The 72,089-nt window shown below is 39.5% G+C and overlaps 1 protein-coding gene across 1 annotated transcript; it reads right to left on the bottom strand.

The window, feature by feature from the left end:
- Positions 1 to 35,930: 35,930 nt before the first annotated feature.
- LOC126425188 (ribulose-phosphate 3-epimerase) lies at positions 35,931 to 46,672 on the bottom strand. Its single transcript, XM_050088143.1, has 4 exons — positions 46,372 to 46,672; positions 46,175 to 46,282; positions 45,853 to 46,074; positions 35,931 to 36,386 (listed from the first exon to the last, which is right to left on the bottom strand). Exons 1-4 carry the CDS (start codon positions 46,606 to 46,608, stop codon positions 36,258 to 36,260), a joined length of 696 nt encoding a protein of 231 aa, XP_049944100.1. The 5' UTR covers positions 46,609 to 46,672; the 3' UTR covers positions 35,931 to 36,257.
- Positions 46,673 to 72,089: the final 25,417 nt, after the last annotated feature.

Here is a 72,089-nt window from a genome sequence, read left to right on the forward strand (position 1 = left end):
AAGATCTTTGCTAAGAATTTGAGGAAATTCTGGTCCTATGTAAAATTGCTAGTGGGTCAAAGGCTTCCATACAGTCACTTGTTAGCACTCTGGTGTGGCAACAAAAGACAGCAAAAGCAAAACTGAAGTTTTAAATTTTGTGTTTAAGAAATCATTTACGCAGGAGGATTGTACAAACATACCATCATCTGACTATTAAGCAGACTCCTGTATGAAGGACATAGTAACAGGTATCCCTGGTGAGAGAAGCAAGTGAAAGAGTTGAAAACAAGTAAAACAGCACGTCTGAAAGATATCCCAATCCAGTTTTAAAAAGAGTACTCTACGGCACTGGTTCCTTACTTAGCTTGCATTTATTGCAACTCTCTGACTTAGCACAAAGTCCCAAGTGACCAGAAAAAAGTGCAAGTGACTTCTGTATATAAGATAGGTAAAAGAATGGACCCAAAAATGACAGACCAATATCCTGTTTGCTGCAGAATTCTTGAACATATTCTCAGTTCAGATGTAACAAATTTCTTTGAGGTGGAAAAGCTTTTGTCCACAAATCAGTACAGATGTAGAAGGCATTGCTCATGGGAAACTCAGCTTCCTCTTTTCTCACAAGATATCTTGTGATCCATGGAGGAAGGGCAATAGGCAGATTCCATATTCCTAAATTTCTGAAAATCTTTTGACATGATGCTCCACTTCATATTGTTAATGAAGGTATGAGCCTATGGTGTAGATTGCCAGATATGTTACTGGCTGAAAGAATTCTTAAGTAATAGAACCCAGTATGTTGTTCTCAATGGTGAATGTTCACCAAAGACAAGGGTATCATCAAGAGTGCTCCAGGAAAAAGTAGAAGTGTGATAGAACTGCTCTTGTTTCCTATAAGCATAAATGATCTGATGAACAGTGTGAGCAGCAATATATGGCTGTTTGCTGAAGATGCTGTAGTGTCCGGGAAGGCATCACTGCTGAGTGACTGTAGGAGAATACGAGATGACTTAGACAAAATTTTTATTCAGTTTGATGAATGGCAGACAGTTCTAAATGTAGAAAAATGTAAGTTAATGAAGATGAGTAAGGAAAACAATCTCCTAATGTTTGAATGCAATATTAGTATTGTGCTGCTTGACAGTGTCACTTCAGTTAAATATCTAGGCATAACATTGCAGAGCAATATGAAATAAACTGAACATGTTAGGATCGTGGTACTGAAGGTGAACAGTTGACTTTGGTTTATTGGGAGAATTTTAGGAAAGTGTGGTTCATCTTTCAAGGAGACCACATACAGAACCCCAGTGTGACTCCTATCAGAGTACTGTTCATGTGTATGGGATTCCCACCAGGTCAGGTAAAAGGAAGACAATGACACAGTTCAGAGGGAAGTTTCTACATTTGTTACTGGTAGGTTTGATCAACACACAAGTATTACAGGGATGCTTTGGCAACTCAAATAGGAATCCCTGAAGGGAAGGCAATATTTTTTTCGAGGAACAATATTGAGAAAATTTAGAGAACCAGCATTTGAAGCCGACTGCTGAACATTTCTACTACCATTAAAGTACATTTCACTTAAGGATCACAAAAATGAGAAAAGAGAAATTAGGGCTTGGATGGAGGCATCTATATGGTTGCTTTTCCTATGATGATGAGTGGAACAGGAAATGAATTGACTGGTAGTGGTACTAGGTGCCCTCCGTCATGCACTGTATGGTGGTGTGTGGAGTATGTATATAAATGTAGATGTAGGTATACTCTGCGTATCTGTATTGCATCCTAGTGCAGGACAATGAAAGTCTGCTTTGTGTTACGTTTTTAATAATGTCATGGTTATGTGAATGTTACTCTCTGAGACTTTTTGAACAGGTCTTAAGGAGAGGAAGTGAACTGATGAATAAAAAATTTAGGGTTTTATTTAAAAAGAGATACTGCTGTTCATACCTTTGTAACAAAGTTACAAGAAAGGCAGTCATTCTGGTTAATGACTCCCTAGTAGCTAAACAATTAGTGCTGAAAATAGAGTGTACTATTCTAATTAAGTAACCTGTATGAAGAAATTGTTTCATTTCACATCATTTTCAGAAATTGTAATTTCCATGAGAGATATTTAATTTTAATTTGCATATAGTCAAAGGGAGTCCCATAATGAGGTGTTTTCATAGACCCAAACGAATTTCTGAGTGAAAACTTCCTTGGAAAGGATGGCAAGCGAACATTTAAACAGAGTAGCGCCTGTAATACTCAGCAGAATGTTCACAGGTGTCTGCAAAATAACGTTTACAAAATTTTTCAATTGGATTTTAAATATAATATTTTAGATGACTGCAGCAACTTTGGTAACAACAGTGGCAACATAAGCAATACATCATGTCCATTGGTGACATAAGTTCAGAACAAGGAGAAGTTATACAATAGGTTTGTTTATTAATAAATAAATCTTCTGCTACCAGTCATGATTTTTCTTTATTTTACTTTTCGCATGACGTGTTTCGAGAAATAATTCCCATTTTCAAGTGCGTTTTTTGTGTGTATTAAGCAGGACTGTTGGCCTTGGGGAACATGTAAATACTATAGTGTGCAAAACACAATCTCCAGCAGGTAGAAACTCAGCACAAGCAGATGACATTTGACAGCCTATTTCACTGTTAGAAGAAAACAATTGAAGACCTATCCTACAACAAGTCTTTATTAAGTAAATTAATGACAAAGTATTACAAAAATAAACCAAAGCTAAAATTAATCATAAACACGATGTTAACACTTTTACCTTATAATACAGATATTTTTCTTACTTTAGCATCAGCGATATCCTGTGTGACTTTGTTGAAATCCAAACATTCAGCTATCTTCTGTTCAGTTGACACCATTGCCAGGCCAAACAGTCGTGCCTACCCTGTGTTGACATCAGGTACATATTAATCAGTTTAAGCTTCAAAATACTTTTCTCTCCACTTGCCACTGTCACTAACTGTGTTAGCAGAATTCTTAAGGCTAGACGGGTGCAAAGGCATATTCTTGTATGGCTTTTGACGTAATGGATTCAACAATTTTGGCGTAGACCTGTAGCAACGAGTGACAGCTGAGTATTTCAGTATCAATGTTATTTGCGAATCTGCTGTTCAAAGTGGAAGGTAAAACAAGTAGAGCAGCAAATTAGTTACATATAAATGCTTGGAAAAATAAAAGTGTATAAAAATGCCAGTGAGTATTTAAAGTGTCCATAGCACATCATGGAAAAATGGCTATACTCAGATATCGTGAGGCATGTGACGACCACGATTTATGGCTCAAAACTAGCAGTTTTGTAAGCACTATAATTTATTGTAGCGAAAAGTGCCAATTAAATCCTTAATAAAACTGTTGGAATGCATACAATATGAAATATGACAAAATTGGATGAACAGTTTGTGCAGTACAGTTCAATTGCATCAGCTCTAAAATAAAGTTTGATAAGTTTCTTTCATATGATCTTAATATTTATTGATTATGGCTACAGTACCAAGAAAGTGTAGGGAATGAGGGGTAACTTAAAAGAAGTTACAGACAAAGTAGAAAAAATTAATGTAGAGGAGCATGGCGAGAAGAACTGCAATGTAATGGCAGATCCAATGGAGAGGGACTGGTGGGGAAGGGTGCCATGCGTGTTTCCATGTGTAAATGCACACTGCCTCAGTTCAAAAGGCTATGTCATTGAATGCGCAGTGCATGTTTTACTTGTACTTCATTTCTTTAGTAGTAGGGCAAGCATACATTCAGGGGAAAACTTGATTGATTTATGGCCTTAACCTGTTGTTCTGCAAAGTGATTTATGATCAACTGCGGATTGATTAATGACCTCATGAGGATAACCCATTCATCTGAGAAATGCCCCCCCCCCCCCCAATCCACTGTGCTTCAAACTCTTCCTCCCCTCCCTCTGGGAAATCCCATCACCAATACAAGCACACTTTTGATATCAAATTAATTGACTAATTAAGCAAATCAATAAATTAATTACCTCTCCCCTTCCAGGAAACCCCCGCAACCCTCCTTGCCCATATACCCCCTCCCCTCCCACACCCTGAAATTTGCTGGAAAATGACTCAGTCTGTGCTGGAGAGGAAGGATCTTATGACAGGAAATTCAAATCAATGTCAATTCCATAGTGAAGAATATACAGTTTATTTATAAAATTCAGTTTGAGATCTCTCCTTTACATGGTGGGAAAAGTTCATCATTATTTGCTGCTAGGGAAGATGCAGGTATTGTAAAATACATCGTAAAGAAATAATGTTTTTTTTCTGGTTGTGCAACAAATGCTGCAATGAAACTGATGTCAACATAGCTCACTGCACACGATTACACTGTTAAAAATCTTTTGATCCTGTCTTTGCACTGACTGCAAGGCAGGTGTGCTGGTTGCATCCTGTATTGATGCACGCACTGGTCAGAGAGAGACCACACTACACCCACCTGGACCCGTGACAACTGCTGGCCAGTGCACTGCCAGCCGCTTTGCGTATTACCATGCACACCAGGAGAGAGGTGCAGAGGTTCGAAGACACGCTAATCCTGCACAAACGAAGCATTAGGTTGTGGCATCCCTTTGAAATTTGATACCAGACTCACTTGTTGCCAATAACTGAATGCTGGTGGCAGCCCTGGATCTATAATATTTATCAATCAGTGCAAAAATTTTAAACTCCTCCTTGAGCGTGTGTGATACATATTTCAAAAAATTGATTTTTCAAAAATTTGTTCATTTTTACTGCACATCTCTCTGAAGAATTTAATAAATAAAACATTTACGTTCAGAAAATGTAAGACATGTTATTTGGTCTTAAGTGTGCCAAAGTGCAGTGCCACATCTCTTCAGACAGCATTCTCCTATTGTACATCACTATGGTTTGCTCTGTGGAATTCAAACATGTATATTTTGTAACAGAAGCCGTCAAAATTATATTGATGACAGTGGAAATTAAAATGTCCTGTGGTGCCTCACCTGCTCCCAGTCAGCCGGTTTGATATCTTACCCCTTAAAAAAAAAGACTCACAATTAATATTGAAAGGGATTGTTTGCGACCTAGAGAATAAGAATTCTTCAGAAAACTTGCACTCTTTATTGCCTGTTAGATATAACTTTTGCTTTCTTGTGACATAAAATTAAATATAGGAAACATAAAACCAGTAAAGATAAGACAGAGCAAAACAGTATACATTTCTTCAATCCTTAGATCCCAGTATTTTTTTTCTCTCTAATTTTCCTACAGTTTTACATGGCATACTTTCCTTTCTGTGAAAGAATATATTACATCATCAAAGTTTGCCAAACATTTTGCTACCTGAACAAGCTGTTAACACAAATAGTACCCAAGACTGATGTGGGTTATCAATCTGATTATGTCTATTTTGTCACTGTCTGCTAGATAAAATGAAATAGGCCTTTCTAACATCACAGCATTTGTAACACAGGCCAAATAAGTGAGACTGTTTTGGCACAAACAGACATTTTTATCTACTTCATTTACATAAATAACACAAAAGAATATAATTCGCAAAGTACCCATATCAGAGGCCTATTAGGTCTATTACAAACAAAAAGTATTATGTTAGGAAAGTTACACATTTCATTAATAGGTTCCAGTTTCTCAAGCATGAGATCGAAAAATACTAGTGTGAAATTTTAATATAAATTTAGAATCATCTTCAATATAATTTGTGTGATTTCCAGTTTATTCTCCTTCCTTATTTTAACAAACAATCTTGCCATCACTAAGTCTATAACTATTCCTGCCATTGTCAAAACTTATTCTCTGCTTAACTTCACTAACCCTGCCAGATTCAGCAGTTTATTTATCCATCCAGTGTTAACATTAAACTGCTATAGATAGGTAATAGGGTATCACAGCAGTGCATACATGTTTTGAAATTGCCATAACACTATTGGACGAATCAGAATCAGTTTTCCTCTTCTTTCTTGTCACATACTTATCCATAATTAGAAACTATCACAACAGCACGGAAACAGTAAATGGTAGCACTTACATTAACTTCAGCTGCAAGTAAGAATTGAACTGATTAACAAAAAACAACAACTGTGCTCAAGTAAGGAATATGATGTACAGTAGTTGGTTTTGGCTAAAAAAAAAAAAAAAAAAAAAAAAAATGGAATGAGTGATAGCCATTAGTGTTATGGATGTACCCTTTTTCGTTGTATGATTGAAAATCAAGATTTCCTTGTTTCACTTCATGGCAACTAGGTCAAGTGTAATTTCATTTGTCTGAGGCTGAACTACTATTAAAATATAATATTGATTCTGCAGATAGTAATGAAGCAGATCATTCTTTTAGGGCTAGCACTTCAAAAAAGCCAGATTTCAGAACTGAGAAGCCTTAGGACTAGGTACCTGGAGCAATGAATTAAAAAAAAAAAAAAAAAAAAAAAAAAAAAAAAAAAAAAAAAAAAAAAAAAAAAATCCTTCATCACGTAATGTAAAAGTGCTAGTGCAACAGTTTTTACATTCAAAGTGTATATTGGAAAATGACAGCTTCTGTATCAAATGAAGAATAAAACAAAAGCCATGAGTCTGTGCAGAAAACTTTTTGTTACGTCAGTGGGGAAGTGACATTTGTTTTGTAAAACATAAAACATTACATCATTATTTAAAGAAGACTGAAACAGATATTTGAGCTTTACAGTCAGAGTCCGGATGAAACCTTGACACCACACATAGCTTGCAACACATGTGCCTTCAGTGCTGTTTACTGTTTCTGTGGTATGGATGGAGCCTGCAGATCACATAACAAATTTTAATTTCTGCAGGCCTCCACCTCTTAAGCAAGAAATTTGAAAGAAAGAGATACTGTTTGTAACTTACCCTAATATTCTGTCTGGCATGTATCCAATTCCAATATGAGAATGGCTATCTGTAGCGAACAACTGACAGAATACAGCACTGATTCAAAAGACAGTAATAATAAAGCTTATTCCTTTGAGTTTCTAGCACTTCAGAAGAGCGAGATTTCAAAACTGATGGGCCTTAAGACAAAGAATCCAGGGCATACCAAGTTTTTAAGATTTGTTTTTAATCAGAGGTGAATGTGAAATGTGCTTGTGTGTCAGTTTTTGAATTAACGGTATATATCACAGTTTGTGTATCAAACAAATAAAAAAACTGCCATGAAACAATGTAAGCAGCACTAACAATTTTTGCTATATATTTCGGGAAGTGACAGTGGCATTTCAAAAACAAAAAATTACACCATTAAGTAAAAAAGCCATAAATGGATATTTTAGCTTTTAATAGGAGATCAGGATAAAATCTGAGCAGTACATGTAATTTGCAACACTTGTGCCAGAAATGCTCTTTGCAGTTTCTATGGTATGGAAGGAGCCCACAGATCACATGACATTTATTTAAGAATGGTTCCCCCCAATTAGATATGGAATTTCAAAGCAAAAGAAACTGTTAATGACTTACTCTAATATTCCAAGTGTCACGCACCCAGTTCCACATGAAGAAGGGCTAGGTGTAGCTTAATCACCAATATGATACAATACAATATTGCAGTGCCTGTCTTATTTTGAATTATGATGCAGAGTTGGACATGCATGCATGTCACCTTACCGTTTGGCTGTATGTGCACAACTCATGGCTAGGCACGGCAATATCATATTTATCCTCTGATACTGGGAAAGCAACTTTCAAGTAAGAATGTCTCACCTGTATGGAAATATACATAATGGATGTACAAGTACAGGTTGCCAACACATGGTTGACTGCAGATAGAAGTTTGGGTCTGGCTGTGAGTTATGCACGGATAGCTAAATGGTAAAGTGACCACTCACAATATGTGGGAAATCTGGGTTTAAATCTCCATACAGCACAAATTTTTGTTGTTGTCATTCCATTCTACAGCTGATGATTGTCCATATTCACAATTGTGAATACATTTAATGTAAAATATAATAAAACCTTGATTCTGAAGATAGTAATGAAAAAGCTCATTCTGTTGAGCATAACACTTGAAAAGAGCCAGAGTTCAAAAGACAAGCCATGCAGTGCAACTTAAAATCACTTGACTCACCTCATAAGAGATAAGTGTTTGTTTTAACAAGTGCTTGCATTGCACCAACAAGGATGAGACGGCTTATCAGTTAATGTAAATGTTTCAGTTTCTCTGAATAGTGACAAAATTTACATCTTGTTTATAATGCAAGCCAATCTTTTTGCATGCATTAATGGTGTACTGGAATTACTTATAATCGGAAAGAGTGGAAACTGTTCACTTTTGTTTGAAAGTTGTACTTGTCCCTACTGGTAACATACTTCCTTCACTTCCAGTTGGGTCGGTTGTCCACTTGGAAGAGTTTTACATACTCTGCCAATACCTAATGTTAACATTAGGGAAAGGATAGACTGATACTCACCATATATTGGAGATGTTGAGTCACAGGCAGGCACAACAAAAAGACTGCTAAACAACTAGGCTTTCTGGCCTCAGCAGGCACAGACAGTGGTCGTGTGTGTGTGTGTGTGTGTGTGTGTGTGTGTGTGTGTGTGTGTGTGTGTGTGTGTGAGCATCTCCACTCCATGGTGAGTAGCAATCTGTCCTTTTCATAATATTATCATTATTCCAGCTTGGATTTTCTATTGTTTCATATAACTCATGTTATCTTCTTTATTAATTATAAATTAATAGATTATTATTTTATGTTTGATAACTATGGCTATATAAGGAACTGTAAAAAATATGAAAAATATTAGTTTTCTTTTGACTTAATTTAGTAATTTTGTGAATATACTCTGATGAGACAAAACATTATGGCCACCTGCTTAATAACTTGTTTGTCTGTCTTTGGAATGAAATATGAGGGTAAGTGAATTATTATCCACAAAGTAGTTATAAAATTTTATTTTAATCAAATAGGAAACTTATAAGAACATTATTTTTGACATAGTCTCCTTGCATTTCAACACACTTGGTCCATCATTGTACAAGCTTCCTGATGCTCTCATAAAAGAAGGTTCTTGGTTGAGCCGCAAGCCAGGAATGTACTGCTTCTTTCACTGCTTTGTCTGAGGTAAATCGACGGCCCCTTAATGCCTGTTTGAGTGGACCAAACAAGTGATAGAAGGGGCAAGATTGGGACTATATGGAGGGTGATCCAGTACTTCAAAATTGAGTTTCTGTAGCATTTCAGTAGTGTAGGCAGCAATATGTGGACGGGCATTGTTGTGCAACAGCACAACACCTTTTAACAGCAATCCATAGCATTTGCTTCAAATTGCAGGATTTAGCCTGGCAGTAAGCATCTCACTGTAACGTACACTGTTTATTGTTGTGCCCCTTTCCCCATAATGTTCCAGTACTGGACCTTTTGCATCCCAAAAACTGTAAGTATGTTTTCCTGCAGACAGTTGGGTCTTGAACTTTTTCTTGCATGGTGAATTTGGATATTTCCATTCCATACTCTGCCGTTTACTCTCCAGTTCATAATGATGGATCCATGTTTTGTCACCAGTAATGATCCTGTCTAAGAAGTCATCCCCTTCGTTACCATAGTGATCCAAACATTTTTTGCAGATGTCCAAGAACATTTGTTTATTCAACAGTGAGAGTTGTTTTGGGATCCATCTTGCACAAACTTTATGAAACCCAAGTCTGTTGTGGATGATTTCATAGGCAGAAACATGACTAATTTGCAGACAATGTTCCACTCCATCAATAGTTAATTGCCTGTCTAAGAGAGTCACTTCACATGAACCCTCAATGCTTTCTTCATTTGTGGCAGTAAACAGTCATCCGGCTCCTTCATCGTATGTAACACTTGTGCGGCCATTATGGAATGTTTCAATCCATTCATAGACACTCCATCATGGCTAAAACACTGTTCCAGTACTGCAGCAAATGTCTTCGATGAAGTTCGGCCCCTGATACGCCTTCCGATCACAAAAAATGGATCACTGAATGTTGCTCTTCTTTGGAGCAAATAGACAGCAGAGCAGCCATGATTAACAGCATGGCAGTAATAATGAAACTAACCTAGCAACCTGAATATTGCACAGATATAACAACAAATAAACAAAGCATGTGTCATCAATGTAAAATGACAGTACTACCAAAATAAACAAAAATATAACAAAATTGTGGATAATAATTGATGTACCCTTGTACATTACTGATTCTTCATATCAGGGAGCCAACAGTTTGTTGGTAGATTTGTGGAGCTATGTTGCATTAGATGTCTATACACAGGTCATGTAATTCACATAAATAATGGGCCACTGGTTAGCGTACGTGGTGATGACACCCAATAGCAAGCCTGATGGTATCCGTAAGATTTACATCAGGTGGATTTGGTCTCTGAGACATCAATGTGAGTTTATTACAATGCTCCTCAAACCACTGTAGCACAGTTCTGTTTCAGAGACATAGACAATTATACTTGCGAAATGTGACATCGCTGTTGGGGAAGACATCAAGTGTGGCGGGATACAGGTGGTACACAGCTGTCAGTGCGTCTTTGATTACTATCACGTGTCCCATGCCAGCACAGGAAATGTCTCCCATAGCATAATACTGCTCTTACCAACCTGCATCTGTGGTGGACAGCACATTTCAAACCACCTTTCACTTTCATAATGTCATTTGTTGATATGACCATCGAGCTAGTGCAGCAAAAATGTGATTCACCCAAAGAGCAGACACATTTGCATTGATCAATGGTCAAATCTTGATGGCCCTCTGCCCACTGCAATCATAATTGACAATTTTGTTGGGTCAGCATGTGAATATGAAGGGGTGATCTGCTCAACAATGTATGATGAACAGTGTGCTCTGAAACACTTGTTGCATGCAACAGCGCTGTGATCTTTTGGCAGAGATGATACAGATGACCATCTATCCACTTTACAGAGCAGACAAGCCTCCAAACCTCATGAAACACTTGCTGCATGCAACAGCACTGTGATCTTTTGGCAGAGATGACACAAATGACCATCTATCCACTTTACAGAGCAGACAAGCCTCCAAACCTCATGTTCTGTGAAGAGTTTTGGACGTCCAATCATTTAGCGCCAGTGGTAGTTTCACTGTCCTCCTACCTCTTTCCACAGATGCTCACGACGGTAGCTCATGAACATTCAACCATCTTCACTATTCTGGAGATACCTATTTACAGGCTCTGTGTAATAATAAGCTGCACTTCATTAGATTAACTTATTTCAGTGGATTTTCCCATTTGCAGCCCTCCGTCACACACCATCAGGTGGCTTGCAGAGTATGGATGTGGATGTATATATATTTGCTAGGATGATCCACCACGCATGTCTGCTCTGCTTACATACTTTTGTTACTGCATCACATTCCCGCAACACCAGCAGGTGTCATCCAACATTGTGACGGGAATGTTTTGGCTTATCACTGTATGTTTATTGAATTTGATCTGTGCAAGTGATTACTTATTATTTGAAGGATCTTTCACCTCAGGGATTGGTAATTATTAACAAATTTCTTATACTAAATGTGTCTAGGGTACATTGTTATTGAAATAAATACGTAGATTGTTGCTTAAAACAGGACACACATATCTGAAGCTGGAGGTAAGTATTTCTTTTAAGGCTAATTTTCATTGTATTATGTCTAACAAGCAAATGTAGAAATCTTAAATTATGCAACACACATATTTTCAATCAATTGAAAATTTGTTGCACATTTTTATCAGTGTATCACTGTAAGTGGGGCAATATTTGTTTTGATCATTTTCACTTACATTTATGAATGGTTTATCTTTCTGTCACTTATTTCTTTTAGTGGAAGAGTCTTTTGCTCATGTCTTGTCCCATACAACTTCTTTGGATTCACTAATATGCTAGATATGTAGTTGGCAGCAGATACATTCAACCTGTGCATGAGTGCCTTAAGCTAACTGGTCAGACCACATGGGCTACCACTCAGGAAAGCGATTGTAAATTTTTCTGTGTTAAAGAATGCTGTAATTCTCTGCAATTTCTTGCCATTATTGAGACCTTCAGTTTGTATGCTACACTACTCTTCACCCAGAAGCAAAATTAAAAATGTATCAAGCAAATGTTGTTTAGCTACCAGGGAGACATTAAACAACATGATTGCCTTTTTTGCAGCATTGTTCATTACAAAGATATGAACAACAGTACATATTTTATAAATAGCACACTATAATTTTTATTCGTAAGTCTCTTCCATTTCTCAAGATCTGTTAAAAACATATCACAATGTATCATTCATGTAAACATGATATCATCAAAACCATAGCACAATAATGATGTTGCCTCTGCTGTAACAGCACACAGCACAAGTACCTAGTGTAACATAAATTGTCAGCTTGCTGTAGTTGACAGTAAATAAATAGAAACACAAGGAAAATACTACACATCACTGTACACATCGTATTGATCAGAAGTCCTACATGTACATGTATTGTAAATAAGAAAACATCATTGCAATTACTGTGGTACTAGCCGACATTCTCCATCAAAGAGTAGCTTTTCTGTCTTCTCTTGATGTGTTGCATTATACTCACACAAGTATTCAACTAAAGAAGTAGAATGAAAGAGTGGTTTACCTTTTCCTTGTGTTTCCATTTGTTTGTCAACTCCAGCAAGTGGACAATTACATTACAGCCTGGCTTCAGCTTTCACCTGTCACGCATGAATAGACAAGCAGCAAGTCTTTGTTTTCTTTATAGATTAATTCTTATATTCCAAGCACATTTGCCTACTTAAGAAGTGTAATCCCACATTTTTGTAAATGTAAAGAGTAGATTCATGCAGTCTGTTGTACAGTTGTCATTTCTTTTGATTGGCCAGCTACACAGCTCCATAGGAGTCAGCCTCCTTTGTTGACACAACTCTATTGGTAGCCCCATGTTGTGCTGCAACTATTGAAATCTCCAGTTATGAACTTGATTGATTGGTTTTGAAAGTTAGTTGGTTCCCTGAGCCTGAAATCTGCCCCAGGTGGGTTGTATATGGTGGTCACTGTGCGTGTCTTCAATTTCATTATTATCTATATGCGTTATCACTGCTGACTGAACCATAATGCCTGATTTTCTGAATACTGGACTACTGATTTGTTCATGGGGTCATTCTGAAGCTAATATCATGACTTTGGTTTTTGGTCTGTGGCTAGTGGGTCCTCTATGGGTTTCCTGCATGATTAAAATATTGCATTTGCTGAACTGCTCTTCAGTTTCTGGCACAGATTGAAGATGATGGAATGTGACCAGGCAATATCCTGTGGAGGCATATTTTACATCACAGAGTGCAGTGAATACACAGAGCTGCCAGATTTCAGGTTCCGTTAAGCACATGTTGTGCACAAAGAGCTATTGCACTCACTATATGTGACTGGTGTGGTTTCACAAGCACCTTTATTCTTGGTCCATTATTCTTTGAACAGAATACATCCAGTGGGCCTGTCAGGTGTAGTTTGATGTCTGGACATTATCAAGACTTCCTTGTACATCATGTGATCCCCACTTTCGAAGAGCATAACTGTGTGGAAACCACTGTTTTCATGCAAGTTGGGACAACACCTCATGGCGCTAGCCCAGTAGAGATCTGCTTAATGCAATGTTCCATGAATGTATTATCTTCAGGTGTTTTCCAGATATATGACCTGCGAGTTCACCTGACCTGAATCCATGTGACTTTTAGCTCTGGGGATATTTAAAAGAATGTGTTTACCAGGGATGCGTTCGGTCTCTACCTGACCTGGAGGTCAGTATACAGGAACAAATTGCTCAGATCCACAAGAACTACTGCAAGCAACTGTTGATCATGTCATTTTATGGATGCAGTATCCCATCAGTGTCATACTGAACAAATTTCGTAAGCAGTATTTAATAATAAAATCAGCATTTTGCCTTTCTCACTTGTTTGATTTTTTCTGTCAGTGTCCATTACATATGGAAACATCTCTGTACACCTTTCTTGCATTAACAGCACCAGATTTGCACCTACTGGGCACAATTCGAACTAATTTTTTTCCAGTGTAAATCTACCAAGTTTCAGTGACATACAATAATTACAGCCCACATTGGACCTCTGTGAATAGCTGCCCTTTACTTACAACCACATGGTAATTGCAGTGAAAATTTCTCCTACACTAGGATTTGAACTGACTTCTTCTGAGTTAAGCACAACCAGATAAGTGTGAGTTAGTGACCCCAGTTGCAGAGATGGGTCATAAGCATGCACTATCTGATCAAAACTATACAGATCATTGGAAAAACCAGGGTGGAATGTAACAATATTGTGAAAAGGTAAGTTACTACTCACCATATAGTGGAGATGCTGAGACTGTCACAAATATAGCTTTCGGCCAGTAAGGCCTTTGTCAGAATTAGATGACAAACACACACATACATACTCATGCGAACACAACTCACACACACACACACACATGTGACTGCAGTCTCAGGCAACTGTGGCCTCAGTTGCCTGAGACTGCAGTCACGAGTGTGTGAGTTGCATTTGTGTGAGTGTGTATGTGTGTGTTTGTTGTCTAATTTTGACGAAGACCTTACTGGTCAAAGGCTATACTTGTGATAGTCTTTTTGTTGTGCCTGTCTATGACTCAGCATCTCTACTATATGGTGAGTAGCAACATTCCTTGTCACAATATAATATTGTTACAAAACTGTACAGTATCAGTATCAGTGAGCATTTATATGGGGAGTATCCACCCTTCACCTTTATGACAGACTGAACTTTGCTGAGGACAATTTCAATCATGTGTCTGAATCTTTGAGGGGGAATGGCAGTACAGTCTTCCTCAAGAATCAAAACCAGAGAAAGTAGTGATGATGGACACTGTGGTCTCGAGCCAAGCTGACAATCTAACTCATCCGAAAGGTCAGGACTCCGGGCAGGTCAGTCCACTTTGGACTTATTATTATCTATAATCCATTGCCTCACAGATGCTGCTTTATGACTGGGTGCATTGTCTTGCTGATACAAACTATTATCATCTCAGAACTGTTCCTCTATTCTACACAGCACAGTGCTGTAAAATGTGTTCATATCCTTCCCCGTTTAGCATTTTCTTAAATGCAGTGAGGTAACCATGCCCACCCGGTTGGCCATGCGATCTAACGTATGGCTTTCCAGGTGGGAAGGAGTGCCTGTTCCCCAGCATGAATTCGCCCGGCGGATTTGTGTCGAGGTCCGGTGAACCGGCCAGTCTGTGGATGGTTTTTAGGCGGTTTTCCATCTGCCTCGGCGAATACAGGCTGGTTCCCCTTATTCCGCCTCAGTTACACTATGTTGGTGATTGCTGCACAAACAAGTTCTCCACGTGCGCGTACACCACCATTACTCTACCATGCGAACAAAGGGTTACACTCATCTGGTGTGAGACAGTCCCTGGGGGGGGGGGTCTACCGGTGGCCGAACCGGACAATAACCCTGAGTTCCATGTGGAGTGGTGGAGGGGTGAAGTGGACTGTGGTAGTTGTCATGGGGTTGTAGACCACTGCGGCTGCGGTGGGGACAGAGCCTCTCTGTCGTTTCTAGGTCCTCGGTTAACATACAATACGATACAATACAAGGTAACCACAAAAAACACCACCACATTGTAGAACCACTGCCTCTGTAGTTTACTGTTGACACTACACCTGAAGGCTGGTAATGTTCTCAAAGCATTATCCAAACCTAAGCCCTTCTATCAGACAGGGTACAGAGTGTTTCATCACTCAAAATTACTTGTTTGCAGCCATTTCCTCTGTACTTCGTGTCAAGCGTGGCTCACCACTGACTACAGAAATGTGTGGCTCATGAGAAGCTGTTGACCATTGTACCGCATTTTTTTAAAACTCTCTACACACAATCATTGTTCTAGTTGGGCTGCTGCTACCATGCTGGAACTCATGAGGGATTCCTTCTGCTGATTTTCAATGCAGTGCTGAATGGTCCCTGTCCATTAGTATGCCTCATGTGGTGTGCCTAGTCTTGGTTTAGCTGTGGTTGTTCCTTCACATATGCACTTCACAGTCACCTCACCAACAGGTCACTTGGGTGGATGTAGATGATTCAAATGTTCCTGGTGTAATTGTTACTCAGATGACATTTATGACCAGTCCAGGTTCATTGTCACTGAGCTCTTCTGACTGACCAATTCTGCTGTTACTCTTCATCTACTGACAACGTCCGCCCCGATAGCTGAGTGGTCAGCTGTCTGTAATTGCCGTACTACGTGCCAAGGTTCGATTCCCAGCTGGGTTGGGCATTTTCTCCTCTCAGGGACTGGGTGTTGTGCTGTCTTCATCATCATTTCATCCCCATGTGGCGTGCAGGTCGTCCAATGTGGCATGGAATGTAATAAGACCTGCAATGAGGTGGCTGGACCTGCCCCACAAGGGACCTCCCGGCCAGTGGCGCCAAACGCTCATTTCCATTTCCATCTACTGACAACACAATACTCCCTGCCTCTTTCTGTAGTGATATGTCCTCCTTTTGTGATATCTAGTGGTCAATTCCACTTTTGTCTCAAGTCGTGGGATAGCCCCTAATTTCATGTCAGACCTCCTTTCGCCCAGCGTAGTGCAGCAACTCGGCACGGTATGGACTCAGCATTTCATTGGAAGGCCCCTCCAGAAATACTAAGCCATGCTACCTGTGGAGCTGTCTGTAATTGCGAATGTGTTGCTGGTGCAAGATTTTGTGCACAAAATGACCTGACAATTATACTGCATAAATGTTAAATAGGATTCATGTTGAGTAATCTGGGTGGCCAAATTTTGCTTGAATTGTCTAGAATGTTCTTCAAACTAATCACGAACAACTGTGGTCTGGTGACATGGTGCATTGTCATCCGTAAAAATTGTTTGGGAACATGAAGTCCATGAATGGCTGCAGGTGGTCTCCAAGTAGCTGAACAGAACTAATTCCTGTCAGAGGACCCAGCTCATTCCATGTAAAGACAGCCCACACCATTATGGGTGTAGCACAAGCTTGCACAATGACTTATTTCCAACTTGGGTCCATGGCTTTGCGGGGTCTGTGCCACACTCGAACCCTACCATCAGGTCTCTCCAACGGAAATTGGGACTCATCTGACCATAGCTTCCAGCTGCTATGGTCACGAGCCCAGGAGATGCGCTTCACGCAATGTTGTGCTGTTAGCAAAGGCACTCGCGTCGGTTGTCTGCTGCCATAGCACCTTAACACCAAATTTCGCTGCACTATCCTAGTGAATACATTTGTCCTACATCTTACACCTATTTCTGCAGCTATTGCATACAGTGTTGCTTGTCTGTTAGCACTGACAACTCTGCTAAAACATCGCTGCTCTCAGTTATTAAGTGAAGGCTGTTGGCCACTGCGCTGTTAGTAGTGAGAGATAATACCTGAAATTTGGTATTCTTGGTACACTCTTGACACTGTGAATCTCAAAATATTCAATTCCCTAATGATTTCTGAAATGGAATGTCCCATGCATCTATCACCAACTACCATTTTGCTTTCAAAGTATGTTATTCCCAATGTGTGGCCATAACCACATCGGAAACCTGTTCACATGAATCACCTGAGTATACAAGAACTGGACTTGCATTCGGGAGGAATGAGGTCCAAATTTCTGTACAGCCATCCAGCTGCACTAATAGGTGTGCTTTGGCTCCCTTTCCTCTGGAAAGGACATAATCTATTTCCGTTTCCTTTCCAAGCTTGTGCTCTGTTTGTAGTGACACTGATGGGAGGCAGGCTTACAAAAGTGTGTTACTATAATGTAAATGGATAGATGAGAAATCTTCTAGCCAAGCAGCAGCAGGGGAACACACACACAAAAGGATTTAACTTTTACAAGCTTTTGGGGCGAGTGGTTCCTTCATCTGGCAGAAGAGTTGAAGGGGAAGGAAAAGGGACACAGGAAAAGGACTGGAGAGGGTTAGCGAAAGGGATACAGTTCAGAAAAGTCACCCAGAAGCCTGGGGCAGGGGAGACTTACTGGATGGAATGAGAAGGAAAGACTGATTTTTCGGGACTGCACTGGATGAGATTTGAAAACCTAAAGGCTTAGAGGTGAAAGACAGGATAATATGGAAGACAGAGATTACTAATAAAACGTCATGCACAACTTAATAAAAGTGAAAAGCTAAGTGCATTGTATGTAACAGAGGTTGGGGGGACAGTGGAAAATGGGCAAGTTAGAAAATTAAAGATGTAGAAAACTGAAAATGGAGTGAAGAAAGGAGTAGTTATTGTGTATAAATGCTGAGATGTGAGAAATTAACATAAATTAAGGCCAAGTGGGTGATGAGAACCAATGACATGTTGTAGTGCTAGTTCCCACCTGCAGAGTTCTGAGAAACTGGTGCCTGGGGGAAGAATGCAGATATTGCATGGTGAAACAGGCTCTGAGGTCATGACTGTAATGTTGTAAAGCATGCTCTGCATCAGGATATTGTGTGTTGCCTATATACACCCTCTGTCTATGCCCATTCATCCTGACTGATAACTGTGTGGGGCTGACCTGGTAAAATTCCTGGAATCTCTAAATAAATTCTCTCAATTAAATTTCACATGGTCCTATTCTGAATCTCATACCACTTTCCTTGATGTTGATCTCATCCTCACCGAAGGCCTGCTATACACTTCTGTCCACATCAAACCTACTAACAAACAACAGTATTTACATTATGACAGTTGCCATTCTTTCCATGTCAAATATCCCCTCCCATACAGCTTTGGCATTTGAGGCAAATGTATTTGTTCAGATACAGACTCTTTACAGCAATACACCACCACTCTCACTTCAGCCTTCACTGATTGCAATTACCCCAACAGCCTATTTCAAAAGCAGATTTCCTGGGCCATCACATCCAATCCTGGTGCTGCTGATCCCTCCAAAAAACAACTTTGGAGGACACCACTTGTCACCCAATATTATCCTGGTGTTGAATGTATCAATCAGCTACTTCGACAAGACCATGACTTCCTAAAATCATGCCCTGAAATGAGATCCATTCTGTCTGAGATTTTGTCCATCGCACCTGGAATAGCTTTTCATCACCCTCCCAGTCTCAGCAACATCCTTGTCAGACCCTATTCTCCTTCTGCACTCATCTCACTACCCTATGGATCCTACCCCTGTGACCATCCCTAGTATAAGACATGCCCTATGCACTCTCCTACCACTGTCTATCCCAACCCTGTAACTGGCATAACATGTACTATCAAAGGGAGACCCACCTGTGAAACGACGTATGCCATATACCAGCTGTTACGTGAACACTGTTCAGCGTTTTACATCAGCATGATTACCACCCAGTTATCAGTCCGGATGAATGGGCATAGGCAGAGAGTGTATACAGGCAACACACAATATCCTGTTGCACAGCATGTTGTACAACACGACAGTCATGTAAATGCCAGTTTCACCACACGCTCCATCTGGATTCTTCTCCCAGACACCAGTTTCTCAGAGCTCCACTGGTGGGAACTAGCACTACAATATGCCATTGGTTCTGCCACCCACCTGGCCTTAATTTATAATACTTCCTTCCGTCTCAGCATTTATTCACAGTAACTACTCCATTTTAGTTTTCTACATCTTTCATTTTCTAACTTGTCTTTTTTTCTCCATACCCCCTCCCACCTCTGTTACATACAATGCACTTAGCTTTTTACTCTTATTAGCTCATTCATGATGATTTAGTAATAATTTCTGTCTTGCATATTATTCTGTCTTTCATCTTTAAGCTCTCAGGTTTTCAAATCTTGTCTGGTGCAGTCCCCAAGAATCAGTCTTTTCGTCTCATCTCATCTGGTAAGTCTCCCCTGTCCAGGGTTCTGCTGGGATTGTTATTTTTTTTGTGAGAAACTAAGATTTTTAGTTACATCATGACCAGGCAGTTTGGTGATAGAGGACCAATTTCAAGAGATGCCAAGAAGGTACCATATACTTAAGCCCCCATTATCCTGCAAAACAGGATACAGCATTACATCAAACTTATTTCAGTGCTGCCAAATATGTCAGCTGTCACATTCTTAAGGAATGTGGCCCTCGTAAGTTGTTACTAGTGTAATGACTTGGTTTGTACTGATTCAAACTGGACTCATGTGGTGTGTTTTGTTTCTTAAGACTATGATAGCTTATGTATTTCACAAAACTTAAAAACAGCCTGTAACACAAAATATGCCAAGTTACAATGAATCAATGAATTTTGATTTTGAAACAAGAAGATTGTAGCCCCAGTGTAACCATGCCTTTTACTTACAACAAAAAATAATGTGAAAATTTAGTTGCAAGTTTTCTGACACAAAAAAGTAAGATCTTCCACTATTGCATACTTAAAGGCAGTTGTACTACTGAATGTGCATTTGAGTTCTTTTTCCAAGTAATGGAGAATTTCCCACAGACTAATGAATGTTGAAACATAATTAGGTGTTGACTTTCTCTCTCTCTCTTCAATGTAAGTAAAATCAAATAGGGGTAATGCAGGAGTAGGTTTAATAATGAATTAAAAAATAGGAGTGCGGGTAAGCTACTACAAACAGCATAGTGAATGCTTTATTGTGGCTAAGATAGACACGAAGCCCACACCTACTACAGTAGTACAGGTTTATATGCCAAGTATCTCCACAGATGATGAAGAAATTGAAGAAATGTATGATGAGATGAAAGAAATTATTCAGTTAGTGAAGGAAGACGAAAATTTAATAGTCTTGGGTGACTGGAATTCGATAGTAGGAAAAGGGAGAGAAGGAAACGTAGTAGGTGAATATGGATTGGGAGTAAGAAATGAAAGAGCAGGCTGCCTGGTAGAAGTTTGCACAGAGCATAACTTGATCATGGCTAACACTTGGTTCAAGAACCATAAAAGAAGGTTGTATACAAGGAAGAAGCCTGGAGATACTGACAGGTTTCAGGTAGATTATATAATGGTAAGAAAGAGATTTAGGAACCAGGTCTTAAATTGCAAGACATTTCCAGGGGCAGATGTGGACTCTGGCCACAATCTGTTGGTTATGAACTGTAGATTAAAACTGAAGAAACTGCAAAAAGGTGGCAATTTATGGAGATGGGGCCTGGATAAACTGACTAAACCAGAGGTTGTACAGAGTTTCAGGGAGAGCATAAGGTAACAATTGGCAAGAAAGGGGCAATACATACAGTAGAAGAAGAATGGGTAGCTTTGAGGGATGAAGTAGTGAAGGCAGCAGAGAAGCAAGTAGGTAAAAAGACAAGGGCTAGTAGAAATCCTTGGGTAATGGAAGAAAGATTGAATTTAATTGATGAAAGGAGAAAATATAAAAATTCAGTAAATGAAGCAGGCAAAAAGGAATACAAACGTCTCAAAAATGAGATTGACAGGAAGTGCAAAATGGCTAAGCAGGGATGGCTAGAGGACAAATTAAGGATGTAGAGGCTTATCTCACTAGGGGTAATATAGATACTGTCTACAGGAAAATTAAAGAGACCTTTGGAGAAAACAGAACCACTTCTATGAATATCAAGAGCTCAGATGGAAACCTGTTTCTAAGCAAAGAAGGGAAAGCAGAAAGGTGGAAGGAGTATATAGAGGGTCTATACAAGGGCGATGTACTTGAGAGCAATATTATGGAAATGAAAGAGGATGTAGATAAATATGGAATAGGAGATATGAAGAGTTTGACAGACACTGAAAGACCTAAGTTGAAACAAGGCTCCGGGAGTAGACAACATTCCATTAGAACTACTGACAGCCTTGGGAGAGCCAGTCCTGACAAAACTCTACCATCTGGTGAGCAAAATGTATGAAACATATGAAATACCCTCAGATTTCAAGAAGAATACAATAATTCCAATCCCAAAGAAAGCAGGTGTTGGCAGATATGAAAATTACTGAACTATCAGTTTAATCAGTCACAGCTGCAAAATACTAACACGAATTCTTTACAGATAAATGGAAAAACTGGTAGAAGCCGACCTCGGGGGAGATCAGTTTGGATTCCATAGAAATGTTGGAACACGTGAGGCAATACTAACCCTACGGCTTATCTTAGAAGAAAGATTAAGGAAAGGCAAACCTACATTTCTAGCATTTGTAGACTTAGAGAAAGCTTTTGACAATGTTGACTGGAATACTCTCTTTCAAATTCTGCAGGTGGCAGGGGTAAGATACAGGGAGCGAAAGGCTATTTACAATTTGTACAGAAAGCAGATGGCACTTATTAAGAGTCGAGGGGCATGAAACGGAAGCAATGGTTGGGAAGGGAGTGAGACAGGGTTGTAGTCTCTCCCCGATGTAATTCAATCTGTGTATTGTGCAAGCAGTAAAGGAAACAAAAGAAAAATTCGGAGTAGGTATTAAAATTCACGGAGAAGAATTAAAAACTTTAAGGTTGGCTGATGATATTGTAATTCTGTCAGAGACAGCAAAGGACTTGGAAGAGCAGTTGAACGGAATGGACAGTGTCTTGAAAGGAGGATATAAGATGATCATCAACAAAAGCAAAACGAGGATAATGGAATGTAGTTGAATTAAGTCAGGTGATGGTGAGTGAACTAGATTAGGAAATGAGACACTTAAAGTAGAAAAGGAGTTTTGCTATTTGGGGAGCAAAATAACTGATGATGGTTGAAGTGGAGAGGATATAAAATGGATACTGGCAATGGCAAGGAAAGCGTTTCTGAAGAAGAGAAATTTGTTAACATCGAGTATAGATAGATTTAAGTGTCTGGAAGTTATTTCTGAAAGTATTTGTATGGAGTGTAGCCATGTATGGAAGTGAAACATGGACGATAAATAGTTTGGACAAGAAGAGAATAGAAGCTTTCAAAATGTGGTGCTACAGAAGAATGCTGAAGATTAGATGGGTAGATCACACAACTAATGAGGAGGTATTGAACAGAATTGGGGAGAAGAGGAGTTTGTGGCACAATTTGACTAGAAGGAAGGATTGGTTGGTAGGATATGTTCTGAGGCATCAAGGGATCACCAATTTAGTATTGGAGGGCAGCATGGAGGGTAAAAATCGTAGGGGGAGACCAAGAGATGAATACAATAAGCAGATTCAGAAGGATGTAGGCTACAGTAGGTACTGGGAGATGAAGCAGCTAGCATAGGATAGAGCAGCATGGAGAGCTTCATCAAACCAGTCTCAGGACTGAAGACCACAACAACAACAACAACATGATGAAAAGGATATTTGCTACTCACCATATACCAGAGATGCTGAGTCGCTATTTTTGACAAAGGCCTTGTTAGATGAAAGCTAACTTTCTGACAGTCTTTTTGTAGTGTCTTTCGTGACTCAGAATCTTCACTATATGGTGAGTCCCAACTATCCTTTTCATAATTTTGTTACTCTCTATCCAGGATTTTCCATTGTTTGGTTATAGAAATGGCACAGTAGTGCTGACCTTAAGTGAATCTCTTTTGTGCCGAATAACTAAAACTAAATTCCATCTGAATAGTCCCCAGAAGGCACAATGATACCGATCAACTGCTGTGTCATCATCAGCTGATAGGCACAACTAGATGCAGAAACAGAGGGGTGTGGGGCCAGCACACTGCTCTCCCGGCTGTTGTCAGCGTTTGTGACTGGAGCTGCTACTTTTTGATGAAGTAGCTCCTCAGTTAGCTTCACAAGCCCTGAATGCACCCCTCTTGCCAAAAGTGCTCAACAGACTCAGAAGGTCCCCCAATTGCAAAACAGCTCTTAACTTTGACGATCTGATAGGTACCATTGTTACCACTGTGACAAGGCCATTGATGTGCTCAATAATTACCATCTCACATTATTGATGGTTGAAGGATTTTAAATTCATTGCTTGTGCATGCCGTGTATTTCTTAGGGCTCCTTTTGTAAGTTCCACAGATACGCTTAGCATTTTCATCTGTGAATGACCTGTGCTTTTCTGTTTGTGGATGCAACCATCATATATGAATTTTTGATGCCACTCATAAACATATTTACAATGAGCCATCTCTTTGTGGAATTGTCAGTGAACTGCATGTTGCATATTAACAATGGAGTCAAATTTTGCTACTGCAGCACACAATGTGACCTTTCCATATTTTACCACTTTCCACAAGAAGTCAGTCTGGAAATCTGTGACCATTTTAGCACTGAATGGCAATACACCAGCCTCTGTTACCAACATGATTTTTTATTCTTCATCTCGTGGCGTGGCGTGTTTCAGGAAACGCCATGATCAGACCTGTGGTATGCTTGACGAAACATGTAATCCATACTTTCCGTATTTACTTACTTGTATTATAAATGTGAAAGTAGCTCTGCTACTTTTCCATTACTAAACTGCTGAACCGATTTTGATGTAATTTGGAATGGAGACAGCTTGAACATTGAGAGTGACCATAGGGTACTTTAGAACGTAAGAAAAATCTATTACTAGGAGGGTGAAGTTGAGAATGGAACATTGTTTTCTTACACCAGTGACCATAATCCAAGTTAAAAATTATTAAATTTATTGCATAATGTACAAGCTGTATAATGTATAGCTACTTCATTGACAAAGTGAATAGATGCTCGTTCCTGCCCATGCTCCTCCACCCACACTGGCCAGCAGTGATGTTTAACTCAACAGACAGATACATGTGGGCAGCTAATGTTACTGCATGTACAAATACTATAAAATATGTTCTGCATCAATCTACTAATTATTTATTTTCTTTGTTCAACAGTTTAATGCTATTTAACAACTTTAAGAAGTCCACATTTTGTTTTAGTGCCCAACTTACTTTCTTATCACCTCATCTTAAGAAAATTACTGATATGTGAGTGCAATCATGTGGGTAACAGCTATTGAGAAAAGATTATATTTGTGACCAATACAAATGCATTACAGCTCACGTCTTTCTTGCAGTGTCATAATTTCCCTGCATTCAACCAACAGCACAATGGTAACTTTGAACTGAACTTCTGTGCACACTGTTTGAAAACTTTCAACATTTCTTCGCCTAGGAATGTTGAAGTTGTTTTCTACCTTTTGTGGGTTGTGAGAGGTAAATTCTTGAAACCTGCTCCTTCTTTTCAAACAACCCTGTGCAAGGGCTGGTCAGGAAGTATCTGACCTTATTTTTTATTGTTGTAACCAACAGTGGTATTGAGGCATGCATGATCTCTATGTCTGTAGGCAAGGGTAATGCACATGCCTGATTACTTTCATGACTTCAGAAACAACCAGTCATTGGCTAGCTGTTGACAAGTGAACACATGAAAGTGGTGGTTGTTGGGTTTTGTGTTGTGGGCAAAATGACAGAAAAAGTGGAACAACATTATTGCATCAAATTTTGTTTTCAGCTTTATAGTTCTCAAGCTGAAACAATCCGCAAGATTTGACAAGTGTTTGGAGACAAAGAAATAGGTCCCCTACAGATAAAGGAGAGGTACCACTTCAAAGGTGGTGACTCTTCAGTGAAGAGTGAGGTGCATTCAGGTAGATCCTCAATAACTGCAAATAAGGTTGTTACTGATTATATAAGGAGCCTGGTGATGCAGGATAGACACATCTCAATCAGTGAACTTGCAGACAAGATTAAAATTAGTAATGGAACATTTGGGCTGTGGAGGATCTCAGCGAAATCTGTGCCACGGCTGCTAACAACTGAGCAGAAACAACTTCATTCAGGGGTCACAAAAGGCATGCAATATACTGTGAACAGTAATCTCAAGTTTCTTAACACACTGGCCTCTGGTGATGAGTCCTGGGTTTATGGGTCCATCCAGAAACAAAGTTCCAGCCATTGCAATAGAAGCATCCATCATCCTGGACAAGAGAAACCCAAAAATGTGAGGCAGGTCCACAGCAATGTGAAAGTTATGCTGACTATATTTTTTAACTCTAATAGTGCAATACATCATGAGTATGCTCTGGAAGGTGCTAATGTCAATAACAAGTATTATCAAGAGGTTCTGTGTCCCATTCGTGAAGCAGTGAGATGCAAATGGCCAGATTTGTGGGTAGTGGGTAGATGGTGCCTTCACCATGATAATACACCCTCTCATCGTTCTCACTTAATTCAAAGTTTTTTGGCCAAACACAACATGGCTGTGTTTTGTCAGCCTCCCTATTCATCTGACCTAGCATTTTGTGATTTCTGACTTTTCACTAAACTGAAAAAGACTCTGAAGGGAAGCAGATTTCTGAACAGGGGGAAGACATTATGCAAAATTCAATGGAGCAGCACCATTCCGAAAGAGGCTTTCCAGTGATGCTTCCAGCAATGACAGCAGCATTGGGAGAGGTGTGTAGAAATTGAAGGGGACTACTTTGGAGATGACTAGTGTCAAACAATTGTACTGAATAAAGATTTATTTTATAAATAAAAATCGAGTACTTTTTGAACAGCTCTCGTATTTGTAAAGGGTGATCAAAAAGTTTCTGTTTGACAGTGCTGCTGCAACATATATTCGTGAACTATATTAAAACTTATTACTAGATGCATCCTAACAGGACCAATGTGCTGTTATTCTTTTCTCAGCTGCCAAAGGACAAACACTGGCAGACATACATTAGAGAATGTGGAGAATGAAGAATGTGTAGGAGGCAGTACGCCTATCAAAAACCACTGTCGTGATCCTGGAAAAGTGCGACAAGGGGGGCAGCTGCTTCATAATAACACACATCCCCATATCACAAATGCCATAAGACAGAAGTTACACAAACTCAAGTGGGAGACACTTGAATACCCACCCTACAGTCCTGATCTAGGGATAGGCGTCGAAGGGTGAATGGTTCCTATCAGACAAGGACGTGTAGCAGGCACGCAGTAGGACACAGTGTTTTACCAAAAGGGTATCTTCAACCTGATGCAACAGTGGGGTGATTGTCTCAATGCTCATGGCATGTTTGCTTGATTTGGGTTTCTGGACAGTATAGCCTTTGAATTGAAAGCTTTTGATCACTTCTTATAACTTTTTTCACAATCATGGACATGTGGTACACACTATTTTGACCATTTAATGTCAGCCAGGTGATGGTGTTGTTGTTGTTGCTGTGGTCTTCAGTCCTGAGACTGGTTTGATGCAGCTCTTCATGCTACTCTACCCTGTGCAAGCTTCTTCATCTCCCAGTACTTACTGCAACCTACATCCTTCTGAATCTGCTTATTGTATTCATCTCTTGGTCTCCCTCTACGATTTTTACCCTCCACACTGCCCTCCAATGCTAACTTTGTGATCCCTTGATGCCTCAGAACATGTCCTACCAACCGGTACCTTCTTCTTGTCAAGTTGTGCCACAAACTCCTCTTCTCCCCAATTCTATTCAATACCTCCTCATTAGTTATGTGATCTACCCATCTAATCTTCAGCATTCTTCTGTAGCACCACATTTTGAAAGCTTCTATTCTCTTCTTGTACAAACTATTTGTCGTCCATGTTTCACTTCCACACATGGCTACACTCCATACAAATACTTTCAGAAACGACTTCCTGACACTTAAATCTATACTCGATGTTAACAAATTTCTCTTCTTCAGAAACACTTTTCTTGCCATTGCCGGTCTACATTTTATATCATCTCTACTTTGACCATCATCAGTTATTTTGCTCCCCAAATAGCAAAACTCCTTTGCTACTTTAAGTGTCCCATTTCCTAATCTAATTTCCTCAGCATCACCCGACTTAATTCGACTACATTCCATTATCCTCGTTTTGCTTTTGTTGATGTTCATCTTCTATCCTCCTTTCAAGACACTGTCCATTCCATTCAACTGGTCTTCCAAGTCCTTTGCTGTCTCTGACAGAATTACAATGTCATCGACAAACCTCAAAGTTTTTATTTCTTCTCCATGGATTTTAACACCTACTCCAAATTTTTCTTTTGTTTCCTTTACTGCTTGCTCAATATACAGATTGAACAACATCAGGGAGAGGCTACAACCCTGTCTCACTCACTTCCCAACCGCTGCTTCCCTTTCATGTCCCTCGGCTCTTATCACTGCCATCTGGTTTCTGTACAAATTATAAATAGCCTTTCGCTCCCTGTATCTTAGCCCTGCCACCTTCAGAATTTGAAAGAGAGTATTCCAGTCAACATTGTCAAAAGCTTTCTCTAAGTCTACAAATGCTAGAAATGTAGGTTTGCCTTTCCTTAATCTTCCTTCTAAGATAAGTCGTAAGGTCAGTATTGCCTCACGTGTTCCAATATTTCTACAGAATCCAAACTGATCTTCCCCGAGGTCGGCTTCTACCAGTTCTTCCATTCGTCTGTAAAGAATTCGTGTTAGTATTTTGCAGCTGTGGCTTATTAAACTGATAGTTTGGTAAATTTCACATCTGTCAACACCAGCTTTCCTCGGGATTGGAATTATTATATTCTTCTTGAAGTCTGAGGGTATTTCACCTGTCTCATACATCTTGCTCACCAGATGGTAGAGTTTTGTCAGGACTGGCTCTCCCAAGGCCGTCAGTAGTTCTAATGGAATGTTGTCTACTCCCAGGGCCTTGTTTCGACTCAGGTCTTTCAGTGCTCTGTCAAACTCTTCATGCAGTATCTTATTTCCCATTTCATCTTCATCTACATTCTCTTCCATTTCCAGAATATTGTCCTCAAATACGTTGCCCTTATATAGACCCTCTATATACTCCTTCCACCTTTCTGCTTTCCCTTCTTTGCTTAGAACTGGGTTTCCATCTGAGCTCTTGATATTCATACAAGTGGTTCTCTTTTCTCCAAAGGTCTCTTTAATTTTCCTGTAGGCAGTATCTATCTTACCCCTAGTGAGATAATACACCCATACATTTGTCCTCTAGCCATTCCTGCTTAGCCACTTTGCACTTCCTGTCAATCTCATTTTTGAGACATTTGTATTTCTTTTTGCTTGATTCATTTACTGCATTTCTATATTTTCTCCTTTCATCAATTAAATTCAATATTTCTTCTGTTACCCAAGGATTTCTACTAGCCCACGTCTTTTTACCTATATGATCCTCTGCTGCCTTCACTACTTCATCCCTCAGAGCTACCCATTCTTCTTCTACTGTATTTCTTTCCCCCATTTGTGACAATTGTTCCCTTATGCTCTCCCTGAAACTCTGTACAACCTCTGGTTTAATCAGTTTGTCCAGACCCCATCTCCTTAAATTCCCACTTTTTTGCAGTTTCTTCAGTGTTAATCTACAGCTCATAACAGAGGATGATGGAATGGTCTAAAATAGTTGCAGCAACATAAAAGTTTTGAAGCGGCTTTTTGCTGGAATATAAAAAAAGAGTCTTCTGTGAAAGCTGTGGGGCACAACTTAAGACAATGAGGGCTAGTCATAAAGTTATTTGTTTGCAGGAATATGTGTGCAGTCCTGGTACACACTGAAATCCCACTACACAATACCATAGAGCACTCATACAGGAGCCAAAACAAATCCCACAATCAATGGGTTGCACATTTTTGTTTTGGCTCTTGTAGCAGTGCTCTATGGTATGTGGTGTGGGATTTCAGTGTGAACCAGGTCTACACACACATTCCCACAAACAAAAAAATTAATTATGCAACAGTATTTTTATGAAGTGATAATTAAAACATTATGACCACCCTTGACACTTATCTCTCCTGAACCGAATGGTCTGGAAAATATCCCTGAGATGAAGCCTGGACTGCAAAGGGGAGGGAACGGAATACAAATTTTTGGAATATCCACGTCCACCAATTCCCAAATCTAAAAATATTTGTGGCTTGAAAACAGTTTCAGTCCAATGAGTAATTTATGGCAGCTGTAAACGTGTATTTTTCCATGCCTTGCAGAATCTGAGCAGTGCTGATAAATGAATTTTGATCTACAAGCAGTCTTTCATCACTTGGCCAAGAACTTTTCACATTGCCCTTATGGCAGTTTCTTTTAATACTAGAAATTTCACAGTTATATACATCAATGGCATAAGCTGATATTAACACACATTTATTTCAGTATTCAAGCTAATTTCACAGTGAACTTATATTTCATGGTTTTATTAACAAGGCAAGACTTGTGATGACTTCCATCAATTTAAATAAAAGAAACTGCTAAGGAACAGTAGCTATTACTCAGTGTATGTTAAAGGGTAGTTATAACACGCGGTAGATATCTTCGCATCTTTTATAAAACATATTGCTACATTTACGTCTATCGTCGTCATGTTGGATATTTCAATGCTACTGTAATTTCCTCTCTTTCTTGTTGTCCAGCCTGGTGGTCTAGTGGTAAAGTGCATGCCTGGAAACTGAGAGGTTGTGGGATCAAATACCAGTCAAATGACTGAAATTTTTCAGTCTGCCTTTAACCTAGCCTTCACCACTGAATGATGTGAAGATTCACCAGGAAGAAATCATGGTTTGGATTCCATGTGAAACTGTAGGTCCCCTTTTTCCTGATAGGATATCTAGGATATCTTAGGGACATGCTAGTCACTGAAGTGGGGTCCAAGTGAAAGACTTTCACTGTGGCAGTGAGCTACAGGAAATTTCATTGTTATCTTTCTTGTTCCATTTGCATATGACAAGATATAAAGAATTGTAACAAAGTGTTCCCTGACATGCTGTGGGCTCATCTTCTTGGCTGTTTTGCGTACACAATCTGCCACCCTGTGGAATTGGGTTTTGCCCAACCTGGACCTGATTTTCCCTCATCCACTTAAAGTGAGCTGAAGTGAAGATTCACACTACAAAATGAGTTTTGTGGTTGGAACCTACTAGGCTGGCAGCTGGCTTAAGGCCTACTGATTGTCCCACTATGTGTGTTTTTATTTTTTTTTCCTAGCTCCTTAAAAAAGCACCAGATCTCAATGGGAAGCAACACTTTCCAGAAATGCTTTTAATGGAAGAAGGGAATGCTAAGAAAATTTAAAGAATTTTAGGGGTGCTAGAGCCAGAACAATCTAGGAGTTGTCTGGCAGTTCGTCTGGGAATAGAAGATGGATGTGGGCCCTCTAAGTGTTGAGGTGATGTTTAATCCATTGATTGCTACTGAAGAGTTAACTCTTTAATATTTTGCTGTCCCCTGTGCACTGATACTGAGTAGACACACCACCACCCACGCACCAGAGTGCCACTGAGTTTAAACATACAGCTGAATTTCTGCCCCATACATCAGTAGCTTTTCACAGTTCTGGCTGCAAAGTTGTGTTCACGTTCTTTGTCTGGTGCAATCTTGATTTGCATCATTCACCTTCACTTTATGTCTTACTGTTCAAGGGGTTGTGGTTACACCAATGAAGAGACCACAGTGATACTAAGAGCAACAGTGAGGATGAATTATTCATTGTTGATCTAACTGATAATTCCTCCACGAATTCTGAAAGTGACAGTTCTAAGCTGTCTATGGGGCAGGTATTACACCACAGTCTTATGTTTCAACAAGAGAACTGATTGACAGTTCTTCGGTTTCTGAAGTGACTGTAACTTCCAGAATGCGTTACATCAAACCTAGATCAAAAACCATTGAACAAAAAGCCATCTCCAAATCTCTGCAGATTTTTAACAACTGTAGATTTGCAGAGAAGCTTTGAAGTCATAAAGTAATTTTTACACCTACAATAAGGATCATCTCAGTAGTGGCAAATCCTGGTGTGACACAAAGTGACATCACAGAAAACACTCCAGAAATACTAAGCACAGTGCAAGGAAGACCACTCAGATAACTACAATACAGGTAGGAGGCCGAATGCAATCTACTTAGCCCAAGTAGATGCATTAGGCGAAACTGACACAGTGCCGAAATAAGCATGCAACAAGCACTTCTGGAACAATGTTTCATATTCCTGAATTAGGAATTACTGATCTGCAGAAACCTCTAACTTATTCCACTAGTGTGGAAAACTTTGAAGAATTCCCTGGGATGTTCCTGGTTAATCATTTTACATTTTTTTATGGCAGTGTTGTGGCTTAGTGGGTAGGCATGTGATGGGTATCAGACTGCAGGCCTTTTATCTAACTGGAGGAAAAACTGGATGGAAAAGATGGACATGCAAGAATTAAGTAATGCTAATACATGGCATTTATTTCAGTGGAAGCTTTTAAATGTTCATTTTGTGCAGCTTTTAACTGTTACTTTGTTTTGTATTTACAGAGATTATCTGCAGGACTTGCAAAGGACCAATGACTGTTAGCAGTGTACATTTTCCAGTACAGTGGCTGGATCTCTGAATCTTTCTGAATGCAGTTACATTGTTGCAGGGTATATATGTTTGGTGTGCAAATCAACCTTGTCTCACAGGTCAAAATGAGGCTTGCAACTTTTATTTGTAAGTGTTAACAATGTGAGAACTGATCAATCTTTGTTTACATATAAACATTTCCTTATTAATCAGTGGTGGAATATCTTACATAATTGGTCTAAGATGTTGCACATCTCTAAAAGACCATGGTTTCTGGACATGAGTGAGACACTATGTGACTAGGAAATTTCTGTGAATTAAGTAAAGGAATGTTTCAAAATTATTGTTGAAAAACATCTGCGTAACCCGTGGTCATTTGGGAGAGCTGACAGGAAGTAATGTGTTGCTTTACTTTTCTAGAAACTTAATGCACTCTGAATATTAACAGAAAGATTTTATTTGATGTACGCCTCTAGAGTTATATAATAACCTCTGATGCTCACACAGTTACAAAGTGAAATTCGTGACCTAATATATTGGTCTCTTTTGGATATTCCCCACTATTCCTACTTGCTAAGGGCCCAAAACTGAGTAGCAGTGCTCTAAAAAGGGCAAACGAATAATTTTAACAATAATATGAAAAAGATACATAGCTACTCACCACATAGAGATGGCACTGAGTCATAAACAGGCTCAATCAAAAATACTGAGCCTGTCTACAACTTGGGCCTGCCTGCGACTCAACGCCTCCTCCGTGTGGTGAGTAGTAATCTATCCTTTCATATTGTTGCTTTTCCATCTTGGACTTTCCATTGTTTGAAAATAATAATTTTGTAATCTAGCTCATTTTTGGGTGGATTCTGATACCTTACAATCTTCTAAAATGTATTAATTTGGCACACACTTTTCCTATGAGTTTGTATGTAGGCTAATTGCCATAGCTTCCTCTAGATGATTGTATTTAAATTCACACTACTTGAGGGCACCTCCATGAAAAACAAGTGACTGGATGGCAATGAAACCTTGCGAAAAAATTTGTAAGGACATGCAGAAAAGAAATGAGTAAAGCACTGAAAGAAATGCATTTTAATTTCTACATGAGATGGTTATATTTGTTAACTGTGTAGCGTGTTTACATTCTAGGTTACGAATGTTACTTAAGCTGCCAACCATCTGCATCCACGACAGCCTGGAACTGCAAGAGAGATTGCTCTACTGCTGCCAGAAACATTCCAGGTGGGATGTTGCCGTCCTCCCTCACTATACTCACCTTCAGCCTCCAATACATGTTAAGTGTCCTGTTGATAAAACCTGTCCTTCAGGTGAACCAGCAGCCAGAAATCACACAGCCTCAAATCAGGTGATTTTGGTGGCCACACAGTTTGAAACGATTGGCCAATGATTCGGTTTTCTCCAAATGTCATATGGAGTAACCCAGTAACCTCAAGACCAGTTCTAGTCAGTGCAGCTCCATTGTGCACCAGAACAGTTGAGTCCAAAGCACCTATCTCCCACAGAACATGAGTCACATGTTGGCAAAGCAGATACAATAACATGGGCCATTCACATTGCATGCCTTGATCATATAAAGTTGGGTACCCATACGGTTAATAGTTTTTCGTCTACACCAGCTCAAGTAACAAAAGCCTAATTATAATCACCCTGTACACCATGAGACTGCATTAGCGATTAGTGTCATTACCATGCCAGGTAGGGTGCATAATGGTCGTGAACATGAAAAGATGTTGAGTAATCACTTAGGGACACGGAGATGCTGCATATACGTGTGAGACAGCATTATCACCACCCTACAGAGTTTGAAAGGGATCTCACTGTTGGTCTCTATTTGGCTAGCTGGTCAAATCATGTAATCTCCAGATTTGTGGAGCATTCAGATGTGACAGTGGGCACGGGAACATGATAGGAGGCATACTTCTCATGAAGGTTCCCTTTCAACCACGTCTGACCATCACAAGAGATGAACAGTGTACTGTTTACCAAGCACATCATAACTGCTTCACATCTGTGCCAGCCCCCCCACCCCCTCCCCCCCGAGAACAAGTAGGTGGACTCCATGCGACATTGTGTGTCATCCCGCACCCTCAGTCAGAGACTATAAACAGTCAGATTAGGAAATCAGCGTTCCACGCATAGGCTGAAATTAAAAAAAATACTACACAGCTGTGTTTGGAGTGGTGCTGTAACCTGCAAGAATGGACTGCCAAGGAACAGTACTGCACTGTATTTGGCATTGAATCACAGTCCAGCAATATCCCAAATACCACTGTCAACAAGTATGCTGATGATCTGATGAGAGCTTCCATTCTTCCAATACTTTAGAGAGGCACAATGGTGTTACGCCTGATGTGAGTTACTTCAGGTTGTGGCTGGTAATCACTGGGGAAATTCTGATAGCACACCAGTACATCAGACTTCGTATGTTCTATGTTACCTTTCACATGACACTATCATGGTCCCATTTTTCGACAGGACAATTCTCATCTGTACATGGCATGATTTTAAGATATTCCTATGCTCAGCAAGAGCCTTAGCTCTGTCCTGATTTTGGATGTCAATTCTGTCCCAGTGTCAGTACATCAAAAACAGTTACAACAGCTGTGGGCTAGCTTGCCTTGGAGAGGATAGTACTACTTTATGACACCCTTTCCACTTGCATCAGTGCATAAATCAATGCCTGAGTGGGGTTTGACATCACACTTTTAAGACGTCTTACAATGCCAGTTTTTTTGTAAACCTTACTGATTCAGTTTTGTAATCCCTGAATAAAATTGCATACCTCTCACTAGTGAAGTTTCATTCCATTGCCTCCTGATCCTCTGGATACTTAACTTTCTTTTATATTTGTGTGTGTGTGTGTGTGTATTTTTTATTGTATCCAGCGCCATTGTATAGTCCAGCAGAGACCGAAGGCACGTAAGATCACCCAAAACCTTAGTAACATTTTCAGACTTGTATATGTGCCTGTTGACAGCTCCAGTGATTCATAACTAGTTGTTTAAGGACAACAATTACCCTAGCAACAAACAATCAAAGAATGAGCTTGGTCACACCGTATTCTGTTTACTGTTGTCATATTGCTTTGCTACTTCAGGTATCAGTAACCAGTCAGTCCCGATGCCGCAGCTGGTAATATAACAACTGTTTACATGGTTTCTCTGTGCAACATGTTTATTTTATGTGACAATGCCCTAAAGTAGCTGCAAAATTCCATAGAAAAGTGATAACTATTACCATGCTGTTAAGAAAATCAGATGATATATGTCAACTCTTGTGAATATATCCAGAATGGAAAGCCTAGCTGTTGCTACCACAGCTATATTGTGTGTGGGGAGGAACATGAACCAACACTGCCCAACTGTCAATCACTTTGTTATTCTGTTTGAGGTCCATATATCTTCCATTCAGTGCTTTTTAGTATCATAATGATTTGTCTTTTCATCTATTTATATCTAACAAGTAATATCCTCACTTTACCAACCACTGGACCTCAGAGTCATCCAGACTTTAGTTACAGTTTTCTGGCATTGTGACTTTCATACCTATGAAAATATCACTACCAAACAGCTTCATGTAGCTGCCACCATTAACCAACATATCATGAAAATGGTGTATCTAGCTGTGTACCTATTTGTTAAGACTTCTTTTACTGTATATTTCAGTGCCCATTTAAGTATTCACATGTCACTGCACTTGTGTGTTCAGTCCCTGTTCCTTTCTTAACGTTCTGAAGAAAGGCCTTTTAATGTTCCAAAAAGCTCAAGACTGTATGTAGTTAATTTTAAAATTGCAATGCTCAGATAATTTATGAATAGGAATGGGTGAGCAGTGAAAATTTTCAATTATTCACACAAAAGGATATTAAAACAGAGAATCTATAAGAATCCCTATAAAATTTATTCGTACAAAAATAATCTTTACACATTATAGTAACAACCCAGTCTATAGGTACCAAACAATGTTTACATATAACTTCAACATTAAAACCCATTATTCGGTGTGACAAAACACCATTACTCATCCTCTTAAAAGAATGGCTGCCACATCATTCTTTTGGAAGTATACCCTTACACTACTTCCAAATGTAAGCAATTTTCATCTGCTATTGAATCCACCATCTGACACTACATCTAGTAATGGAAAGTTGTGTGTGCTTTTGGGTCTTGGGTGTTATTGCATATGCACACTCCTCTATTCCTTCATCCTTACACTTCCACTTGCACCCTCAATTTATCAATGGATGCTTGCACTTGACTTCTCATTGTTGATATTATGTCCTTTGGATCTGGAGCACTTGTTATTGCAGTTCCAGAGACTATCATATTGGCTCCTGCCTGCAAAAGTAAAAGGAAAGTTCCAGAATATCAGTCAATGTTAGAAACTGCCATTAAATTGTAAAAACTGGGTGGAAATACCATGACAGCCGACAGCTACGATTTATATCTCAAGTTGTTTGGAAAGAGTTACCCAATTTCATTCATGTAAACATTCTTAACAAACACAGAGGATTTACAAGTTATGAATGTGATACACTAGTAAATCATGTACACATGCAGGAATGTAATTTATATTTCCAAAATGAGAATAAAGCACACAAAATTCCAAACTAATGCTCAAAATATACCACTAGCCTTTAAAATAACACCACAGTAGACAGCAAGTAACGAATTTTTAGTTACTGTGCATATACAGTGTAGCTGTTATTAAATTTTTAAGGGATTTGGGGTTCTACAGGTATGATATTTAATACAAAGAGCTTCCACTTTGACAGCAGTAATCAGGTTGACCCAGCTGTGCACAGAGTTGAGCTTGGATAACAGGTACTGATAACCCACTCCATGCTGCTTCAACTTTTTGCCTGAGTTAATAAACAGCAATTGCTGGTGACATGTCAGTCTCTTAAAAACCCACACCCAGGGTCTTCACTGAGTGAGATATCTGAAGAGAGAGCTGGCCAGGACAACAGTCTAGCACCCTCTGTCCTGACAAGAAGATGTTCTTAGTGGTGGGATTGACTTTTTGAAATCATCTATATGCTCATGTGGGTTAGAGTACCTGGTATCTTACCCTGTGGCCATTCACTCTCATGGGTTCTAGTTTGCAAGTAATCAACATTTTTTTTTTTTTTTTTGCTTGTTCTAGAGCTTCAAAATTGAACACAATCATCATCTAAGCAGTGGTGTAATGGTTAGCATCTTAGTCTGATGTGGAGATTGTTGTTTCAAATCTTGCTTGGTGCTTCAAAATTTATTTTTAAATCTTTATAGAAATGACAGGTATGTTCAATTAATTAGCTTACATTTATTTTTTAATTTCTAATCCTTTGCCACATCATTTTAATCAGAATACTAACTTTTTCATTTGCTATATTTTCTTCTTCCTATCTTTAAGAAATTTCAGCATTACAGCGCGTCAGCAATCGTAAGTATCGAAATAATTATAAAAATCTGCCTCGATTGCACAAAGTACCTGGTGTTTACCTAGGTTTCAGCGTGGATAACCACGCCTTCTTCAGAACAATTTTATAAAACAGCTTGCCTAAATGGACATAGTCAAAGGCTAAAATAAACACCTACAGGGGCAAGACCCCATAAAATTTTTTTATACAAATACATGGTACATGTGTACCAAGTCAATAATATTACTTATCTCTGTGTGTGCTGCCTCGGCCTAGCCAACGTACAATGGTCACAGGCTCTCCACCAAACTAAGAGAGCCTGTGACAAATGTGTCAATACTAACAATATCTGAACAAGAATGTTGGAGTTAGAATCTGAGGCACTTGACCAGTGACCTGCACAAAGCTCACGAATTGACACTGCATATCAGTCTGATCACCTTTCTATGGGCCAAGAATATTACTGACTAGTTCACAGAGTTGTTCCAAAGTATAAAATCATAAGAGATAAAGTGAAAGTAAGTTAAGGAAACAAGCCTTCATGTTTCAGTGCCTGTCAGTTGAGATCATGCATAGTCAAGATAGCAGCATTCAGTTTCTCTACAAATTACTGAAAATGATACTTCCAACAAAGCCTTCCATTTACCCCAAAGAATTTAAAATGGTTAAATTAATGGAACATGTGACACCATTAAGACAACAGAATACCTCTTCCACACAATAGATCTGATGGAGCCAGAATGACATTTTCACTCTGCAGCAGAATGTGCACTAATATGGAACTTCCTTGCAGATTAAAACTGTGTGCTGGCACAAGACTCAAACTCGAGACCTTTGCCTTTTTGGGCAAGTGCTCTACCATCTGAGCTACCCAAGCATGACTCACGACCTGTCCTCATAGCTTTAATTCAACCAGTACCTCATCTCCTGCCTTCCAAACTTCACAGAAGCTCTCATGTAGACCTTGCAGAACTGGCACTCCTGGAAGAAGGGATATTGCGGACACATGACTTAGCTACAGCCTGGGGATGTATCCAGAATGAGTTCGACACTCAGTCCAGCACATAGTTTTAATCTGCCAAGACGTTTCAGATCTCATGGAATAACATTTTCTTTGAGACGTGTATCTCAACTTAATCTTTGATAATGATATAAGCTGAAGAAAAGAATTAAAATTGGTGCTATGGCTAGGACATGAAACCAGGTCTCCTGCTTACTAGGCAGATGTACTAACCATTACCACCATAGCAGCATGGCTACTGACAACTTAAGAAGTGGAAAATGGGCTGAAGTTGTGAACTGAAGTTTATGCTAAAGACAGGAATGGACTGGGGTAGGCCGTGCAGTTAGGTTAACCACGCTGCTATGGTAGTGTAATAGTTATCACATATGCTTAGTATGCAGGCAACCCAAGTTCAAGTCTCAGCTGCGGTATAAATTTTAATTAATTTCTTTAGCTTCTATCATAACTTTCATGATAGTTCTGATTCAGAAATTGTATGCACTGGGTTTTGTTGCAGTTAAGCTTTAATTCTCTGAAGGCCACATGATGATACTGACTAACCTGTTGGCTATATCATATACATTGAAGCGCCAAAGAAACTGGTGTATGCATGCGTATTCAAATACAGAGATACGTAAGCATGCAGAATACTGTGCTGCGATCAGTAACGCCTATATAAGACACCATGTGTCTGGTGCAGTTGCTAGATCAGTTACTGCTGCTACAATGGCAGGTTATCTAGATTTAACTGAGTTTGAAAGTGTTGTTATAGTTGGTGCACAAGCGATGGGAGACAGCATCTCATATGTAGTGATGAAGTGGGGATTTTTCCCATACAACCATTTCACAGGTCTACCATGAATATCAGGAATCCGGTAAAACATCAACTCTCCGACATTACTGCGGCTGGAAAAAGATCCTGGAAGAACGGAACTGACAATGACTGATGACAATAGTTCAATGTGACAAGTTTAACCCTTCCGTAAATTGCTGCAGATTTCAATGCTGGGCCATCCACAAGTGTCAGTGTGTGAACTATTCAACGAAACATCATCAACGGGCTTTCAGTGCTGAAGGCCCATTCATGTACCCTTGATGACTGCACGACACAAAGCTTTATGCCTCAAACAGGCCTGTCAACACCGACACTGTACTGTTGATGAGTGGAAATATGTTGCCTGGTCAGGTGAGTCTTGTTTCAAATTGTATTGAGGGGATGGATGTGTACGAGTATGAAGACACCTCATGAAGCCATGGACCCTGCATGTCAGCAGGGGACTGTTCAAGCTGTTGGAGACTCTGTAATGGTGTGGGGCATGTGCAATTGGAGTGGTATGGAACCCCTGATACATCTAGATATGACTGACAGGTGATATGCACATAAGAATCCTGTCTGATCACCTGCATCCATTCATGTCCACTGTGCATTCCGATGGACTTTGGCAATTCCAGCAGGACAATGTGACACCCCACACATCCAGAACTGCTACAGAGTGGCTCCAAGAACACACTTCTGCGTTAAAACACTTCTGCTGGCCACACAACTTCCCAGACATGAACATTATTGAGCATATCAGGGACGCCTTGCAACGTGCTGTTCACAAGAAATCTCCATCCGCTCTTACTCCTACAGATTTATGGACAGTGCACAGGATACATGGTGTCAGTTCCCTCCAGCACTATTTCAGTCATTAGTCAGGTCCATGTCACGTTATTTTGCAGCACTTCGGCATGCTGGCGTGGGTCCAACACGATATCAGGCATGTGTATGTTTCTTTGGCTCTTCAGTGTATATTCAATAACACATGCATAATCTGCAAAGACAGGCTTCTTTGAATCATCCGTCATGTTAAGTAGCAGGGAACTGATATACACTATATAATCAAAAGTATCAGGACACCTATTAGTGGACATTAAAATGGGGTGTATTAACCGTTTGTCCTTATGACAGCTTGAGATCTGCTGGGGATACTTGCAACAAAGTGTCCAAATGTCTGGAGGAATGGCGGCTCATTTTTTCTCAAGAGCCAAATCCACATAATGTAGTGATGTCGGACACTAGAATCTGAAGTAAAGGCAATACTCTAGCTCATCCCAAAGGTGTTCCACTAAGTTCACATCAGGATTCTGGGCAGGCTAGTCCATTTCAGAAATTTTACTGTCCACAAGCCACTGTGTCACAAATGTTGCTTTATGACATGGTGCATTGTCACACTGATGCAATCACTGTCTTTGAATTATTCCTCTGCTATATGCAGTACACACTGCTATAAAATATGTTCATATTCTAACCCTTGTGTGTTCTCTTAAACGAAATAGGGGGACCACGCTCCAATCATGAAAAACACTCCTATACTTTAACACCTTCTCCATGCTTCACTCTTGGTACTACACATGATGGCAGGCGTTTGCAAAACTAAATCCTCCCGTTGGATTGCCACAGGGTACAGTGTGATTCATCACTCCAAATCACTCATTTTCAGTCATCCACTGTCCAGTGGCACCAATTTTTACACTAAATTTAATGTCATTTAGCACTGATTACAGAAATGTATCTCATGAGATGCTGCTCAACCACTGCAACCCACTCTTTTAACTTCCTTATGCAACATTGCTGTGCTAGCTGACATCTGGTAACACTTTGGAATTCAAGAGTGATTCCTTGTAATTAAAGATATTTATTTTTACGTCTACCCTGCACAATGCTGGATGGTTCCTGTCATCTATACATGAGGTCTGCTTTGTCTCTGTTTGGCTGTGGTTGTTCCTACTAGTTTCCACTTCACAATCACATGAACAGTAAGCAGGGGCAGCTGTAGAAGGGTTTAGATGTCCCTGATGGATTTGTCACTTGACATCATCCAATGACTAATCCACATTCCAAGTCTCTGAGCCCTCCTGACTGATCAATTTTTATGTTGTTATATTACTGCTTATACACTAACTACATAACTCTCTCCATCTCCTTTTATAATGGCAGGTCATCTCTTGTAATATCTAGCAGAATATTCTGCATTACATCAGGTGTCCAGATACTTTTTATCAGACAGTCTATATGAACAAAAACAACAGACCCAGAGCAGAGGCCAGTGACAAAGCCCTGTCTCACAAGTTTGCAATGTAAAGTAGTAGTAATCAGACTGGGAAAAAGTATTGTTTGTAAGCAAAAATATGTAGGTATGAGAGGAGTGCTGCAAGTCATACATCTGTCAGGGTGGATAGTGAATCACCTCTATCGCTCAGTTGGTAACAGCACTGCCTGAAAGGGGAATGGTTCTGCGTCCAAGTACCGGTCTGATACACAAGTTTAACCTGTTTGGAACTTTCAAAAGAGAGTGCACTCTGCAGCAGAGTGAAAGATTCTTCCTAAAATTGTGTAGTTCATGGCAAATATTTTTATTCCTTTAACCTAATGCAGACCTCATGCTATGCTATGATACCACACCTGACATGTTGTCATATTTCGTGGCTTGGCCAACTAAATCAAAATATTGGGTTGGAATGTAACCTACAGCTTAAGCTCCACTAGAGATCAGTGTTTCATCCAAACAACATTGCATATTCATACAAAGTCAATTACAACATGGGAAACTTGGATGGCCAGGCAGGGATATGAACCACTGTTCTCTCTCCCCAACCTGCCAAAGTAGTAGTCTAGGTGATGAACAATGGTACATAATGACTGATAGTGCTGAACAGTATGTGGGTCACAAACAGTTTCACTTCAATGTCCCTCACAGGTCATTACTGATGATTTTGTGACAACTTTCAAGTAAAGTAGAAACTATGCAAGTGGATACTTCAAAAGAAAATTGAACTGTGCATGCCAAATGTTAAAAGAATTACAAACACTAGAAACCACACAAGTACAGACAACTAGGGAAATGGCAAAGTAGAGCAGTGCAAAGGCTGATGATAAAGGAACTTAAAATTAACAACTGAGTTAACTGTGGTTCAGCAGGCAATAATTTAAATGACCACCCACAGTAGAGGCATAGAAGTCTGATATTACAAGCAAAAGATAAGAGACTTGGGAGAAATTAGAAACAGATCAAGAAGAAAGTGCTACTGACGTGAATACTCAATATTAGCAGTAAGATGCTAAGAAAAGTCCATTCTAAACAAGAAATGATTAAAAGTACTGGACATGAGCATTGGCTGAAATTCTTACATGTTCATGGAAGTAGACTTCTACATAACCCTTTGAAGTTCCTCAGTGGGTTTAAATATGGATATCTGGGATCCCATTGTCAGCTATGAGAGCAAACTGAGTGCACAAAGAAACAAGTCGTGCACAGAACATCAGGTGTTCCAATGAGAACAACTGTATAGGGATTACATGCAGGTAACAAGTGTACTGAATACAGAATGAACCACAGAGATGTGACTGACCATTGTATAAGCACAGAGTTTGAGAGATGTAACTTGTGCAACACATTATTTTCTGAAAGTAGGTTAATTTTATTCAGGACTCCAATACACTGTATCATTCCCCACACTTTTGGGTACAAAACCCAAGTTTCAACATAATTTCCCTTCAATATGGAAGCCTTATACCACCTTACTGGGAGGACCTGTATGCTCAGACTCTAGTGGTTGACATCACAGCTAACATCTTATTGCATCAATAACCTCCCTGTCATCCACATATTGCTTCCCGATAATTCTAGCCTACATTGAGCCAAACAGATGGAAGTCAGAAGGTGCAAGATCTGGGCTGTAGGGTGGATGATGAATGGTCCCATCAAGTTTTGTGAGCTCCTCTCGGGTGGGCGGACTTTTGCAAGGCCTTGCATTGTCATAGAGAAGGAGTATTTCATTTGCATTTTTGTGGTGATGAACACACTAAAGTCATTTACTTAATTTTATGAGGGTAGCACGATACACTTCAAAGTTGATCGTTGAACCATGAGGAAGGGCATTAAATAGAATAACTTCTTCAGGGTCCCACAAGACTATTGCTATGACTTCAACAGTTGAGCATGAAGCTTTGAACTATTTCTTCAAGGAGAGGTGGTGTGGGGCTACTCCATGGATTGCCGTTTTGTTTCCAGTTGGAATTTATGAACCCATGTTTCATACCTGTGACTATACTTGACAAAAATTGTCATGATTAGCCTCAGTGTGCAAGGAGTTCTACACAAATGGTCCTTCGTTGCTCTTTATGGTCTTCTATTAAGTGGATAGGAACCCAGTGGTCATACACCTTTGAGTACCCCAACTCGTGAACAAAGGGGTTAGAATTGCCAACAGAGATGTCAAACTGTTTAGCAAGGTGTTTGAGTATGATCCATCTATCATCCAAAACTAAAGTGTCCGCATGTTCCAGCAATGCAGGAATTACAGCTGGCCAGAATGCTGGAGATGAGACATGTCTATGCAACCTTGAACCTTGTTGTGATGATAGATGCATTGCCCAAAGACCTATTGCACTTTTGCTCACTGTCAGGTATACATAGACATTTTGTGAACACCTATGAATATCCACAATGCTCTGGTTTTCTGCCAAAAGAAACTCAATGACAGCTCTCTACCTGGAACACATCTGTATTAGAGACAGCGTTTTTAAGCCTATGGATAGTGCTGCCACCTATTGGAACTTCTTGAACTACGGGGGTTGAAGCGGGCATGCTCCACAATGCCCTAGAGGAAATTCTGCACTTTTTCAACCAAAATTGGCCAAGAGAAAAAGTGTTTCATTACATAATGAAGGCCCTTCGTAAATTCTTGACACCTCAGTATCATCCGACGGTAACCATGTGGCTGAAATACTTTGCCAGAGTAAAACTATTTTAATATGTAATGGTGCAATAAATATTGCAAAAATTTGCCCAATATGTAATATATTTAAAATTGAATATACTAGTCATCTCAAATGAAAGTGATTCTGGGACTGGTACCCAAATATAATACTCAATGCAACTACATTTACATTAGTAGTTGCTACAACTCTTTCAATGGTAATGTCTGCACATCTCAACACATGCTCAACAGCTAAGTTCCCCATTCAGTGCGGCAGTCCTGTTTCATCAGTTATTGTACAACAGAAAGAGGGATGGGTGACACCACAACATGCAACACATATCAACACAGGAAAGGAGTCTGATGAAGCAAGGCAGTGATGAAAAATTACAACTATCAGTATGTGAAGAAATCACAGAAGTTTACTCTCTAGAGTAATGCCTAAAGGAGGCAGCTACCTGTTCCACAGGCCAATCAGCCTTCCCACTGTAAATGTGTGCTCTCTTACACAAACAGCTTAATCTGCATGCTCTTCAATTGGAAGATACATCCATTTGTGCCAAAAAATATTGTAACTGCAATAAGAAACAATATGAAGTCCTTTAGTGTCATGTTTGAGCAGAAATACAGTTTTTTGTATTCACCTGCATCATTTGCATCTGCAAATAGTGTCCTCTTCAGTCTAACGAAGTCTATCACAGACGTGTTGGGCTCACAGACAGCAAAAGCAAACTATATGCTCCAACACACAGCTTTAACAAAGTGTCATCACTCAAGCTGTTGATATTTGTTCCCTCATTTACTAACACTTCCTTAACATTATCATGAACAAATAAGGAACTGTGGTATATTTTGTATCAAAAACTCCTAGAAACTGTCACAAGAGTGTACTGCCATGCTGGAAAAGTGCACAATGTGAACTGAGTCAATCACACTACAGTTTTTGGCATTGCTCTTACAAGAATGTAAAATTTTCAGTTAAATTGTAGGTTTTCTTAGAAATGTATAAATATTACTAGGTACGGCTATACAGCTAGATTTCATTTTAAATCAGAGCAACCTGTGATCTGACAATCTTCTTGGCTAAAAATATGTTTGAATATCACTCACTGTTGCCCCGCCAATTTTAAATAAACTTCTCCCAGTTTTATCTTTCAAGGTTGATCAATTTCAGAAATATCATAGGAAAATATATGGTCAAACAGGATAAATCGTGCAAGAAATTACAATTAAAATGTTCAGATATTAGCCTCCCTAGGATGTTCCAGAAATAAATATTTTTGATCCTTACAGTATGAACTTGACACATGGTAACATTTCTAGAAATTACTGCTGACATTTTTTCTAAAAGAGAATGCACTGTTTTCAAGACTTTTTTCATTCCACAGTGCATCTCTCAAACCCAAAAAAATACCGCAATTCAGGCATTACTGCATTTTTCTGTTCATGAACAGAGTGCTATTTTGCATAATTACGAAAATGTGTGCAGTGACAACAGATTTATATTATTAGCTGGGATGAGTTACACTGCAAAACATTTCCATAAATGCAAAGTCCTGTAAAAAAATTTTATTACTAGATTCTCTGATAGCATTTCATGTTATTTTGAGTAATAAACAATGTAAAATTACTAACAAATACCGCTAATTCAACAAACCTCAGCACACTGCTGTATTGTGGACGGTCCCACGCCACCATCTACCTCTATGTCCAGTGCGGGATAATTTTCACGCAACCATCTGACTTTTTCCATCATGTCAGACATGAATTTTTGGCCACCGAATCCTGGTTCCACAGTCATCACTAGAATCATGTCTGCGACATCAACATACTCCTTGACAGCTTCAACTGACGTGCCAGGTTTCAGGGCTACTCCAACCTAGACATGTTTAACTGCAGCATTACCATCTGCTAAATACCTCTACATCGGAAAGCTCTGTGTGTCATTGACTTTGTAAGTTATCACCTATGTTCCTCACCTTCATGCCTGCTTCTCTTACCCTTCGGCACGTTTCATTTACGTCCTCCGAAGCCTCAACGTGAAATGTGTACTGGTTTACTCCTGCATCTGCCATTGGATCTATCCACTGAAAAAGTTTGGACCTTCAACTTTCAGAGATATGTCCGATAGACAAAGCTGCAAGCAAATTAATGAGGAAATCAGTAACAAACGCACCTGGTCAGGATTCGAAACCATCATGTGTGTTTCGAAAAATGTTTTAGGAATCTTAGCCCTTAAGCATTTGACTACCGGATGACCAAATGTTATGTTGGGGACAAAATGACCGTCCATAACATCCAAATGTAAGTAATCTGCACCAGCATCAACAAGACGCTTCGATTCATCATGTAATTTAGCAAGATCGGCATTTAAGACAGATGGTCCTATTTTACAAGTCACGCCGTCTCCCATGACGATGAAATTCTAACCTAAACACCAACTACTATCAAAACATATGAAATGCAAAGAGTATTCATGACGCTACACAGAGCTTATACAAGAACAAACACAGGAGCTGGCCAGTGGCCACTGTGTTCATCTCGAAGTATCGAAACATTAGCGGTATGAGCCGAAGCTAGACAGATTGAAAATACCAGATGTCTTGTTACTCCAGCATACTGTGCTTATAGTTTTCTTACATCCATACACATTTGTAAATTTTGATTGTGAAGTACAACATCGCTTATTAATATTTGTTATAATTTATTTACAGTCATTTTGCAGGTTTAAAATCAAGGCAGTCATATAAACAAGTTCTGATCTTTTTTTGGGTAACACTCATTCAAACATAAACAGGAACTTAATAAAACACACACAGATATCGTAAATTCACAGTCAATACTGTTTTTCCTCCCTTTTCAGAATTATTCTCAAGATACCAGTTTTATTCTGTCAGTTGTTAATTTTATACTTTTAACTTCTGTTTTAGATACTGACAACGTAAATTAATTATCAAAAAGTCTTAGCAGCACATGAATATATAGTACTATAAAATTTAAAATTGTTCTTTTAAGTCTAGTATATATGCCTACACATATTCTAATCTTTTTTCAATAATATTTTTTAAATATCACATGTAAATATCTACATCCTTCATATGAATGACAACTGTGCATTTTCACTTGTGTTCACTTCAACTCATTACATAAATATCATGTAGAATCTGGAACTATTTCTGTCTATTTATATCATAAGAGGGCACATGTACTTTACAATAGGAGTGTATCGGACGCCACTGATTCAATAGCCCTAGGGTCATGCTCATCAGCTAACATCGACCATAAACTCAGCACAGTGGAAACAGAAGCAACAGAACTATAATCTCAGTCAAACATGATAGTTCAACAAAAATGCACCTCATCATTAGGATTTGGCGACCAGATCATCATGCAAGGAAGAATCAGAACTTCTTAAAACTTTGCAGAAAACAAGAAACAAATTTCTTAACACTGTTAATATAGTGACATTAACTAAAACAGGAAAACTCAAGTTACTGATGGATACTGATGATTGATTTGGACATCTGATACTAACAGTACAATAAAGACATTCTCGCTATTCTGATAATTTTGCTTCAAGTGGATATTGCATATTCGAATGAGGACCAGCAGCAAAACTCAAAAACAATAATTCACAAATTTGCATTTGTGGAACATAATAGGCCTAGTGTCTAGTGCTTGACAACTCATTTCACATCTCCTACAGAGCACCTCTCTTTTCTCATAGCTAAATCCACAAACGGTGTCTGTATGCTAACAAAAGCACATAATGCAATGAACCTGAAAAATAAAAATTGATACATTCTGGTGACAAGCCGAATGAACACTTGCCAAGATAGACCAGTATCATTTTAAGATTTGATGAATTTGATGCACAAATCAACAGATAATGGGAATATAGACAACAGCATCAGAAAATTCTCAATACACATGGCAATAGAGAGCATCTAATAAATACATGTAGAATGGTCATCATTCAAAACAGCCCACACTCTATAAGAAACTTCCATAAAAATATTCACACAGTAATTATCGATCAACTACATGGCCTAATACCACATCAATGCAGCAATCACTAGAAAATTCGCTCAATAAATCATGAATGTAAGGGTACATAAGGGTCTGACCATCATCTTCCACAATGTTAGTTACAGAACTAATTGGAAAAATATGAGACACGTAAAATATCATTTAGTGATCCAGAGTGCTTAAAAAGCATGCTCAGGAATTTACACAATAAATTCAGACAAACATGCAAACACCAGAGGCCCTTTTTGAGCTCATTGTAGTATGAGCAAAGAAATGTAGCGTTTATCTACAAAAATGTAAACACAGATGATAGATCCAAAAATATGATAGAGCCCTAGAAGTCCACATTCAAGCCTGAAAAAACTGAAATAGCCCCCAAAAGTTTTTGAAATAAAACATAAAAAATCCAAAACAACCAGGCAAAATAAACACATATACTACTCCAATAGAATGGAAGAAATCGACAGTAAATTTCAAACAGACATGCGAAATTTATATGGTTCTTTTAGGGATGAACTAGCAAGCTAAAAAACACATAGTACTCATGTCTGCCACCTGGCTGAGAACTCAAGATGAATGCAAAGACCAATTGTGACATTCTAAGACAACAAATAAAACTCATGCAGTAATATTTTGTGAGTCCACACAGTCATCTGATATATACTATATAACAAGAAACTCTTGTGAAGTTGAGACATGATTGTTAACCACAATGTCAATGCCATCAAGAAATCCAAATGATGGAATGGAAACTATCGAAGAAGGTGCCTCGATGCAGAAGGGTTGAGAAGAGATGTATTCCCTGGAGGAATAATTTAGTTGCATTGCCCAGGAAATACATTTATACAACACTAATGGTAGACTCATCCCAGATATTTTGGCTATCTTAAATGGTACACTACCACGAAAGTACAGTGGCTAGCCAAGACCCAAAATGATCTTATGGAAGTTCCTGTTGACCCAGTGGAAACCATCTGGACAAGATAAAAACTTGCAGAAACTCATATCCAAACATCAAGCAGAAAGGCATCTGAAAGTGAAAAAGTCATGGATAACATAAAGACAACAGGTCAATAATGACAATATAAGATTTGAGATATGGGAAGATAAGAAGACCAAGAAGCCTGAGCTACCCAATGGATCAATCTGCAAAGAGTCAAGTAAAATGACAATAAGACTAGCACTTTAATAATTACAGAAGTCTACAAAAGAATAGGCACATTGACATTCAAATATGGAAATGAGACTTGTACAGTCATGAAAAAGAAGAAACAACATATGCATATGTCTGAAGGGAGATTCTTAAGATCAGTTAAATCTGAAGCACGATGTGAAGAAATGAAGATATCAGAAGCACAAAACAACTTCATGCAACTACAGCTACTGACATGATAATAATAAGATAGGAAAACAAGAAGACCAAAGCTATGTAATGATTCTATATGCTCTTGGAAGGGCCAAATGAAGTTTTACAAGGTAGTCAGAAACAGTCTGAAAGGCCTCTGACGATGCTGCAGTGTAGGTTGTGTTGATACATAATTGTTAATAAAAATTAGTTATGTTATGCTGTTTCTGAGTTAATTAGCACTGAAGTTCGCCAATCAGATTATTGTGCACACAGATTCAAGCACGCCACCAGAGAAGGTGTCACCAAATGTGTTCAATGTTTGGTTTCCTGAAACCAAACAAGAGAGCAGTCTAAGGATTGGACATGGCATAGCAGTAAGGATCAAACCTGAGCCAAAGTCTGATCAGTCTCATGCACTGTCATCTTCACTATGAGAACAACTAACACTAACTGTATCTGGCGGGCTGGCTGACTGACAGTATCTGCACATCGACGTCCTGTTTCTAGAACATGAGCGCGAAGAATGTGCAGGCGCGGAAATCGTGCATGTGCAAATGATTTGCAGATAGATGGCGCCATATTCAAACGCCCTCTGCCGAAAATCGCAGAGTGGCTCTCCTGCATGCGCACTGTACCCTACGTTTACTAACAGTGTGGCCTGACGTTACTCACCAAAGACTGTATTAGACCAATGTTATGAAGGGACTGTTATCGAAAAATTTCGATTTTCGTGTGGTGATTTAATAGCTGCCAATGCAGGGTTCTAGGCTGTGCTCAGTTGAAATTCCATATCCCTGTTGATGAGATTATTGGCTGTACAGATATGTATTGCTTCCTTAATGACACAATCCTAGAAAGATGATGCCGGGGATAAAACTTCCATCTTTTCATAAATCATGCGATGTCCTGTATTCAGACAGTGTTAAGCAACTGCCAACTTTTCCAGTTGATGAAGGCGTGTATGACGCTGATGTTTTCTGCGGAATGTGGATGATACATTTGTGGTGCGGTCACATAGACTTGATACTCTATCTACATTTCTTCAGCATCTGAATTCGCTCCATCCGAATATAAAATTCACAATGCAAGTGGAAAAAGACGTACTTTACCTTTTCTTGATGCTTTGGTACGAAGGAAAGCAGATGGAACCTTGGGACACAGATCTTGTAGGCCTACTGAGTGAAATACAACATTTTCAGATAGTGTTCCGTCAAAATGGTTATTCTGAGAGACAGATATGCAATGCATTCAGGATCAGGCGAGTTCAGTATATGGAACAGAAAGAAGATACGAAGACAACCACCACTTTGGCCTTTTTTCCGTATTTTGGTACCGTGTCGTCAAGAATCGGAAGAGTCCTCAGAAGATATCGCATAAAGTGTGTTTTTCAATCATATGCAAAACTGAGAAACCTGTTGGGTTCGGTTAAGGATGATCTTGGCCTCAGGAAATGTGGTGTGTACAAGATTCCTTGTCAGTGTGGGGCAGCATATATAGGCCAGACATGTCGCACAGTACAAGAACGCTGTGATGAACATCAGTGACATACACGCCTCGTCAAACGGAAAAGTCGGCAGTTGCTGAACACTGACTGAATACAGGACATTGCATGATTTATGAAAAGACTGAAGTTTTATCGCCATTATATTTCTGGAATTGCATCATAAGGAAGCAATACATATCCATACAGCCAATATTCTCATCAACAGGGATATGGAATTTCAACTGAGCACAGCCTGGAACCCTTTATTGGCTGGTGTTAAATTACGACGCGAAAATCAAGATTTTTCAATGACAGACCCATCATAAGATTGGTCTAGTACGGTCTTTCGTGAGTAACGTCTAGCCGCACTGTTAGTAAACGCAGTGTACAGCAGACATGCAGGAGAGCCACTCTGCGATTTTGGGCAGAGGGCGTTTGAATATGGCACCATCTATTTGCTAATCATCTGCTCATGCGCGATTTGCGCCCCTGTGCATTCTTTGCGCGCATATTCTAGAAATGGGGCGTCGCCTTGGGATACCATCAACCGTACGTAGCCACTAGCAAAGTTGAACCACCTGAAGATGTCAGGCAGTTGCTCCAATTAAATATTATGCAATTCACACAATGTGATCCGGTGGCAAACCCGTGAAGACTATTTACAGCATACCTGCTGGGAAAGTTTGAAGTGTCACAACTATATGATTTTTCAGCCATTTTTTGGAAGTTTTTAATTATTTATTAGTTTAGTTTTATGTAGAATGTTTCTCTCTTTTCATTCTTAGTTTTCTGTATTTTCTGTAAATGTTAAATGCCTGAGTAATATCTTTGAAAAGGGCACAATTGATTTCTTTCCCAACTTTCACTTAATGCAAGTGTACACTCCAATGTATACTGGTCTCTTTTTGTGAACAGAATATTAAATCGTGAACTTCTTCCTTCCTCCCTTCCACTGAACAGAATTTTAGGATTATGGATAATTAAACACTAGTGTTAGTACTTTACCAATGATTCAATTTTAGTAATCATAAAATACTAGTAATGAGCAGCTATCAGTACTCTGTCTCTGCTTCTTGTACTGAGAATGTTCCTGACTATATTAATGTATCTGAAATAGGTACAGCAGCAACAGTTACTTTCTTGTGCAAAAACCACAGGTTAAACAATATATAGAGCATGTGTACAGCTATGTCCACCTAAATATATATAGGGTTAGTACTAGCATGAACCAAATTTTTCAGTTTAAGGCTAAATATGCTTTTCAATGGGAAATGTTTTAATTTGAGTATAAACTTATCACACTCTGCAAATATTTTGCTGTAAATTGTTGATACATTTGCAAAATACGACTTGATGTGGCTCATCTGAAAGTAGGTTCTTTTAATATATTCTGTCCAAAGACTCCAATAATTATGTGTATATACATTGAAACGCCAAGTAAACTGGTATGGAGATGCATAATCAAATATAGAGATATGTAAACAGGCAGAATACGGCGCTGCTCTCGACAACGTCTACATAAGACGACAAGTATCTGATGCAGTTGTCAGATCGGTTACTGCTGCTACAATGCCAGGTTATCAAGATTTAAATGAGTTTGAACGTGGTGTTACAGTCGGCGCACGAGCGATGGGAGATAGCATCTCTGAGGTAGCGATGAAGAGGGGATTTTCCCATATGAAAATTTCACTAGTCCAGCGAAAATATCCGGAATTCGGTAAAACATCGAATCTCTGACATCATGTGGCTGGAAAATGATCCTTCAAGAACAGGATCAACAAAGACTGAAGAGAATCATTCAATATGATGAAGTGCAACCCCTCTACAAAATGCTGCAGATTTCAATGCTGGGCCATCAACAAGTGTCAGCATACAAACCATCAACGAAACATCATCGATATGGGCTTTGTGACCTGAAGGCGCAATTGTGTACCCTTGATGACTCCACAACACAAAGCTTTATGCCTCATCTGGGTCTATTAAAACTGACATTGGACTGTCAGTGACTGGGAAGATGTTGCAAAGTAGGATGAATTTCGTTTCAAATGGTATTGAGTGGATGGACATGTATGGGTATAGAGAGAACCTCATGAATCTATGGACACTGCATATCATCAGAGGACTGTTCAAATTGTTCGAGGTTCTTTAATGTTGTGGAGCACATGCAGTTGGAGTGATATGGGGCTCCTGATACATCTAGATACTACTCTGATAGGTGACACGTAGATAAGCATCCTGTCTGATCACCTACATCCATTCATGTCCATTGCACATTCCAACGGACTTGAGGATTTCCAGCAGGGCAATTCGACATCCCTCACGGCCAGAACTGCTACAGAGTGGCTTCAGGAACACTGTCCCATGTTTAAACACTTGTGCTGACCACCAAACACCCCAGACATGAACATTATTGAGCATATCTGGGATGCCTTGCAACATGCTGTTCAGAAGAGATCACCACCCCCTAGTACTCTTACGAATTTATGGACAGCCCAGCAGGATTCGTGGTGTCAGTTGCCTCCAGCACTACTTCAGATATTAGTCGTGTCCATTCCAGATCGTGTTGCAGAACTTCTGCGTGCTCACGGGGCCCTAAACGATATTAGGTAGGTGTGCCAGTTTCTTTGGCTGTCCAGTGTATAGCAGTCTAATATGTAAATTTATTATTAAGAGTCAAGTACACTTGTGCAATACAACATATACATCTATTTTACTATACACTGAGGTGCAAAAGTCATAAGATACCTCCTACAACTGTGTCGGAGCTCCTTTTGTTGAGCATAGTGCAGCAACTCGACATGGCATGGACTCCACAAGGCGTTGGTAGTCTCCTGCAGAAATACTGAACCATGCTGTCTTTACAGCCGTCCATAATTGTGGGAGTGTTTCCAGTGTAGGGTTTTGTGCACGAACTGATATTTCTATAACATCCCATGTCAGGTGACGTGGGCTGCCAAATTGTTCCCTCAAATTGTCCAGAATGTCCTTCAAACTAGTTGCAAACAATTGTGACCCAGTCAGATGGAGCACTGTCATCCATAAAAACTACATTGATGTCTGCGAACGTGAAGTCTACGAGTGGCTGAAAATGGTCCCTAGGTAGCCAAAAATGCCAATTTCGAGTCAATGACCGGTTCAGTTTGATCGCTGGACCCATTCCATTCATTGCAAACACAGCCCACATCATTATGGAGCCACCATCAGCTTGCACAGTACCTTATTGACAGCTTGGGTCTATGGCTTCATGCGGTCTGAGCCACACTTGAACACTACACTCAGATCTTACCAACTGAAATCGGGACTCATTTGACGAAACCACGGTTTTCCAGTCATGTAGGTTCCAAACTACACTCCTGGAAATGGAAAAAAGAACACATTGACACCGGTGTGTCAGACCCACCATACTTGCTCCGGACACTGCGAGAGGGCTGTACAAGCAATGATCACACGCGCGGCACAGCGGACACACCAGGAATCGCCGTGTTGGCCGTCGAATGGCGCTAGCTGCGCAGCATTTGTGCACCGCCGCCGTCAGTGTCAGTCAGTTTGCCGTGGCTTACGGAGCTCCATCGCAGTCTTTAACACTGGTAGCATGCCGCGACAGTGTGGACGTGAACCGTATGTGCAGTTGACGGACTTTGAGCGAGGGCGTATAGTGGGCATGCGGGAGGCCGGGTGGACGTACCGCCGAATTGCTCAACACGTGGGGCGTGAGGTCTCCACAGTACATCGATGTTGTCGCCAGTGGTCGGCGGAGGGTGCACGTGCCCGTCGACCTGGGACCGGACCGCAGCGACGCACGGATGCACGCCAAGACCGTAAGATCCTACGCAGTGCCGTAGGGGACCGCACCGCCACTTCCCAGCAAATTAGGGACACTGTTGCTCCTGGGGTATCGGCGAGGACCATTCGCAACCGTCTCCATGAAGCTGGGCTACGGTCCCGCACACCGTTAGGCCGTCTTCCGCTCACGCCCCAACATCGTGCAGCCCGCCTCCAGTGGTGTCGCGACAGGCGTGAATGGAGGGACGAATGGAGACGTGTCGTCTTCAGCGATGAGAGTCGCTTCTGCCTTGGTGCCAATGATGGTCGTATGCGTGTTTGGCGCCGTGCAGGTGAGCGCCACAATCAGGACCATACGACCGAGGCACACAGGGCCAACACCCGGCATCATGGTGTGGGGAGCGATCTCCTACACTGGCCGTACACCACTGGTGATCGTCGAGGGGACACTGAATAGTGCACGGTACATCCAAACCGTCATCGAACCCATCGTTCTACCATTCCTAGACTGGCAAGGGAACTTGCTGTTCCAACAGGACAATGCACGTCCGCATGTATCCCGTGCCCCCCAACGTGCTCTAGAAGGTGTAAGTCAACTACCCTGGCCAGCAAGATCTCCGGATCTGTCCCCCATTGAGCATGTTTGGCACTGGATGAAGCGTCGTCTCACGCGGTCTGCACGTCCAGTACGAACGCTGGTCCAACTGAGGCGCCAGGTGGAAATGGCATGGCAAGCCGTTCCACAGGACTACATCCAGCATCTCTACGATCGTCTCCATGGGAGAATAGCAGCCTGCATTGCTGCGAAAGGTGGATATACACTGTACTAGTGCCGACATTGTGCATGCTCTGTTGCCTGTGTCTATGTGCCTGTGGTTCTGTCAGTGTGATCATGTGATGTATCTGACCCCAGGAATATGTCAATAAAGTTTCCCCTTCCTGGGACAATGAATTCACAGTGTTCTTATTTCAATTTCCAGGACTGTATATGGTCATTAGCCCTTGAGAGGAGCTGCAGACGATGTCATGCTCTTAGCAAAAACACTCACATCAGTCGTCTGCTGCCATAGCCCATTAACGCCAAGTTTCACTGTACTATCCTAACGGATACGTTCGTCATACATCCATAATCGATTTCTGCAGTTATTTCACCAAGACTTCATTGCTTGCTAACACTGACAACTCTACGCAAAATGCTGCTGCTCTAGGTTGCTAAGTAAAAGACGTTGGCCACTTCATTGTCTGTGGTCAGAGGTTATGATTGAAATTTGATATTTTCAGCACACTCTTGACACTTTCGATCTAAGAATATTGAATTGTCTAAAGATTTCCGAAACGGAATGCCCCATGCTTGTAGCTCAAACTACCATTCTGGGTTCAAAATCTGTTAATTCCCATTGTACAACCATAATCACGTCGGAAATACTTTCACATGAAGCACCTCAGTACAAATGACAGCTCAGCGAATGCAGTGCCGTTTCATATCTTGTGTATACAATACTTCTGCCATCAGTATATCTGCATGTCGCTGTCCCATGACTTTTGTCACCTCAGTGTAATCTGAATAGATCTGTTGAAATTTGGTGTCTGTGTAACATGTGTTCAAAATTACAAAAGTATTGCAGAGGTTATGTTTTCATCAACGAGTAACTTGCGACATAATTTGTAATGTTTACAAAATTAATGAAACATCCCTGGCACACATCAAGTAATCAATTTCCACTGAGTGCCACCAGCTAAGTATTAATATTTATATATGTTTGCATACTTACATTGTTAGTGTTACTACTATTGTTGAATTGATCTAGTGTATTTGCTTCTTCTGTTTCATATCCATCATGACAGATGATAAGTTGTTCCAGCCAGCTATGTGTGGTACTGTGTTTAGAGGTAGCTGGGCGATATTTTAGTCTGACAGGAGGCCAGGGAGCTCCTACTAACAGTACATTGGAAACATTGTCATGCTATTCCTTTCTGAAAAGCGAATAAAATGAAATGTAAAAATGTTGCTAATACGGTACTGTTGTATATAAACCAGTCAGGACATCATTAAAAATTGTTCTCTGTAAAAACTCTTTGTCCTATAACTACCACCATAGCTCCAACAACTACTACTACTAGTACAAAAACAGTAGCTCCAACGACAACAACAACAATTACTACAACAACAACAGTAGCTCCAAACACAACCACGACCAGCACAACTACTGTAGCTCCAAACACAACTACTGTTGGTCCTGTCATGGTCTCGAATATAATTTTAATTAATATTGTGTTTATACTGGTTGCTGGTGAGGAGGAAAGTTAGTTATTAGTATTTTATTAATGATCTCATTCATAAGCAGCCATATCACAATGTGTAACTTGTTATGTCACTTTGGAAATTAGTCTAGTTATGAAATGTTTTGATGATGTGTTGAGTAATAATGATTCAATGTTCGTACAAGAGAATTTCATTGGTGCTGTCAAGTAATACATAGCTACAAAACTGGTGATCAGAGTTTTAGTGTTGCCACTTTGATGAGAAGCAGTAAACATTTATAGCTAAACAGTAGAGAGAAGTTCTGAAAACTATTTATCGAGAAAGGAGTTCTGGTGTTAGTGACTGTCAACATACTCAGTGGCTAACTGTGTCATATAAATGCATTTCGAAGTGACTAAGAAATATTAAGATTGGGATATGCTTCACTTAATGCGTGAAAGACTGCACTAGAGTGTAATTAATTGATTGAACTGGCACAATGCCCACCAATGAAAGTTAATTTATTAGTTGATGGAACCAGTGATATAAACAGTGAGATAATAATCGATTAACAGTAACTTCTATTGGTTTTAAAAAACCACAATCATGATACATGAGCTTTAAGACGAATTTTACGTTCAGGACTGTTTGTTATTACTTTTGGTTTGTAAAAGGAACTGCAGCTCACTTGGGGAAGATTGCCTATTTACATTGACATAACGGATTATAATATTATATAATCACTTGCTGCTGGCGCAACACAGTCTTAACATTATGAAATGAAGAAATGATTACAAATCTATATCCTTTAGGCAAATGTGCTGCAAGTAGCAGCAAACAGGAGACTGTATCTGGAAAGATGAATTCGCAAATTCTATCAAAATATTTCCCCAGACTTTTCATCAATCTAAAGACTGATTTCCAGTACAGTACTCACAATGGAACATTCCCAAGTGTAAATAAATGTTCCTGATGAAACTTGGCAGGTGTTTAGTGGGGTCAAAACAATGCAATATTTATTTTTGTTAGTGTTCCAGATTCACTTTAAAGGGGAGAAAACAGACAGCAGAAGATAATTTAGTGTATTAGGTTTTTTTTTGGGGGGGGGGGGTGTACTTCAAAATAGCGATATATTAAACAGTTTTTTCTGTTTAAAAGTTGATATGCAATTAATGTTCTTGAAAACTGTACAATTAACTTTTGTAATAATTTGAAATACCCATCACCACTGATTAATTTTGAAAAATGCAAATCTTATTTACAATGCAAATTAAAGAGCCTTTCAAGCTACATATGTCATGCGTAATACAGCTGGTTTCTGCAATACCATTTTTGGAAAATAAAATGTGCTGTTGGAGTATTGACAACATAACTAATGAATATATCTAAATAATCATTATTATTCTAATTATTTACTTATATTTGTTTTATGTTTTCACCATTATTTTACATTTTACATTCACGATTTTTATTTTTTAGTTTATAATTTCATATATGTGTACTTTGTCAATTGACAATAGTAAGTAACCGGTTATTATGACGCAAAATCGTTACAATAAAGATAATCTGCAAATAAATGCTTTCAACATAAGGTTTCTTACACTATACACATATAACAAAGGATATTTCTTCATGTAATGCATATTATGGAGAATGCAATATTAAATAAAATTCAGCAGAACTTCAGATTGTTGTGGGTGATCTTCTGAACATCCCTATTTGTATCAGGCATGTTTCAGTACACTGGTAAGACTTGGTGAAGAGATCTGATTATGTGCTAGTGACTGCAGCTTGATCACACTGTTTCTCAAGTGGAGATCAACATGATAATCATTCAACAGAACTAGATCTGAAAAACGTCTCACAAAATTCTTCCAACATCAAAAGCCATATGCCTCCAATGTCCTTTGGGATCACCAGATGAACAAGTTCCTTGTGTTTAGGTATGATGCTCTAAACTGTTGTTTTACATCGACCACCTAAAGCATATAACAATAATACAAATTTTTCGCCCACACCAATATATACAACATCTTTCAAATATCTTTTGACATGGCTAGAAGTTTGTTTGTAAGATTTAGATGCTGTCACAAGGAGAGTTGGGGCTTGAAAAAGAGATTCTCGAATTCTCAGTCCAAGCTCAACATTTAGTTTCCTTTAAAACTGTGAAAAGGCAGGTGGTCATTCCAAAAATCCGTTGTAACTAAGGACAAGAAACTTGTTCATCTGGTGATGCCAAAGGACTCAGTAGTACAGGTACAATCATAGGATGTATATGGCTGTCGATGCTGGAAGAACTTTGGTGAAAAACCAAGCAGGGTAGTGCAGTTGTTAGTAGACTGGACTTGCATTCAGGGCAATGGCCCAAACCCACATCCTGCCATTCTGATTTAGATTTTCTGTGATTTCGCTAAATAGCTTAAGCAAATGCTGGGACGTTTCCTTCAAAAAGGACACTGTCGCTTTCTTTCCATTACTTTCACAATACAAGCTTGTGGTTTGCCTCTAATGACTTCATTATCAATGGGATGTCAAACTTTAATCTCATCATTATCGCAGCTTAGTAAAAACATTTTCTGATCCAGTTTTGTTGAATTATTACAATATCGTCACTACTTGAGAAACAATATAATCAAGTTACAGTCACTAGTACATGATCAATTCTCTCCACCAAGGCTTACCAGTGTACTGAAATATACCTGATGCAAATTAGGATATTTAGAGGACCACCTGTGACAATTTGAAATCCTGTTGAATTCTGTGTTATATTGTACTCTGTCATGTACATTACATTAAAAAATTTCGTTCATTTTATGTGCATGATGTAAGAAAGTTATGTTTTAAGCATTTCTTTGTAGATTATCATTATTCTAATGATTTTTTGCCGTAACAATGAGTTATTTATTATTTTCGATTAAAAAGTTTCACATATGTGAAATAATAATCTAAAAAATAAAAAAATATGAATAAAAATTTAAAGCAATGGTTTAAAACATAAAACAAATATAAGGAAAGTAAATAATGAGAATAATAATGAATGCTTAGATTGTTTAATTAGGTACATTGAGAATACTCCAACAGCACATTGTGTACAGCATATTTTCCAAAAATGATATTTTAGAAACAAGCTTTATTACATGTGGATGCATATGGCTTGAAAACCTATTTAATTTATGTTGTAATAAAAGTTTTCAGTATTCAAAATCAATTAGTGTTGATGGGATATTTTGGAAAATTTCAAATTATTATAAAGATTGAACAGTTTCCAAGAATGTTAATTACATATCAACTTTTCTATGAAAAACATTTGTTGTGCAACTGCTTTGAAGGTATTTAATCTAAATTATGCCAAATTACTTTTTGGGATGTGTTTATCCCTCAAAAGTAAAACTGGGCACAAGAAAAAAAATGTATTACATCATTATAACCCCTCCACAAACTGGGCAAGTTTCATGGATATCATTTGTTTACACATGAGTATGTTCACATGTAGGACTGTACTTAATCCGCTGGTTTAGAAGGAAGGATCTTTGTTCATCATCACCTAAATTCGAACCCGATAAAATTTGGTTCTGGTAGCATAACAGACAATTTTGGTTACAAAATAAAATTACTTAAAATTATGTGCCATTGTTCATTTCAATCCTTTTAGTTGTATTTACCTTACCAGTTTTCTGTGTGTGCAAATTCTCAATATGATGTTCCATATTATAAGTTGTTTTAAGATTAACAACATTTATTGGATATTATAAACATGTCTCATTTACAGTGACATAACAGGTTTAGTGGTGGACAGCTTCCACGAGAAAATCCCACACGTTCTTTGAAAAGCATTCTGAGGGAACTGAGATATCACAGTAGATGTACAATGTCGAAACACCTCGATAAAGTTAATTTGTTTCATCAATGAGACACTGAACAAGACGAAAATGAGCCCAAGGTGTTCTGAACGACATTTATGTTCCTTACTTAAGTTAGATAGATTCATATGCTGTTTGTCTGTCGCTGAGGCTAGCAGTGCTTTAATATTCAAGCAGTGGAGCATTAGTGCACTGGTTTTAGCCAGAATTTCAAGTATTACCTCAGTTTGGTATCCTGTAGACTGAGTTCCACATTTAAACCAGTGATGTTTTCTGCACAGATAATCTCTATTAGGACACATCTTAATGTGCTTCTTAGTGACGCATTATCAATTTTATACAGAAATTCTGATAGATATTACAGCTATATTACTGATGTTTCTACTTTTAGTTCTGTCTTTTGAAGGTATCATCTAATGACACTAAGAGCCGCTCCTCTGTTTCCATAATTGTGATGTAAACAAGATCATATACTTTAACTAGATCACAAGATGTAGCAAGGAAGTGTTAGCATTCATCTAAGCCTACAGAATCATGCAGGTAGGTTGAAACAAATCTGTAACTGCAGGTTTTACTCTCTGTATTTGTGACACTATTGCTACAGAAAGGATATTTATATTAAAATATTGTTCTTTTGAGGGCTTTTAATAAAATGAATATAAGTGTAGAGCTATTAGAGTACAAGAAATCTCCTTTTATGAAAAGCACCGAGACATGAAATTTTCGTTCTCTCTGCGAAACACTGTTCACTCAGAAAGGGATTATCTTGGTGGTAAAAGTGTTTCATATGTGAGATAATTCATCTCTGTTAACGTTTTATTAATTAATTTCTGTATTTTCACTATGATCATTTCCCTATAGTAGGACATACACGAGTCTGAAGAAGAATCTGTGTTTTGTAGTATCTAGGACTAGAAGAGGATCAGTTTCATTATTTTATGTTGTTCTTAACATATATTAGTAGATGTCTGGTTGGGACATATGAGATGTTCTGTTACTCTATTGCTTTATTACTCTATTACTAATTTTGAGATTTAAACTGTTACTATATATACCTTATGTCTTTATAGATTTTATGTGCATCTGACTTTGTTAGATGAGATTTTATAACACGATGGCTCTGATATTACAGCAGTTGTAACTTCTTGATATAAATTATGCCATCTTACAGGTATTATTAAAGAAGTCATTGGAAATAAGCGAGCAGGAATAGTAATAAATTTCTTGTCGATTCCAGGACAAAGTGGTATCTTCCATAAGGAAATGACTCACAGTTTAGCGAAATGAGCAATGGACTTAATCTGACTGTAAACGATATACTTCCGTATCAAGAAACGCTAATCTTAATCAATGAATTAGTGAGAAACGAATGACAACTGCAATGGGATTCATTGAATATATCAAAAGAAGAACAATATGTTCACTTAAAACCTAAAATAGATTTATCTCCTAGTGTCACTGTTTGGAATAGGAGTAGACTATTCACAACAACACTTATGTGAATGTACTTAAATGAATGCAGATTCCAAAGCCACTTGATCTGAATAGGTTTGGAGGTATCTTCATCATGCACACATGCAGTGAAGAAGGAGATGCGAATCATCTACTATTCTTGTGTCCTAGATACAAGAGACAACGAAAATCCATTAGCAATGCATTGGTTAATACACAGATTCCTCTTTCAACATTGGCTACAATGTTTTGTATAAAAAAAGGTTATTCCATTACATTGCACCTGGAAGAGGGGGTTGTGAATATAAATTAATACCAAGGCTAGGTGACTACAATAGTAAAAGGATTGCTGTAGTAACTGATGTTAAATGGAGCTTTTATCAGAACCAGATTATCACAAGACAAAGATTGTGGCAGAAATCATGGCACATGGCACATGGTATCATCCCCACCCTTGCTTTTGTCCACATAATATGGGAAGGAACTGCCAACTGTGACAGTGCTGCAGTACAAACAGAGACCTGCTACATGAAACAATTTCAGACATGGTGATCCACTCACTGTCCAGCAGGTATGGGGCTGACAATACAACTGAATTGCAAACTTCCCACATGTTAAATCAATGCATGCCGAGATAGCGGTAACGATGTGTCAAAACAGCATTGCATCAACTGTCTGTGCATGCTGCAACATAATAATTACATTGGCACCCCAGAGCAAGTGTTAAATGAAAAATACAAACTATTGTGCTTTAGAAGCAGCTGTCTTGGATAATTATTCTAAAGCCATGAATTTCAAATATTTGAAGTGTACCAATCTTGTTTGCACTATTGTATTGTTCTTTGTGATTAAAAGAAGTAGGTTATATATAATTACTACAACTGATATTGTTTTCTATGAAATGGCCCTAATGGAGGATACACAGATCACGTTCAAGCCAGCCAGTTGTGTTCATGAAACACACTTACTGACAGTTTCAAAGTATGAGCTGCTATAACACATATACAGGATGATTCAGGAAGATGTGCAAATATTTTAATATGTTATTCCATAACTAAAACGAAAGAAAAAAGTTCATGTAAACATACATTCTTCAATGTTTAGTTATGGAGTTATGGCTAGTAAAAGATTTTGCCTGTAATTTTAGCAACTTCACTAATCACAAAACTGTAGGAAGGTAAAAGTGAAGCATGATTTCCATTTAATTGGTTGTTTTTGGTCTGGTGAATTTAGTAAAACATGTCCCAGATGTGCATCTACAGTAGTTTTCCAGAACATCCAGAGAATCAAAGATTATTATACAAGTAAATTTTACAGTCTCAGTTAACGTTATTACCATTATTTTTCCAAAATTAAATTCTCTACAACTTCTGTGGAAAACTATGTGCAATTATCTGGAATTTAAAAAAAACGAATAGTGGCAAATAGTCAATAAATTAAAATTTTTACGAAATTACATCTTTGTTTCTCTGGATATCCTGAAAACTACTGCATATACATGTCTGGGACATGTTTTATTAGATTCATCAGTCCAATAACAACAAAATGAACGGAAATCGTGCGTTACTTTAACCTCGTACAGTTTTGTCATGGCTTCATATAAGCCCCCCGTATATCATTAGTGTTAGGAAGTGAATAAGCACAATGCAGTGTGTCTATTTGATTGTACTTTTTTACTCTCTAAAATGATAACCTACATAACTACACACACACACACACACACACACACACACACACACACACACACACACACACAGAGAGAGAGAGACACACACACACACATATACAGTTGAAACTTCCTAGCAGATTAAAACTGTGTGCTGGACCGAGACTCGAACTCGGGACCTTTGCCTTTCGCTGGCAAGTGCTCTACCAACTGAGCTATCCAAGCACGACTCACGTCCCGTCCTCACAGCTTTATATCTGCCAGTACATCGTCTCCTACCTTCCAAACTTTACAGATGCTCTCCTGCGAAGCCGGCCGGAGTGGCCGTGCGGTTCTAGGCGCTACAGTCTGGAGCCAAGCGACCGCTACGGTCGCAGGTTCGAATCCTGCCTCGGGCATGGATGTGTGTGATGTCCTTAGGTTAGTTAGGTTTAATTAGTTCTAAGTTCTAGGCGACTGATGACCTCAGAAGTCACATAGTGCTCAGAGCCAATCTCCTGCGAACCTCAGTTGGTAGAGCACTTGCCCGCGAAAGGTAAAGGTCCCGAGTTCGAGTCTCGGTCCGTCACGCAGTTTTAATCTGCTAGGAACTTTCATATCAGCGCACACTCCGCTGCAGAGTGAAAATCCGATTCTGGACATATACAGTTAGTGGCGAGAAGGAGAACAGATAATGAACGAAGTAACAAGAGGATGCAGCAAGACAAAAAGGAAAGATATTTCCAGAATTATCAACATTCTACATTTGGGCACGGTATAGGTATCTTTTCACCCCAAAAGAAAACATTAATTGCCTTGCTCGAACAGTCCAGGGTATACTGCCAGTTCATAGTGTCCAACGGGCACAATATTTCGGCGATCAGACATGTCGCCATCGTCAGGTGCGCTGACGAACTGAACTCCTGAAGGTGGATGGACGACTTAAAGCCATCCCTCCGCGGGCCGCTCTCTTCGCCGTCCGCGCCCGCGCCCACGCGCCGGCGGTCGCGAAGACGTGGGCGTCGGAATCTGTCGTAGCGTCGATGTGCTTGCTACGTCCGCCCTGGTCGCCAGTTCGTACTTCTTGCTGAGAGTCTTCTCAATTACATTCAATGCCGGGTCCAAAGCCTTGCTGAGATTGTAGCCGCGATCTCGGTTGATAAGATCTTCCCTGGTGCGAATTTCGATAGCCTCCCTTATAACGCTGTCCCAATATTTAGAGATCCGAGCCAGGATCTTGGTACGCTCATAATTCATCTCGTGTTTCTTGGACAATCAGTGCTCTGCTACCGCCGACTTATTTGAATATTTCAGTCGAGTGTGCCTTTGATGTTCTCGGCAACGATCTTCGATGGTGCGTACTGTCTGCCCGATATAAGTCTTCCCACACTCACAGGGAATTTGGTATATGCCGGCCTTCCTCAAACCGAGGTCATCTTTCACACTTCCCAGTAATGCCCGTGTTTTATTGGGCGGGCAAAAGACGGTTTTAACTCGGTATTTCTTTAATATACGGCCGATTTTCCGCGATAGTGGGCCATTGTACGGAATAAATACAGTGGCTACCTCTTCTTCCGTGACTTCATCCGTCTCCACAGGTTGTGCTGTGGTGGTGGGACGGTGAGCGCGTCTAATCTGCCATTCCGAGTAACCGTTTTTTCGGAACACGGTTTTGAGGTGTTCCAATTCCTGGGGCAGATTCTCTTCGTCTGAGATGCTGCACGCCCTGTGTACTAGTGTTTTTAGTACTCCATTCCTCTGAGAAGGGTTGTGGCAGCTGTCTGCATGCAGGTACAGGTCAGTGTGCGCACCATGGCTCAGGGTACCATCAGCTCTTCTCTCGACCATGACGTTCAGGAATGGTAATCTCCTTTCTGCTTCGGCTCCATAGTGAATTTGATGTTTGATTGTATGGAGTTTAGGTGTTTAAGGAAATCCAGGAGCTTGTCCCTACCATGGGGCTAGATGACGAACGTGTCATCGACATAACGGAAGAAACAAGTAGGTTTCCAATTGGATGACGCCAAGGCTTCCTCTTCGAAGTACTCCATGTACAATTTCGCGACCACCGGCGAGAGTGGTCTGCCCATTGCGAGTAGTCGTATTTAAAATGCACTATTAGACACATTGTGTATTTTAAATATGACAGTATGCCATCTTAGGCATTTTATAACACTTAAAACACTTGATAATGGCACTTTGAAGCCGAAATCATGATTGTGTAAGTGTAATTGTAACACTGCAAATAAACAAGTCTAATGGCTGTACTGACTTTAAAGAAATATATTATGACTGTGGCCCCGCATTATGAAGAAATTATTAGCATGTTGCTTATTCCATGAAGAGAATTTAATAGCTGTTTGCTTTTATTTTATTGTAGTTCTGTTATGGTCTGAAGGTACCCAGTGGTACCTGCTGTATTAGTTAGAATTATGACATAACTTACGGAGTTATGTTTCCTGAGCTTCAGATGGATCTTCCATCTCCATTAATTACTTGCAAGCACTAGTGAAAGTATTTATTTGTGTCCTTGTGGGAATATAATCCCTTAATTTTATTATTAGATGGATAAGCTAATAAGTAACTGTTACCATGGGGATCTCTTACTATTTGAAATTAAACTAGCTCCATCCCATTCTGGAGGCCCTAGTATGTGTAATATACCATATATTGTGATTTTCTCATGTTCAGTGTATTGTTCTAGATTGGGTGGACAGTAACGGATTGGATTCCCATTACATCTCACTTTATTAATATAAGGTGGGCTGCATTCTACATGTCGTGTGTAGCGCAGTGGTAGTGTTATTGGTTGCGTCATTGGATTGACATTTCTGTCCTTTGATGTATCACGACAACACAACCTTAAGTGCAGCTGTGACAATGCCTAATGCTGCAACAGTTGTTGTAGTTTTTGTCATTGTTATTATTATCTGTCATAGATGTGTATATCAGAAATAGCTTGTGTTTTAGTAGATTTCTTCTAACAAAGCAGAAGAAAGAATTATCCTTGTCCACGTACTCTTAACTGTAACATTTGTAATAACTGATTATTACTGTGTACTTGAACTGTTGCAAACATTACTAGTGTCAACTGCATAGGCTGTACCATTTCTTACTTGTTCCATAACCACATCCCATCCGTTAAAAAATTAACCTATCTCAGTATTAAGTTGAATTCATACAATATCTTACCATCAGGCCAATCTTGTGTTGTAGTTCTCTGTGTCTTTTTCTAGTAGCTCATTCTTACCTGTCTGTACTGAAGCGCTTTGCTCTGTAAATTATCACTTCACTGCATGGTTTGATCTTTAATTTGTTCATTGATATGTGCAAGCTGACTAGCTGAATCATTAGTCAACATTCTGATATCATTACCCATAGCATGGTTTTGAAGCATAGTATCATAATTTTGAATCATAGTTCCCATCATAGCTTTCATACTCTCTTGTGTTTGGTTCATGGTAATAAGTCAAAGTACAATACCTATTGTAGTTTTTAATTCTTGTAAGAGCTGCGTAACAGGATCAAATGTTGTAACAACAGACCAAGCAATAGCTCTGCTCACAGTAACTGACATTACCTCACCTCCTGAAGTGGAAAAGTACATTTTCACTGGCGAATTCACCCTCGGGTACTTGATCTGATACATTTTCTGCATTTAAAAAATCCATCTTAGTACCGCCTGTTCAAAAAAAAAAAGAACAGATTTCAGTTCTTAATTACAGACAAACGATAGGAGATAGAAACACATTGCACATGTAACTGGATAGAGTTAGGTTCAAAGTTTTGACAAAACTACTGTGTTGTTTGTTTGTAGCAACATGTTGACTGCTCCACAAGAGAAATCATTTTGTGTGTCAGAAATTGCGCGAAGTCAGTGCATTGATCAAGTGCAATGTGCACTCCACAGTGGATTCAGCAAGAAGCCGCCTCTGCAAAAGCAGATTTATGACTTGAGTAAAAAATTCTTGGAAGGGGGTTGCATACGCAAAGGGAAGAACACTGGTAGGACATGCATGTCTAATGAAAATGTCGAGGTTATCTGAGATGCATTCACACAGAACCCACGGAAATCTACAAGATGGGCACACCAGGAACTTCAGTTCCTCAAACAATGGTGTGTCGTGATCTGAACGACTTTTGCATATGAAGCATTACAAGTGGCAGTTACTCTAATGCAGGAATTGCGTCCAGGCCACCACAATAGAAGGTACGAATTTTGCATTTTGGTTTCTATGATTTGGTAGAGGACATTTTTTCCGAATGACTCATCTTTTCAGACGAATCGACTTACCATCTTTCATGTAAAGTAAACCACCATAATGTAAGAATTTGGTGGTTGCAAAATCCTGGCATCGTTGTCGAACATACAAGAGACTCCCCAAAGTTTTACGTGCTTAGTACCGTTTTTATTCACAAAGTTTACGAACCCTTCAGTCTTTACGGAGCATACTGTGAGAGGAATGGCATACCTGGAAATGCTGCAAAATTGACTGTTTCCTCAACTTCATGAAGATTTCCATGATTTCATTTTTATGCATGATGACAACCCACTGCACTTTCATCTTGAGGTACAACGTTGAATTGGAAGAGGTGGACAACAAGATCTCTTTCATTGCTTTTGGTCTCTGAAGTCGCCAGACTTCATATATTACGATTTTTTTTTCTGTGGAGATACATTAAAGACACAATCTTTGTCCCACCTACAGCAGCTGCTCTGCAAGAGCTAAGAAATCGAAATGGTTGAAGCTGTCGATTCACTAAACAGGGACTTGTAGATTTGTATGTGGAACGCAAAGGATTTCCATTTCGACGTATCTCTATCAACACATGGCGCTTACGTTGAGTGTATGGTATAGTGTCTGTGTGAACATAAAACTTTGAATCTTCCTCTATGCAGTGACTACCGCAATGTGTTTTTATTTTTCCTAGTTTGTCTGCAATAAACAATTTAAATTTGTTACTTCATTCTGAATCACTTGCTATGGTAAGCTGATTTCTCGTCGTAACTATAATGTTGTACGAGAAGCTATTGCTGACAGTATTACTGAGAGTACATAAACAAATCAAAGATGATATTGGCGTGCAGAAAAGGTTTCTTGATGTGAAACGTTTCTTTGAAAACAATTGCAGATACCTGCTTCAAACTGCATGTACATAACAATGAACATTCACAGTCTTGTGGCTGTCTTATGTAATGTAAAATAATAATCCAGTAATTACAAATTTGTAAATTACAAAATCTCTACTAAAAAAAGGATTCAAATAAATAGATTGTACCGATGCTGAAAGCAAGACTACTATTCAGTATGGAATGAGTGAAACAATGCCCTACCTTCTTTTGTTCTAGGTGATAGTATCGTAATTTTAACAATTTTCTGTATTCTATATTTTGCCAGTTTCTTGTATTTTATGGCTTTATTGAATTATTTTTTGATTTTTGCGAGAGATTTTCCTCTTTCATTCAAATCAGTCTCGACTTTGTGTTTTCATACATGTCGCATGGTTAAGTGAAAAAGCAAGCACCGTATATACATATTTTTGTATAAGATTATACATATAACAGAATGTTTTAACAGCTCCATACTGATTTCAGTTGCCAGTGTAACGTAATTGTTACACTGACAGCCAAAATCAAGTGTTAAATGAAAAACACAAAATACTGTGTGTTAGAAGTATTTGGTTAACTGTTATGTGACCTCGAATTTCAAATGTTTGAAGTATGATAATTTTTTTTTAACTTTTGCTTTGGGTGTGTACTTAATATTTATTTTGATGAGATAGCCGTAATGGCAAGTAAATAGATCACATCCAAGCCAGCTAATTCTGATCTTGAAACAAACAAACTGACACTTCCAAAGTACGAGCTGTTAGAATACAAATATATCATTAGTGTTAGCAAAATGAATAAGCACCATGTGATGTGTCTGTTTGATTGTACTTATTTTCTCCAAAATGGTTACTTACATATTTATACACAACCATACAGTGAGGGGCTAGGAGGAGAACACATAACGAATGAAGTGACAAGACAAGAAAGAAATGATATTTCCAGAGTTATCAACATTGTAAGCTTAAATTCTACGCAAGTCTCTTTTTATCATAAAAGAAAACACTGAGTGTCACAAAAGAAAATGGTGTCTCTTGTCTCTACAATGCCACTGTCACAAGATGGCAAAACATCTCAGTGCAGGCTGCTGCATATAGCTGTCTACCAGCGGTGAAAGGGTAACAAAGAATTTTGGCATCAGACTGCAGTGGACCTGTGTGTCTGTCAGACAGCCTACTTCAGCCAGCTGCTGGTCATGGTGCAAGGTTCAACACCGCCAAGCTGTTCATGGAAATCAGTAAGCTAATACCATGTCGATACGAGCAGTAGCAACCACAGGTTCTTCAGGCTTCAGCTCGCTGCTGTCACTACCTAGCGACTTGTGAGCGTGTTGCCTCCCTACAGTACATGTGGCGTTCTCCGACGACTGCCACCGCCACATTGGTATGAAGATACTGTGGATCAAAGCCAGCCTGAGCCTACCACATGACGGCTCTCTTCTGTATATGGTCTAGCTTGATAAATAATAAAGACTTTTCCTGAACTTCGTCTATCTTGCAGTGGCTGCCTTTACCCCTGACGCACTTCTGTAGTTCCGATCAGCCCATCAAATCCACAACTACCAGGTGAGAGATTGGCTGTGACATCCTGCTGTCAGAAATGCTACTAACTCATCTGTAGTCAAATGGCGTAAATCAGTGTCGTCTCAGGCACTATATATATACATTTATTGTAATGGCATTTTTCATCTTTCTTTTTAACACAGCAAATTAACGAAAGACATTTGATTTTGTTAGTGTCAATGGCAAAATATAGTGCCAGCAGGTAGCAGGTCAACTTAAACTTGAAGTACCCTTCTTTACAGTAAATTCACGAAATATACACACATAAAAAAAAGTTTTGCACCACCTTAGTTCCGAGAGTTCCGGAACGTGTACAGAAAATTGGAATAGAGATCAACATACACAACATTTCCACCTTTTTTTTATCGCTCATGAAAACCACACATTGTACGTTGTATCACCATACAGCGAGACCTTCAGAGGTGGTGGTCCATATTGCTGTACACACCGGTACCTCTAATACCCAGTAGCACATCCTCTTGCATTGATGTATGCCTGTATTCGTCGTGGCATACTCTCCACAAGTTCATCAAGGCACTGTAGATCCAGATTGTCCTACTCCTCAACGGCGATTCGGCGTAGATCCCTCAGAGTCGTTGGTGGGTCACGTCGTCCATAAACAGCCCTTTCCAATCTATCCCAGGCATGTGTGATCTTATGCTTTCCCGGCGAATAAACTGTTTTTACTGTTCTCGGGTCTCCAGCCGCGTGCAGTCGTTTTCAAACCACGATATTTCGTCAGCGTTCCTTGCCGTCATCTTCAGGTGATACCTGCAAACTGAGCGTCCCCGCTGAATCTCCACCGCTTTATACTCTGATCGCTCCCCACCTTTTCCCCGCGTCTTGCCGCACGCGGCGCTGCGTGGAGGGGTGGTGGGGAGGGGCGGACCGCTGGCTGCTGGATGCGGACTGTGGACCATCAGATGTCCTGTGGCCTTCGTCGGGCGCGGAAGTCGGTTTGGGTCGGCGCTGTGCTTTTAGTTGCCTGAGTGCTGGGACCCAGGCTTCTCTGGGGTTGAACCCGGCGTCTCTGTTGATCACCCCATCAGCTACACGTATTTCAATTGCCTCCTTTAGAATACAGTCCCAAAAACACGAGGCCTGCCGTGAAACTTCCGTTTTCGCGTACTCCATAGTATCTCCAGTATCCATGTAATGTTCTGCAACCGCAGATTTTGTAGGCTCCTTCAGTTCAGTGTGCCTCCTGTGTTCCTGGCATCTTTCTTCGATTGTCCGTACAGTTTGCCCGATGTTTGGCTTACCGCATTTACACGGAATACGGTAAGCACCCGATTTGCGGAGCCCCAGGTCATCTTTTACTGTACCTAGCAGGGCACGAGTTTTCGGAGGTGGGCGGAAGACACATTTGATGTTACACCG

This window comes from Schistocerca serialis, chromosome 10, assembly GCF_023864345.2.
Source record: "Schistocerca serialis cubense isolate TAMUIC-IGC-003099 chromosome 10, iqSchSeri2.2, whole genome shotgun sequence".
Taxonomy (NCBI): domain Eukaryota; kingdom Metazoa; phylum Arthropoda; class Insecta; order Orthoptera; family Acrididae; genus Schistocerca; species Schistocerca serialis.

What these genes read in the sequence shown, in the direction of transcription:
- LOC126425188 (XM_050088143.1), bottom strand. Translation starts at nt 46,608, where the DNA reads ATGGGAGACGGCGTGACTTGTAAAATAGGACCATCTGTCTTAAATGCC. An exon ending in TAAGAGAAGCAGGCATGAAG is followed by an intron (nt 46,075 to 46,174) that starts GTGAGGAACATA and finishes AAACATGTCTAG; the next exon opens with GTTGGAGTAGCCCTGAAACC. An exon ending in CAATACAGCAGTGTGCTGAG is followed by an intron (nt 36,387 to 45,852) that starts GTTTGTTGAATT and finishes TTACTTTTGCAG; the next exon opens with GCAGGAGCCAATATGATAGT.